Below are 72,089 nucleotides of genomic sequence, written 5' to 3' on the forward strand. Positions count from 1 at the left end.
CCCCGCGGCACTACACATTTGTTGACCTCACAGTGAACAAGTGTGAGGGTACCTTAGCTAACATTACTTAGTTCAGGACACCTTATTTAATTATCTTTATACCCAATGAACACTCTCTAGAACTGGGGAAGTACCTGGGGAATATATCTACAAGGAAAATTCCTAGAACATTTATATCTCTTTAAGTGTAGAGTGGAGCACACAGTGACTTTTGTCTCCACCTTCACCATCAACTATCATCCTTCTGCAACGCAGTTAAGGTAAAATCACGTAGCAATGCTACAAGAAAAATCTACAGCAAAGCTGTGATATAAAATATTGTGCCTAAACTCGTGACAAGAGAGTTATCAAGTCTGGCACACTGTCAGACAGGCATTCCGGCAGTCAGAGAAGTATATTGATGTTATTGAGTATTAATTAGCCAACTGCATGCTTGTATGACTTTAATATCCTATAAGTCTGTCTGTCGGTTATAAAGCGAGGCAATGCCTCATATTTCAGTAAGTTTATTAAAATTGTAGTGCAGCAGTTGAGTCTTTACGCACCAAACCTCATGAGGGTCCATTGTGTAAGAAAAATTCAGTCACGATAAATAAACAAACCCTCATGAATGTCCATTGTGTGGGAAAAGATTCAGTCAGGCTGACTGCATCTATTCATATAAATTGAATATGAATATATGTGTATATATACTTGAATATATAAATTAAGTTAACAATTGCTTGCTTAGTTATTTTTAAGTTATCATAAAAGTTCATTTAACTGAATATAATCTTTAGTACTTAGTAACAGTACTTAGACTACATTTAAAGTCATTTATTATACTTTCACAATTTAAATTGTTGTTTATAGTATAAAAATATATTGGCTGCTAATAGTTATTGTGCTAGGCTAGACTATGTACATGTTTAAATCTCTGATTTAAACAGAGCCAGTGTTCAGTCATATAACTGAATTTATTAAACCTTATCCTTGTATAAAATACAAGCTGATGTGAGATACCTGTCAGCAGGTGGACTGTGGATCTTCAATCAACCTATCAACTAATTCATTCACCTCACCTGCCCCTTACAGCCCACAATCTGTCATTAGGAAAAGAGGAGCTAGGATTTACGACCCTAGCTAGAGATTTTAGTTGAATTAATTTGCAGACAGTAATTTTTAATTTAGTTCAGTACAAGTCCCCTGGTAGTCTCCTCTCATATCAATCTCGACAGGTTTTTCCCACAGCATTAACACCTGCCACACTGAGGCATTAACACCTGCCACACTGCGGCATTAACACCTGCCACACTGCGGCATTAACACTCTCCACACTGAGGCATTAACACCTGCCACACTGAGGCATTAACACCTGCCACACTGCGGCATTAACACTCTCCACACTGAGGCATTAACACCTGCCACACTGAGGCATTAACACCTGCCGCACTGAGGCATTAACACCTGCCACACTGAGGCATTAACACCTGCCACACTGAGGCATTAACACCTGCCACACTGAGGCATTAACACCTGCCACACTGAGGCATTAACACTTGCCACACTGAGGCATTAACACCTGCCACACTGAGGCATTAACACCTGCCACACTGAGGCATTAACACCTGCCACACTGAGGCATTAACACCTGCCACACTGAGGCATTAACACCTGCCACACTGCGGCATTAACACTCTCCACACTGAGGCATTAACACCTGCCACACTGAGGCATTAACACCTGCCACACTGAGGCATTAACACCTGCCACACTGAGGCATTAACACCTGCCACACTGAGGCATTAACACTTGCCACACTGAGGCATTAACACCTGTTACACTTAGACATTAACCCCTCGCTCTACGAACCTCAGCAACATGCGTTTAGGTAAATATATTTTAGCAACATATATTTTTAGATCAAATTATACCGCCTTCAGGAAAACCTAATTGTTACAAAAAAAAACATTCAATTAAGATGACTTATTTAGGGCAAAATTCGAATTTCAGTGAACTAGACTTTCTTGCGTATATGTTTGTTTCAATCTTCGTATCCCAGGTAAATCTGGATAATATTCCATGCTTCTTATTATTTTATTTATTTATTGTTCTTGATCACCTGGTCTGAGAATACATGGGCAGACTTCTCTCTGGTAATACATTATTCGGCTCTCCATAAGCATGTTCATCAGTGCAATAAAACTCCGATATATAATTGGAATGTCAGGAAAGTTAAATACTATTTGAGATAAACAGCAGAGTTACGACCCAGAAGTGAAAATTAACTTCACTTCTCCGTAGCCACTGTTAGGTATGCACTTCTAGGAAAGTACCTAGTCCTCCTCCAGCTTCTCTGTATATTCCTCCCTTCCTTCTACTTCTCTTCCTATTCCTCCTTTACCTCTGCTTCTCTCCCTATTCCTCCTTTCCCTTTGCTTCTCTACCTATTCCTAGTTTACCTCTGCTTCTCTCCCTATTCCTCCTTTCCCTTTGTTTCTCTACCTATTCCTAATTTACCTCTGCTTCTCTCCCTATTTCTCCTTTCCCTATGCTTCTCTCCCTATTCCTCCTTTCTCTCTGCTTCTCACTCTCCACCACCATCATCCTCCTTTTCCTTCTCTCCCTCCTCCTGTTTCCCCACGCCATCCACCTCTCTAAGCTACTCCACACCTCTCACACGGGCCGCCTCCGTAGTCATGAGACCAATAGCGTAGATATTCTGAGGTCGATTTTCAGCCCACACTGAGGTCTCGCTCCACCGCACACTCCGCTCTCAATTCCAACGGTGATCACTCCGTAGGGAACCCGGCCTTGCTTGTATTATTACGTCCAAGTTGCGACTCGCGGTGTGTGGTGGCTGGAACAATCGATGTACATTTGTGTGTATATATATATATATATATATATATATATATATATATATATATATATATAGAGAGAGAGAGAGAGAGAGAGAGAGAGAGAGAGAGAGAGAGAGAGAGAGAGAGAGAGAGAGAGAGAGAGAGAGAGAGAGAGAGAGAGAGAGAGAGAGAGAGAGAGAGAGAGAGATAGATAGATAGATAGATAGATAGATAGATAGATAGATAGATAGATAGATAGATAGATAGATAGATAATATATATAAAATTGAAACAGGAATTTCCTTAAGTACCTTCGTATTTTAATAATACATCTTCATAAGGAATGCAACTACTGCACGCTTCTTCAGGTAGACTACAGAGTTCAGGCTGTGGTTCTCTCAGACCATACAGCCCTCCACCACACACCTCACCCTCAACCAACACTGAACACGGCAATGTTCGATATTCCTGTTGTCAACAGTGGACACTCTGGGCAATACGAGGGATAATAAGTCTGGACTTGTATTATATAACGATGGCTTGAGTCGTGCAAGTTACCGAGATTTTCGTTTATCTTTCTGTGAGGATCATTAATGCAGAAAATAGCTCCAATACAATAAGAACCACAGCAACTGTCCCAGCTGACTTGATTATAATAGTAATTATCCTTACTGAATATATTAAGAGTAGAAGCAACTTGGGATAGACGGTAGAGCGACGGTGTCGCTTCATGCAGGTCGGCGTTCAATCCCCGACTGTCAAAGTAGTTGGGCACCATTCCTTTTCCCCCGTCCCATCCCAAACCCTTATCCTGACCCCTTCCCAGTGCTATATAGTCTTAATGGCTTGGTGCTTTCTCCTGATAGTTCCCTTCCCTTCTATTGGCTGTGTTAAGAGCAGTATTAAATACCAGCTAAAGCAAATTTGGACATTTTTCATGCAAACTTACCATCAGTCGTTTTATATTTAGAATTTTCTTCATTTGTATAAAGGAGAGTGTATAATCACGCAAGAGTTCTGTTTTTCAGTTGTATCAGCATCTGTCATGCACGAATTTGCATCTTTATCAAGAATTAGTGAATATTGATTGCCGGAACTAAGATCGTTATTAACAAAAATGTTTACGGGTCTCTGTTGTGCTTATGTACTCCATGAATCCAAACTGTCTTTCTGTTATCATTATTAAACATTCATAAAATTTTCCAGAACATACCAATGTATTGATGAAGCACAATGACAATACAAACACACACGCACAAACAGCACTAAAATGAAACATCCATAACGAAGGTATGACCAGTCTGCCGTGAGAGGCCGCCAGGAGCAGATGTTGAAATGACGTTTTCCTATTCACTGGCAACGTATTTTTGCATTCTTCATCAGCAATATTGAATTGCACGAAAAAGAACCGAGTGGGGGAAGGGGACAAACTTGTATGCTTAACACCAATTGCGTCTTTAGGGTCCTGAACATGAAACTCTCCGTGAGTAGGTGATCCACCCCAAGTCTTCTGGCATCCTCCCACTCAAGAATCTTCTTAAAACAGTCAGCAATCTGGCTGATGTGAGGCTGCCAGCCAACGGCACCCTTGTGTAACGTTGTCTTGGGGGTTGGTGATGAGGAGGCGTGGAAAAATACTTACCACCCACACCGACTGAAACCAATGCCCATCTTGTTAGTATATTGTTGATATATTTGTTACTATTGGTATATGTTATACTTTTGTTATATGTTGTTACTATTGTTATATTTATTATCATAATGTACTGGGCATGATTGTTGTATTATTAAAATTAATGCATTATTAGACACGGGCAAATAGCTCTTCGAAAGTAATTTTAAAAGACGATATATTGCAAAAAATTAGAATATAAGCTAAAACGTTTTATAAGATGATGTTCAAGTGTGTCATCAAGTCTTCTCATTCGTCTTGAATCTCAACACCTTGTTATATGCCTTTGTATGCAAGGACTCTTGGCGTCCTTGCTGGTGTGTGTGTGTGTTCACCTAGTTGTGTTTGCGGGGGTTGAGCTTGCTCTTTTAGCCCGCCTCTCATCTGTCAATCAATTGTTATTAACTACTGTTTTTTTTCCACACCACACACACACACACACACACACCAGGAAGCAGCCCATGACCGCCGACTAACTCCCAGGTACCTATTTACTGCTGGGTAACAGGGGGCATCAGGGTATATGGAACTCTGCCCATTGTTTCTTGCCGGCGCTGGGAATCGAACCCAGGACCACAGGTTCACGCGTCTAGCGTGCTGTCCTGTCAGCCACCCGCCCCTCACCAGTGTGTGTGTGTGTGTGTGTGTGTGTGTGTGTGTGTGTGTGTGTGTGTGTGTGTGTGTGTGTGTGTGTGTGTGTGTGTGTGTGTGTGTGTGTGTGTGTGTGTGTGTGTGTGTGTGTGTGTGTGTGTGTGTATTTGTGTGTGTGTGTGTGTGAAAGAGACTAATTGCTCCAGGAACCTCTACAGAAACTGACAGTTTAGACAGAACGAAAGAGCCGACTCTTTGCCCTCGGTAAACCAATTAGGTGAATACGCCTAACACGTCTGATATTGAACACGTCACTATAGTACCAGTCACCCAAGAACACGTCACTCAAGAACACCCCCAATGAAGAACACGTCAATCAAGAACACGTCAATCAAGAACACCCAGCGGCGAGCCGACAACCATAATACTTTCAAAAATAAACGACGTAATTAAACTTCAATCCCCTGAATTGTTTGGCAAAATTATGTAATCACTGACTCTCATCTTAGTGGGTAACAACGCAATTACAAGCGGAGGTAAGAAGCACTTCTTGTTGATTGTTTTGTAATTGCACAAAGCTCCCTTCTGCTGTTTTGAAGAGGAAAGAAGAGATTTGGAGAACAAAATGAGTCTATATGGCTTGGTTGATTACTCTCCCAGTGTTGGTTGATTACTCTCTCAGTGTTGGTTGATTACTCTCCCAGTGTTGGTTGATTACTCTCCCAGTGTTGGTTGATTACTCTCTTAGTGTTGGTTGATTACTCTCCCAGTGTTGGTTGATTACTCTCCCAGTGTTGGTAAGTCTGTGTATTCTATGTTAGTCTGTGAGTTAGTGAAACTCTTAGCTCTTGTCTATATCCGAGAGTCTAACTGTGATTCGGCCTGTGTGCCTTTGTCTGCGAGTCTGCATGCCAATTTGTCTATGAATCTGTATCTTTGCCGGGTAGTCTGTGAGCATCTCTATTTACTTGTCTCGAGTGTGTATTTGTGAGTCAGTTAACATGTGGGACTGTTGGTCTGCATGTATACTAGGTCTGCGTCGCTGTTGGTCCGAGAGTCATGCTCCGTCTGCGTCGCTGTTGGTCCGAGAGTCATGCACGGTCTGCGTCGCTGTTGGTCCGAGAGTCATGCACAGTCTGCGTCGCTGTTGGTCCGAGAGTCATGCACGGTCTGCGTCGCTGTTGGTCCGAGAGTTATGCACGGTCTGCGTCGCTGTTGGTCCGAGAGTTATGCACGGTCTGCGTCGCTGTTGGTCCGAGAGTCATGCACAGTCTGCGTCGCTGTTGGTCCGAGAGTCATGCACGGTCTGCGTCGCTGTTGGTCCGAGAGTCATGCACAGTCTGCGTCGCTGTTGGTCCGAGAGTTATGCACGGTCTGCGTCGCTGTTGGTCCGAGAGTTATCATGCTAGGGGTCCCAGCGTCCTGGAAGACTGCTGGGACACACTAGCAAAAACTGGCCCTTCTGCATTTATTTGGGTAATAGGATCAAGAAGAATTTTAGGAGGGAACTTTGTAAATATTTGCTCCTCAATTCAGATTTAAATGGTATTTGATGGGGGAGATATTCCTGGTGTTGCACAGGGGACAAACACCTCGGGTGAGAGAGGTGTTGCTCGGGTGAGAAATGGAGGACACATCTACACTTACTCAGGGGCTTTATCACCATAACTATCTACACTACACAACCAGCACCACTGTAACCATCTACGCTACACAACCATCACCACTGTAACCATCTACACTACACAACCATCACCACTGTAACCATCTACACTACACGGGCATCGCCAGGCAACCCCCTCCCCCCTCTAGGCAGTTTAATTGGCAATTTAAATGGATAATTTAATTGGGCAATGTAAATGGGTGATATCCCTCCCGGGTTAGGTCCCGGTAGTGCAGTCGGGTTCGTTCTCGACCCACAATCGAGAATTCCGAGTTCGAGTCCCGGGCGAACAGAAATAGTTGGGAACATTTCCTTTCACCTAATACAACTGTTCATCTAGCAAAGCGTAGATACAGAGGAGTTAGTCAGCTTGTTGAGGGGTGGCATCCAGTACGAGGTCAGTAATTCGGCCCTGAGGGGGGGTGGCGGAAGGGGGTTAGACTTCGATAAAAGCCAAAACGTGTAGAATACAATCTGGCTTCCTGTCCCCCGGTACAATCAATTATTACATTGGTTATTTGAAAAACAAAGAATATAAAACTCTTGTATAAATAGTTGCATAACTTTTGGAACACAATTGTATTAGTAATTACAATAATATTAGTGTAACACTTAGTTAAACAGATAATAATAATTATACTGGCATTAATAGTTATTAATAGTAATAATGAGAAAATCCAGAGAAACTGTGATGAGGGTTCGAACCTATGCGGTGGGTATTCCCACTCACTCGCCCCAGACAACCAGGCCACGACATGGTAAAAGGACTGTAACCTGGAGTTCTAGTAAACACGTTTCGTTAAGGTTAGTGTGATTACTCAGTGTACTGAGAGAGGAGCCTCAGAGGTAGATCATTCCTGGATGACTGACCCAGAGTGCATGGAATGGGGGGGGGGGGGAAGGTTGTGTGAAAATCTTGGTCCAGCTTCAGTGGAAGGTAAGACAATTATCAAGATAAGTCACCAAGTCATTGCGACTATGTAGCAAGTAGAAGGGATCAGGAGGCTTCAGTGGAAACTTCAGGAAACCCTCGTGTGTTCAGAAGAACTCCAGGAAGCAATTTTTTTTTTTCATGTCGTGGCCTGGTTGTCTGGGGTTTGTGCGTGTGACTACCAACCACATAGGTTCGAATCCTCATCACGGCTAGTGCGAATTTTCTCACTGATACATCACGTTAGTGTGATTACTCTCTGTGAATAGTTATACTGGTAATGGGATCAACAGCAATAACTGTGGGTGTATTATTATTATCAGACATAGATGAAGTAATACGGGAAGAGATGCTGGAGAACCTTGAGGTGGAAGAGTTAGGGAAGACTTTTTATCAGATTGGAGGAACTTGGTATTCTGGGAGGCTGCCAAGAGGAAGAGCAGGCCTTGTAGCAAGGGTAATGGTCCACACAGTGAAGGCTGAAGAACACTAGATGACCAAAGAAGGAATTGATAGATGTTGTTAAGGAAGCCTGGAAACAGACCAACCAAAGTTTACTTACCGACGTGACCGTCTTGAGAAAACTACGAGACGATGCGATGCTAATGGATTCTGGAAGAAAGTTAAAAACAGATAAACGGAGAAGAATACAATTAGAATTAATCCACTTGTATTTATAGTAGTTCAGGAAACTCATTTATACAATTAGTTCCTTAGGTGCAGATAATAATTCTATTAGAATTTTGTCGGTTACTTTTTCATTAAAATGATTTGTATTTTAAATAATTTGATTATTCTACAAAAGATATTAAAAGTCAGACACATTAGTCAAGACGAGACAGAAAACTCACATTACTGGAGCAGACACCATCAAGTGTGAGAGAGCAGTATTCAAGTGAGGAATGGAGTTATTGTGACCATTAAGTTGACTTTGAAATATAATGCCATACAATAAAACAATGACGAAAGGCACGCACAACCCATAGAAACCTTACCATTTAGCTGTTCCATATCAATCAAAAACTTTCCAATCGTCAAAAGAAGGTGTGCATAGCGCTAAGTTCACACCATGATGCTATTCACTAGCAAGCAGGCCGATTTATCTTGAGGTCACCTTGAGATGATTTCGGGGCTTTAGTTTCCCCGCGGCCCGGTCCTCGACCAGGCCTGCACCCCCAGGAAGCAGCCCGTGACAGCTGACTAACACCCAGGTACCTATTTTACTGCTAGGTAACAGGGGCATAGAGTGAAAAAAACTCTGCCCATTGTTTCTCGCCGGCGCCCGGGATCGAACCCGGGACCACAGGATCACAAGTCCAGCGTGCTGTCCGCTCGGCCGACCGGCTCCCTACAAATTCTTATACAAATTACGTAAATATTGTTCCTCCACCATACTGCAACATCAGCACAAACCCCGATATTCTGCGTCTGCAAAACAGTGAACAGAAGGAATTGGCGACCCTCTCACATTGCTACATAATACCTGAGCATAATACCTGACGTATTGACAACTTTCAACCTTCGGTCTGAAATAATTTATGGAGAAAATCCGGACTCAGTAAACAGTAAAGTAAACTCTAACTAGTAGACTCTAACAGTAAAGAATGTGATAGCTTTGCACATTCGATTAGAATTTACCTATATTTGGCATTAGAAGACGGCTCCTAAATGAATTATATGTTGCGTATGTTTTCGCCGTCGTTGGTACGTAGACTCCATCATATAGTTAACGCAAACATAGGAACGAAGACAGCCAGAGTTAGCGCAATACCAGTTAGTTAATAGTCCTGGACCTGGATTCACAAAGCAGTTACGCAAGCAGTTACGAGTGTGAACATCTTTCTTCAATCTTTGACGGCTTTGGTTACATTAATTAAACAATTTACAAACATGAAAACTTCCCAATCAACTGTTGTTATTGTTATAAACAGCCTCCTGGTGCTTCGGAGTTCATTAACTGTTTAATAATTGTGAACAAAGCCGCCAAAGAGTGAGAAAAGATGTACAAGTTCGCACGTGCTTGCGTAACTACTTTGTGAATCTGGCCGCTGGGTGACAGATATGAATTGAACGATTCTTAAGAGTGACAATTGACATGTTATTATGACAGGAGATGTTAATACAGTCGCTGCAAAGATTCCATCCCTGGTTCTAGGTTTTCAGAGTGTTATAAACTCCAAAAGTGGAGGACACGTCTGCACTTAATCATGGGCCTTATCACCGTAACCATGTACACTACACAACCATCATCACTGTAACCATCATCACTACACAACCGTCATAACTGTAACCATCCTCACTACACAACCATCATCACTGTAACCATCACCACTGTAACCATCATCACTGTAACCACCACCACTGTAACCATCTACACTACACAACCACCACCACTGTAACCATCTACACTACACAACCACCACCACTGTAACCATCATCACTACACAACCATTACCACTGTAACCATCTACACTATACACCCATCACCACTGTATCCATCTAAATGTAAATCAGGTGACCCATCCTGATTCGGGTATCAGTAAAAGACAGAGGTCGATAAGATTTAAAGTCGCTAATTATCACTACGAACACCAACCAACTGAAACAATCCCTTTGAAATTTATAGAAACTGAGTGACAATTGTAAAGAAAATATGAAAATACAGACATTGTTGGCACAATCACTTAAAAACAATATATTAGTCCATTCGGAACACCAACGTTCAGTGGCGCTTAACGAAATATGAGCAAGAACATGCATATGATGACTATATCATCACTTACAAATCTGATGGTTTGTAAGATATTGAAAAGATACAACTGTGGTGGTTGAGTATACTTTTAATTAATGACTATATAAATAGCATTGTTTAAAGAATCTGTCCTGAGATTATCTTGAGATGATTTCGGGGTTTAGCGTCCCCGCGGCCCGGTCCTCGACTAGGCCTCCTTTTTTGTTACACATCTCCAGGAAGCAACCCGTAGCAGCTGTCTAACTCCCAGGTACCTATTTACTGCTATGTGAACAGATGCTTCAGGGTTTAAGAAACTCTGCCAATTTGTTTTCTCTTCCGCCGGGGATCGGATCCGGAACCATAGGACTACGAATCCCGAACGCTGTCCACTCAGCGGTTAAGCCCTCTGTCACCAGGCCCCAGGATAGCGATAATGATAATGACAAGGAAGACACTCATAAAGTAATTAACAATGACAGTAGTTAATGTAAGCATTGCATTAAAACCAAAGTATAAACTGGGATATAAAAATACTGAAATTATTCAGTATTCTCATATTTTGAAAATTTATAGAAGGGAAGGGAACTATGAGGGGGGCCAAGTGCCAAGGTATTACGACCATATAGGACTTGAGAGGGATCATGATAAGGATTTGGGATGGGACGGAGGGAAAGAATGGTGCCCAACCACTTGTGGGCGGTCGGAGATTGAACGCCGACCTGCATGAAGCGAGGCCATCGCCCCTACCGTCTAGCCCAAAGTGGTTGGGACAAAGTTATAGAAACAATTTATAAATTACATAAATTATTAGTGATCTACATAAACTGTTATTTTACCCATTTTCTAACTATTGTTATCTCTCTCGTGCAGTGAGAGCCCATCAGCCCCGCTACGCGCACACCAGATGAAACAGTTTCTTACCGAGGTAACGGCCGTCCAGGAGAAGATTCCTATGTAAATATTGTCTGGTCCTCGCTCTCTCCGGTAATCAAGGCTCGCTCGCCTCCTCCTGCCGGACCATTGTGCTAATATCTTTCTCATGACACTGTTGAAATAGAAAAGGATATCCCGCAGGATTTTGGAATTGACATTAAAAACTAGTATTTCTTATTATACACACACACACACACGCACACACAGGTGTCTTGTAGCTGATTGGGCAGCGCGCAGCACTCGTAATCCTGTGGACCGGGTTCGATTCCCGGACCAGGTAGAAACATATGGGCAAAATTTCTTTCTCTAACAGTAAATAGGTACCTGGGAGTTAGACAGCTGTTACGGAGCTGCTTCCTGGAAGGGGTGTGTGTGTGTGTGGAGAAAAATAGTTTGCAGTTAGTAACAGTTGATTGACAATTGAGAGGCGGGCCGAAAGAGTAGAGCTCAACCCCCGCAAGCACAACTAGGGCAATACAACTAGGTGAATACACACACTCACATATATCTTAATTGTTGTTCGAGCTTTACTGATAACTATTATTTTCTTTTTAATTTATTTGATTCGTTTCACAGAATTTCTGTTTTGAGACGTGATTATTTTTCTTATCATTTGCCAGAAAATTTGGTAAATTCTAATTACAGGTAAAAATGTTAACTCTCAATAAATAAAATCAATATTAAATGAATAGCCGGCGCTTGTCATCTACATGTAAATAAAAACAAATCTTCAAAACTTGTGCTAAAGTGCGACATTTTTGCTCATTATATATCATTTTTCAGTGTAAGTTTACACATTATAAATAATTTTCTAGTGTAAGTTTACTCATTATATATCATTTCTCAGTGTTAGTTTCCTCATTATATAACATTTCCCAGCTTAAGTTTCTTCATTTTATATATAATTTCGCAGTGTAAGTTTCCTCACTATATATCATGTCCCGTTGTAAGCACGACATCAGTCTAATAGTCACATTTCTCTTTTGTTCTAAATAATTTCATGCTCATTACCCCAAAAAATCCAATTACAATTAATTCATTAATTTAAAACTGATTTTTTTCTTTGGCCCTCGAAAATGTGTAAAATATATGCTGTGTCCCTCGTACTGAAAAGTGTTGAGACTTCTGTACCAGACAGATGGAGTCCATTTTTCTTTCTGCCATTCAATATGTATACTAACTAAATGTTTTGATGTATTTTTCGCAGCTTAACTCTGCTGCTCATGTCGCGTGTTGCAAATAAGTCGCGTAGGTCCGAGAATCACGATCATGTGAAGCAGAATCGATAAATCTTTCTCTGTAATAATGCACAGTTTTGTACTAGAAGCCGCTGAGTACCAATGTTCAGTACTATTTTGGTAGTCAACGTGCTGGATATTGCTAAGTACAGATTATAAAGGAACTTCTGTAACAAACTATAGAGTCATTTTCAGGGGTTATGCAAGACGTAGCTATGTGCTAATGTTCACGTTGAAGGAAAGGGAACAATCAGGAGGAAACGTCAAGACATTAGACTTTAGAGCACTGGGTAGGGGTCAGGATAAAGTTTTGGGATGGGACGGGGAGAGAAGGGATGGTGCCCAACCACTTGGACCGTCGGGGATTGAACGCCAACCTGCATGAAGCGAGAGTCACAATGAGTAATATTCTGTAGTTAGTTGAATGCTGCTACGTACCGGTGATCAATGTTCTGTCGTGTCAATCTGTACTAATTTGCAGTGTTAAGCTGGGCGTCGCTCTGTTCGTATCAACATTAGTTGGTTTCTTTCATTTACATAACAGTTTAAGAGTTTGGGATACCATTAAACTCATTACAAGCAATCTGTACGATTTACTATTATTAATCTTCTTTAAAAAACAATGAGCAAAAAAAATAAATGTACAAACCAGAAAATATTAAAATCTCGATAGTTGTGATAAACGGGTTTTAAGGTAAACATTACAAAAATGCTGAAAGAAATGCAAATTACTGGAGATATTTAATTTATTTATCGTTATATATGCTTGCTTGGTTCCTCGTCCCCAGGGCCGAACGGGATGTCACTCTGAGCCAGACAACAGCGTGTATTCCGGTCTATTCCTGTTGATCTCAAGGGTTACCAACAGTGGGAACATCTACTCCTGTTGCTCTGAAGGGTAACCAACACTGGGTACATCTACTCCTGTTGATCTCCAGGGTTACCAACAGTAAGGATATCTACTTCTGTTGATCTGAAGGGTAACCAATAGTGGATACATCTACTCCTGTTGATTTCCAGGGTTACCAACAGTAGGGATATCTACTTCTGTTGATCTGAAGGGTTACCAAGAGTGAATACATCTACTCCTGTTGATCTCCAGGGATACCAATAGTGGATATATCTACTCCTGTTGATCTCCAGGGTTACCAACAGTGGGGGCATCTACTCCTTTTGATCTCCAGGGTTACCAACAGTTGGGACATTATTCTTCTGAACACTGAAGATACAACAGACCTGGAGGACAGAGTAACACACACCTGGAGGACACATGAACACACACCTGGAGGGCAGTGTTACACACACCTGGAGGACAGTGTAACACGCACCTGGAGGACACATGTAACACACACCTGGAGGACAGTGTAACACACCTGGAGGACACATGTAACACACACCTGGAAGACACATGTAACACACACCTGGAGGACACATGAACACACACCTGGAGGACAGTGTAACACACACCTGGAGGACACATGAACACACCTGGAGGACAGTGTAACACACACCTGGAGGACAGTGTAACACACACCTGGAGGACACATGTAACACACACCTGGAGGACAGTGTAACACACACCTGGAGGACAGTGTAACACACACCTGGAGGACACATGAACACACACCTGGAGGACAGTGTAACACACACCTGGAGGACAGTGTAACACACACCTGGAGGAAACATGTAACACATGCCTCAAAATATTGAACACATTATTAATATTTAATCATCTATATCCTGTTTGCCAAGGTTTGCTTGTTCCGCTGATTGCTTTTAAACATGTGTAATTTTAACTTTTATCCACACTTCGATGATTGTTTGGAGAGTTACTTGGATAAAATCTCCTTGGATTCAGACCGTTTTCTGAAAATAATGGTAAAACAGATTAACCTTTACCCTCATACACCCAAATGTTCACAAACATATATATATATATATATATATATATATATATATATATATATATATATATATATATATATATATATATATATATATATATATATATATATATATATATTCAGACAATATGATTGATGCATTTATTCTAAGGGAAAAAATTATAGAATATTATAATCACATTTTGTGGCCATCTTTGATTTGAACCTATAGGATATTACTTCAGATTCTCTGTTTTCTCTGCCTAGTACAACATTGTTAGTACTAGTAGATAGTACAGAAATTTACTAGTACTAGTTGTAATACTAGAGCCATTATTAGTACTAGGCAGTACTAGTACTAGGCAGTACAAGTACTAGTACTAAATAGTACCGGGGTGGTATGTGTGTGGTGTAGGATATGCTTCTTGTATAGTGAGGAATCCCCCTTGCCTTTCTCAGTTATCTAATGCTGAGACTACTACTACTTTAGCTTCTTATCTAGCATATTTTATCATTGTGAGTAAGGAATAAATTAATGGATTCCTTACAGTTCTAAAGATGATCTGGTGGTCACTCTGGCATTCACACACGGCTATTTACGCAGCTTCTCACTCTAAGCAGTTTGAATTTGCTCGTTCTTTCTGAGCTTTCTAAATATATCGCATTCTCTTAGCACGGTGAGTTATTTTAACCTTTAATGCCAGACTATACGACTTTTTTTGCACGGTTTCACTATAACCTTTGTTCCGAAGAACCTTCGCTCTCAGTAGCGAACGATTTCCCTGTCCAGAACCCATGTTGATGTTTGTTCACAAACCTAATGTTCTCCAGGTGTGCAACCAGTCGTAGCCTAATTATTCTTTCCAGTATTTTACAGGGGATGCTTGTCAGTGATACAGGTCTATAATTAAGTGCCTCCTCCCTATCACCTTTCTTGAAGATCGGCACGACATTTGCCTTCTTCCAGCAACTGGGCAATTCTCCTGACATAAGTGACTCATTAAAAATCATTGCCAGAGGCACGCTGAGGGCCTGTGCTGCTTCTTTTAGTATCCACGGTGATACTTTGTCTGGTCCAACTGCTTTAGTTGCATCTAGAGTTGTCAACTGCTTCATTACCTCCTCTGCTGTCACCTCTATATCTGATAGTCTTTCATCTAGGGTAACCGCTTCCAACAATGGGAGCTGCTCAGGCTCGGTAGTGAACACTCCATGGAAACTGGCATTCAGTGCCTCGCAGATTTCCGAGCGGCAGATTCTTAAAAGGGTCTCAAATGCTGTAGAAAATTTTGCCAGCCTCCCATTTCCTGTTGATGCTCCCGTGCTTAAATTATAATATTCATGCAGTGTTTGACTGTTCCATTACAACTGAAGGACCGAGGACCCTGGCTCACTTGACACATGGGTTGTAATAGAGACACTGGCTCACCTGACACAGGGGTTTTAATAGAGACTCTGACTCACTTGACACATGGGTTGTAATAGAGACTCTGGCTTATCTGACACATGGGTTGTAAGAGAGACTCTGGCTCACCTGACACATGGGTTGTAACAGTCTCTGGCTCACTTGACACATGGGTTGTAACAGAGACACTGGCTCACCTAACACAGGGGTTGTAACAAAGACTCTGGCTCACCAGACACATGGGTTGTAAGAGACACTGGCTCACCTGGCACAGGGGTTGTAACAGAGACTCTGGTTCACCTGACACAGGGGTTGTAATAGAGACTCTGGCTCACTAGACACAGGGGTTGTAACAGAGACTCTGGCTCACCTGGCACAGGGGTTGTAATAGAGACTCTGGCTCACCTGACACAGGGGTTGTAATAGAGACTCTGGCTCACTAGACACAGGGGTTGTAACAGAGACTCTAGCTCACCTGGCACAGGAGTTGTAATAGAGACTCTGGCTCACTAGACACAGGGGTTGTAACAGAGACTCTGGCTCACTTGACACAGGGGTTGTAACAGAGACACTGGCTCACCTGGCACAGGGGTTGTAACAGAGACACTGGCTCACCTGGCACAGGGGTTGTAACAGAGACACTGGCTCACCTGGCACAGGGGTTGTAACAGAGACTCTGGTTAGTTAAGAAGGTCTCCCCATCCTCTAAGGTGTCGGGAAGGATTTGGTCCAGCGTCTCAGGGAGCACAATACACACAAGTCCTCCGGCCACACTCACGATACCCAGGATAACGTAGGGCAGGTAATATCCATACTTGGCCTGTTGGAATAGAATTGCACTTAGACATGTGTCATGGGGTGAGATATGGAGAATTCCTAGCATATACAGCATGAGGGTAAGACAGGTGATTCTCACTCTGGAAACGTCCTCTTTCCTCAAGGGGGGTCTTTCTTAAGATCTCTTACATCTGGTAAAACCTAAGAGTGGCATGTCCGCCTCCAACTGTAACTGATTCGTTATTACTTTAATTCAGCCAATATATGACTGTTCTAGAATGATTGAGTGTGCATGTGCGTGTACTTGTGTGTGTGTCATTCACAAGTACTCCGCCATCACTCACCTAATTGTGATAGCGGAGGTTGAGCTCTGGCTCAACCGACTGGCTCGCCAGCCTGCTATCGCCCTCACGTCATGGCGCCAAACCGAAAGAGACGTCGCCTTTTCGTATATACAAGGGGTGTAAGCCCCCTCACTTGCAAAACTTATAAATGATAATTTCTCCATAAATATGAAAACTATCCAGTAGCCTCTCATATCAAATGATTCCCTGCATCTCAGAAAAATTGCAAGGTAAGAATATATGACTCTTAACGTTGGTACTGGGAAAAAATAGGAGAGGGCACCGTCACAACATACACGCCAATTCATACATCTCAAGTCTATATGACGCATCTGGCTAAAGCGGGCAACAGAGTGGGGTTGACATCAAAATCACACACACACACACACACACACACACACACACACACACACACACACACACACACACACACACACACACACACACACACACACACACACACACACACACACACACACACACACACACACACACACACACACACATCAGAGTGGTTGACAAATGGAATGCATTAGGAAGTGATGACAGTTTCAAGTGTAGACATGATAAAACCCAATAGGCTCAGGAACCTGTACACCAGTTGATTGACGGTTGAGAGGCGGGACCAAAGAGCCAGAGCTCAACCCCCGCAAGCACAATTAGGTAAATACAATTAGGTGAGTACACACACACACACACACACACACACACACACACACACACACATACGGCCCAAGATATGATGGACTACATCACGCAAAAATGCAAGGCCGCAGCAAACAAGTTTGTCCCAGTTCAAAAGGAAAACAGTGAAATGAAGATGAGAAACCCATGGTTTAATCAGAGATGTAGGCTAGCTAAGCAGCAAAGTAAAAGGGCATGGAGAAACTGTAGGAATAACAGAACACTGGAGAGCAGAGAAAGATACCAGAATGCCAGGAATGAATATGTCAGGATGAGAAGAGAGGCAGAAAGACAATACGAAAATGACATCGCCAGCAAGGCAAAGACTCAGCCTAAATTGCTGCATAGCCACATCAGGAGAAAAACAACAGTAAAGGAACAGGTTATAAAATTAAGGATAGGGGTAGAAGGATTCACTACAAACGACAAGGAAGTGTGTGAGGAACTGAATAAGAAATTCCAAGAGGTCTTCACCTTAGAGCAAGGAGAAATCCCAGAGATAAGAGAGGGAATAGCTAACCAGGAACCACTGGAAGAGTTTGAGATTACCAGCGGGGAAGTAAGGAAGTGTTTACTAAAGTTGGGTGTGACAAAGGCTATAGGCCCAGATGGAATCTCTCCTTGGATACTAAAGGAAGGAGCAGAAGAACTGTGCCTCCCACTCTCCATAGTGTATAACAAATCACTGGCAACAGGGGAACTGCCAGAAATTTGGAAAGCAGCTAACGTAGTCCCGATATACAAGAAAGGGGATAGACAGGAGGCACTGAATTACAGGCCAGTGTCCCTAACTTGCATACCATGCAAGATGATGGAGAAGATTGTGCGAAGAAAGCTAGTGGAGCACCTGGAGCGAAAGAACTTTTTAACACAGCATCAACATGGATTCAGGGATGGCCGGTCCTGCCTCACAGGGTTACTTGAATTCTACGGCCAGTCAACAAAAATAAGGCAAGAAAGAGAAGGGTGGGCAGACTGCATATTTTTGGATTGTCAGAAAGCCTTTGATGCAGTGCCACACAAGAGGCTAGTGAAAAAACTGGAGATGCAGGCTGGAGTGAAAGGGAAGGTACTCCGTTGGATACAGGAGTACCTAAGTAACAGGAGACAACGAGTCAGTGTGAGGGGTGAGGTCTCAGATTGGCGAGACGTTACGAGTGGAGTACCGCAGGGGTCGGTCCTTGGACCTATACTGTTTCTGATATATGTAAATGATCTCCCAGAGGGTATAGAATCGTTTCTCTCAATGTTTGCCGATGATGCAAAAATTATGAGGAGGATTGAAACTGAGGACGATAGTAAGAGGCTACAAGATGACCTAGACAGACTGAGTGAATGGTCCAACAAATGGCTGTTGAAGTTCAATCCGAGTAAATGCAAAGTAATGAAAATAAGCAGTGGAAAAAGGAGGCCAGATACAGGATACAGAATAGGAGATGAAGTACTTAATGGCACGAACAGAGAGAAAGATCTAGGAGTTGATATCACACCAAACCTGTCTCCTGAAGCCCACATAAAAAGAATAACGTCTGCGGCATATGCGAGGCTGGCTAACATCAGAACAGCGTTCAGGAACCTGTGTAAGGAATCATTCAGAATCTTGTACACCACATATATAAGACCAATCCTGGAGTATGCGACCCCAGCATGGAGCCCGTACCTTGTCAAGCACAAGACAAAGCTGGAAAAAATCCAAAGGTATGCCACTAGACTAGTCCCAGAACTAAGAGGCATGAGTTACGAGGAAAGGCTGCGGGAAATGCATTTTACGACACTGGAAGACAGAAGAGTAAGGGGAGACATGATCACAACCTACAAAATCCTCAGAGGAATCGACCGGGTAAACAAGGATAAACTATTCAACACGGGTGGGACGCGAACAAGGGGACACAGGTGGAAACTGAGTACCCACATGAGCCACAGAGATGTTAGAAGGAACTTTTTCAGTGTCAGAGTAGTTAACGGATGGAATGCATTAGGCAGTGATGTGGTGGAGGCAGACTCCATACACAGTTTTAAATGTAGATATGATAGAGCCCAGTAGGCTCAGGAATCTGTAGACCAGTTGATTGACAGTTGAGAGGCGAGACCAAAGAGCCAAAGCTCAACCCCCGCAAGTACAAATAGGTGAGTACACACACACACACACACACACACACAAATTTGCATATATTATTTACGTTATTTCTCATCAGTTTAGGAAAGAGAGGAGCAACTTACCAGGTAGACAACATAAGGTGACGCGAAGAATGTGAGGAAGCCGAGGGTGTGTATGGTGGAGACTCCTGAGCCCCGGGCCACCGTAGGCAGCACCTCCACCGGGTACTGTTGGCCCGAGTTCATGGCTATGGTGATGAGGAACCGTCCCACCATCGCCACCCCGACCACGCCGGCTGTGTTGGCTGTGAGGGATGACCATACTTGATATATATATATATATATATATATATATATATATATATATATATATATATATATATATATATATATATATATTTATATATGGTCCCCAGGCATATATGCAACTGAGTCACTTCTGGGGTGTGAGGTTTCAGTTATGTATACATTTATACATGTATACAGTTATGTATACATTATGTCAGTTATATATATATATATATATATATATATATATATATATATATATATATATATATATATATATGTACCTAGTAGCCAGAATGCACTTCTCGGCCTAGTATGCAAGGCTCGTTTTGCCTAATAGGCCGAGCAGTTTTCTTTATTTTCAATAAATTGTTTCCAATTAGTTTATTTGAATCATTATTATATTATATTACGAACATAAAATATTTACTTAATTAAGTTAGTTTAGGGTAGGTTAAGATAGGTTAGGTTAGGTTAGGTAGGGTTGGTTAGGTTCGGTTATATATCTACGTTAGTTTTACCTCTAATTAAAAAAACTTAACTCATACATTGTGAAATAGATTGCTTTATCATTTCATAAGAAAAACATTAGAAAGTTTTACAAGTTCAGGAAAACTTGGCTTATTAGGCAAATCGGACCTTGCATAGTAGGCCAAATATTGAGATCTGGCTGCTAGGTTCAATATATATATATATATATATATATATATATATATATATATATATATATATATATATATATATATATATATATATATATATATATATATATATATATATATATATATATATATATATTATTAAATATGACCGAAAAAGTAAGATTAAAAATTCTAACACGAATTTTCTCGATCTTTCGTACGTTTTTTTTCACTGTTGGTGGTAATTCAAAAATCAATTCTCCAAAATTCATTTTTATTTCTAGTCTGACGCAACACTTGAGCGCGTTTCGTAAAACTTATTACATTTTCAAAGACTTTAGCTTACACATACACAACTGAATAGAACTTACACATCTTCGATTTGTTTATATCTACATTTGAGTGAGGTGGATGGGGTGAGGTGGTATTAATAGGGTATTAAATTCCTAAACACAAGACAGAACACGAAACAATTGGTATTGAATGGAAGTGATTTGTAGAAAGCCTATTGGTCCATATTTCTTGATGCTTCTATATTGGAGCGGAGTCTTGAGGTGGGTAGAATATAGTTGTGCATTAATTGGCTCTTGATTGCTGGTGTTGACTTCTTGATGTGTAGAGCCTCGCAGACGTCAAGCCGCCTGCTATCGCTGTATCTATCGATGATTTCTGTGTTGTTTACTAGGATTTCTCTGGCGATGGTTTGGTTGTGAGAAGAGATTATATGTTCCTTAATGGAGCCCTGTTGCTTATGCATCGTTAAACGCCTAGAAAGAGATGTTGTTATTTGACCTATATACTGTTTTTTTTGGAGCTTACAGTCCCCAAGAGGGCATTTGAAGGCATAGACGACGTTGGTCTCTTTTAAAGCGTTCTGCTTTGTGTCTGGAGAGTTTCTCATGAGTAGGCTGGCCGTTTTTCTGGTTTTATAGTAAATCGTCAGTTGTATCCTCTGATTTTTGTCTGTAGGGATAACGTTTCTATTAACAATATCTTTCTTTATATCAATATCTTTGTTAATAGAAACGTTGGCTGAGAAGTGCGTTCTAGCTACTAGGTACGACATATATATATATATATATATATATAAATATATATATATATATATATATATATATATATATATATATATATATATATATATATATATATATATATATATATATCTATACATATATATATATAACAGAGGCCGCCGCTCCTTTATATATAAGGATTCCATTACTCTCAAATCTGACTGGCCTTTTTTAAGAAAAATGCAATTAACACTCTACTGAATAGGGCCTTTGTTTTATGTTCTAATTGGAATAACTTTGATTAGGAAATTAATTTTCTTGTGAATTTTTTTTCAAATAATGCTTATCCTTTGCATATGGTTTATACTTTTATAAGGAATTTCTTAAATAAGAAGTTTCACCCATCGTGTAGGATTACTACAGTGAAAAGGGATCTTAAATATATTAGATTACCATTTTATGGCAGTATTAGCTTTTCTGTAAGGAGTCGTTTGAGGAGACTGTTGCAGCAGTGTTATCCTCAAGTAGACTTTAGATTTATTTTTGTCAACACAAATACCATAGGCTCTTATTTTAAATTTAAAGATAAAGTGCCTACCCCCTTGTGCTCAAATGTCGTATATATGTATAATTGTTCCAGCTGTAATGCTGGATATGTGTCAGGAGTTCCATTCGGAACTTTAAGATTAGGATACTTGAGCACCGGGGATTATCTTTTAGGACTGGATTACCATTGTCTAAACCAGCATTTTCGGAGATTAGAAACCATTGTTATGAGTTTGATCATTCTCTACTGGAATCTGATTTTAAAATTCTGGACACTTGTATGAATGGCCAGTCAGATTTGAGAGTAATGGAATCCCTATATATATATATATATATATATATATATATATATATATATATATATATATATATATATATATATATATATATATATATATATATATATATATAAATATATATATATATATATATATATATATATATATATATATATATATATATATATATATATATATATATATATATATATATTCTGTCAGAGAGAGAGAGAGAGAGAGAGAGAGAGAGAGAGAGAGAGAGAGAGAGAGAGAGAGAGAGAGAGAGAGAGACAGAGACAGAGACAGAGACAGAGAGAGAGAGAGAGAGAGAGAGAGAGAGAGAGAGAGAGAGAGAGAGAGAGAGAGAGAGAGAGAGAGAGAGAGAGAGAGAGAGAGAGAGAGAGAGAGAGAGAGAGAGAGAGAGAGAGAGAGAGAGAGAGAGAGAGAGAGAGAGAGAGAGAGAGAGAGAGAGAGAGAGAGAGAGAGAGAGAGAGAGAGAGAGAGAGAGAGAGAGAGAGAGAGAGAGAGAGAGAGAGAGAGAGAGAGAGAGAGAGAGAGAGAGAGAGAGAGAGAGAGAGAGAGAGAGAGAGAGAGAGAGAGAGAGAGAGAGAGCCTCATCCTGCATCCGATTCTGTCAATTGCTCCTGAAATGTTTACAAGAAAACTGGTTCATTTTAGAGATAAGAACTTAAGTAAAGAAAATCCTTTTAATTCCTTGTGGCAGCGTAAAATATACAGCTGACCGCTTGTACAATTGGCTTGCAAACGTATTGTTCCGAATTGGATTTTCGAGCAGGAGATGCTTAACAGATTTTCGTATAGCTTTTCCTGCTGTTCACCTTGTAGAAAATACGTTTCTGTAAGTTAGGAGATTGTTGTTGAATACATCTTGCTTAAGAGCATTCATTCGCCTACGAGAAACAAAAGGAAACCAATCCAGAGTTCCTCTCCTTGTGATACCTCCCTCGCTAAACCTATTCTGTAATTTACCTTAACAAAAATGTATACAGTAAACAAATTAATATTAACTTCACACCAGCAAATGTTGAAGTTGGAATATGATGGTGTGCTAATATGTGGTTGGACAAAGGCGGGTTAACCTAAAATTGAGAAAAAGTTATAACTGCACGATAATGTTGTGTGATCACTTGCTAAAGTATCTTCGACAGGGGATTGTCATAAATTTTGGAATAATCTCACCCAGATTTGCTGGACCAAAATTCTTATGAATATTTGAGGTCATACAAACAAAAAAGCACTCACACAGTCTCTCTCTCAGTTCCCCTCGTCCCTTTCTCGCATTTTGTCTCACCTTCCGGTATGGTGGCGATGACGCAGGAAGCCAGGCCGCCCAGGATCAGAGATAGGACAGTGGAATATCGACGACCAATCTTCTCCAAAAGCATTATGGTGAGCAGGTCCGCTGGTACCTCCACCAGGCCGCCCAGGGAGAAGGACACGAACGTGTTATTGCCGATGTTCTGAGTGTTCCTCATGTGGCCGTCGTAAGCAAGAGCGCACACCATCCTGCCAAGAGGTGAGGGAACATGCAGTGATAAAGCTTAGCAGGTGAGGAAATCCACCATCCTGGGTAAAGAAAATGGTGCAGACATTTGCTGGTGCAGGAGCTCAGGAAGATCATAACTCCTTGCAAAAGGAAATCATATTATGTATATCGGAAATGTTATAAAACGCTTCATATTACTTATCAATAAACAGGAAGAAAATATTTGGTTACAAATAACTTTAGAATAATATGAATTGTCAAGTACCATTTTTTAATTGGTTCAATATCTCTCTGGAAATGAGCAGGGATCGCCTTTGAAACCCTATTACTAACATATCGAGTAACCTAACCTAACCTTACCTAACCTGACCTAGCATATCCCAAGCTAGATTTGATTAAAGTTCGTGAAATTTATGCTTACTCACCTAAATTCAACCTAATTTAAGACAATTTCTACCCAATATATCCAAAATGTTTTGTTACATAGCTCAGCCAAAGACCATTTTAGCCAATTTTTCACATATTCCAACCTACCCTACATAGCCTTACCTATCCCTGACCCAGCAGATTTGATTAAAGTTGGGGAAATTTAAGCTATCGCCACCAAATTGGAGACAATTTCCACCAAATATGCCTAAATGTTGTGTATCATAGCACAGCCAAAACCCATTTTACCCACATTTTCACCCATTCCATCTAAACCTGGACCCAACCTCTGATGCGACATATACTCAGAGAAGGGATGTTTTTTGGATATGAACGTAAACGCCCGTGCCTTACCTGCAAGAGTCTTGGAGCTTTGTTGAACATTTTATCTATTTTTCTTCGAAAACTGAAGTTTTGGATATGAACCTATCCGCACTGTGCCTAACCTGCTAGGTTCTTTGTTGAACATTGTAACCATATTCATAGAAAAGTGATGTTTTGGATATGGACCTAACAGCCCCTCTCCTTTAAAACTTGGAACTGTGTTCAATATTGTAGATATAGTGTTGGGTATGTGTTTTGTTTTTACACATCAACCCAACCGTCCTGGACCTAACCTCCCTTCATCTAACTTCAAATTTATCGTAAATATGGAAGGACGTGTTGTTTGTGCATCAACCCAACCGTCCTGGACCTAACCTCCCTTCATCTAACTTCAAATTTATCGTAAATATGGAAGGACGTGTTGTTTGTGCATCAACCCAACCGTCATTGACCTAACCTCCATTTATCAAACTTCAAATTTATCATAAATATGGGATGACCATGTTATTTGTGCATAAACCCAGCCGTCCTGGGCCTAACCTCCCTTTATCTAACTTCAAATTTATTGTATTTATGGGAAGAAGGTGTTGTTTATGCATCAACCCAACCTCCCTGGACCTAACCTCTGATACACGAATCATGGTTCAACATTGTATCATACTCGTAGCATATTGTTTTCACATAATTCAACCATCCTCAACCTAACCTCTATTACCTGGGGGAGGGAGGTTAATGGAAAATATGATAATAATGGGAATTTTCTCTACATCAGTTCAACTTAACCATCCTTAACCTAACCTTAGTTAGAAAGGGATATAACTCACCAAAATTATTTAATTACCATTTACCCAATTTTCCTTATCCTAACCTATAACTAGAGGGTTTAGACCCCCTTTACCTCGAAATTATAGTATAGGGTTAAATTAGGGAATGTTAGGTTTATATGTGAAAATATATTCCTACCTTAAATTTATAGTATAATTGGCCTCATTTATACTACTCCTAGTTACTCACCCGTGGCTGACATACCTTGAGTTCAAGCCCTCTGGGGAGTGTCTACCTTACCAGCAGACAGCAAGAGAGTGTCTACCTTACCAGCAGACAGCAGTAGAGAGTCTCCCTTACCAGCAGAAAGCAGGAGATTGTATATTTTACCAACAGACAGCTAGAGGGTGTCTACCTTACCAGCAGACAGCTGTAAAGTATCTACCTTACCAGCAGACAGCAGGAGAGTGTCTTCCTTACCAGCAGACAGCAAGAGAGTGTCTACCTTACCAGCAGACAGCAGTAGAGAGTCTACCTTACCAGCAGAAAGCAGGAGATTGTCTATTTTACCAACAGACAGCTAGAGAGTGTCTACCTTACCAGCAGACAGCTGAAGAGTGTCTACCTTACAAGCAGACAGCTAGAGAGAGTGTCTACCTTACCAGAAGACAGCTGGAGAGTGTCTACCTTACCAGAAGACAGCTGGAGAGTGTCTTCCTTACCAGCAGACAGCTATAGAGTGTCTTCCTTACCAGCAGACAGCAGGAGAGTGTCTTGCTTACCAGCAGACAGCAGGAGAGTGTCTTCCTTACCAGCAGATGCAGAGGATGACAAGGCGCTGCCTTAGGACCGGTGTCTTGAGCAGGTCTATTGTGTTGGCCTCTCCCTCCTTGGTCTGCTGAGACGCCCCGTACACCTGCACACAAGGCAATTGACCCGGTTACAGTAGATAAAGAAATTAGTTGACATGAGTATTGGAATAATCTCCAAGAGAAATATAAACAGATTTAAAGGGAAAATGATCGAATTATTAATTTAATTGTTGATAACGGTATTGAACACAGTCATTCGAATTTTGGAAAATGTTTGGAATGGTTAAAATTATAACATTTCCTTTGGAAGCGAATAACAATGACGCATCTGTATGGTGTGGAAGTATTTGCATATTTTTAAACGAAAATTTAAAATATCTGATGGGTAATGGTGTTTTATTAGCTAATGTTAACATTCTTGGTTAGAAACATACACTCTATAATGCCGAACATGATCGAAACGGTAAAAAAAAATTAGGTAAGTGATCATTTGGGAACTGGAGAGAAAAGTCCTCTCATCAATCCCAACAAGAAATGCCTAAACTGCTCTAACATTTATCTACTTACGTTGAAATCTTCAATAAATTCAGGAGAAAGTGTTTTCTTGTTCAGTTTGGCTACTCGTTGTAGGATCTTTAGGGTGTCCTTAATTCTTCCTTGGTTGATGAGCCATCTAGCTGACTCCGGTAACAACCTGAAAACTTTCATAGTTCACTAAGTGTATAATTAAGGTAGAAAACGCCTATATGTTTCATAAATAATACATTTTCTTGTTTTGTTTACATAGTATTCCCTTTCTATGAGTGGATGAGTGGACTTTATATATATATATATATATATATATATATATATATATATATATATATATATATATATATATATATATATATATATATATATATATATATATATATATATATGGAATTAAAGTAGACAAAACTGGTGAGTGAGCAAAACTGAAAGAAATAAAACCCTAATTAAACCAAACAAACTATATTAAACTTTCCTGAAAGCATTAAACTTTAATTAAACAAAAATACTAGCAAACATATACACATAATAATACACTGATGTTGAAATATGCACGAGTGACAATTAGGCTAAAACAATGTGATCAACTCCGGTGTATAATGGCCAGGCACTGAACCTCAAATATTTGCATAAAAACGCAAAACAATGTTTAAGAGTCAGCTCATGCTTATTTTCATTTATAATTTAACATACTATATGACATATGATCACTAACCGGTATGCTGAACTCCTTGTTAATTTTAAAAATGATAATTACCTTTACTAATTCTGTGCAAAATGTATTCGAAATATGGCAACGTTACCCAAACACGTAAATTCACATGGGGACTTAAATGACGTTGGGGACTCATCTGATGGCCCCGTCATATTCGTGACCATAAAATATTATGGTCATGAATCGCTCACTTGTTGATGGTCTGCACATGTGTCTATTACAGTGTTTGTGTGGCTGGCCCTCCCGGCCCTTGCTAAGGCCAATGAGAACGCCAGAAAAAAGAATATCTTAAACAAGCACACTACGGAATGCAATGTTGGTATGGTGCATAAACGTTTATAATATATCATGTTTGTTATATTATAAACGTTTAAACGTTAGGTATGTTATAATATATCATGTTTGATATTTTATAACATAACATCTGAATGAGCATTCATTTAGGCCCTTTAACTGACGTTTGATTCATCCCACAGCGCCAGTTCTGCTTACCAAAAATGACCCACTAGATACTCATCATGGTATGTTATCATATAACATGTTTGATATATTATAACATACACAAAAGTTACAAAGGAATACCGCAATAAATTTTCTTATCATTTGATGAGTTTTTTCACCGTCAGTGTTGTAACTAAGGACGTTACTCAACAATTTAGTAAAATGGCAAACAATAAGAGATGTCACCGTATCAGAGCAGAGAGTGAGTCCTGCATGTAAAAGATACTTTACGGTAACTACTCACAAACGCCACCAGCCTGCGACAATACAAGAAGAGGATGCTGATGAACTAAGAAGCATGAATGATGCCTGTAAGGGCTCATCATGGGAAGATGATCCTCATACACTGTAAGTCGGGACTGATATGTCCTATGCACTCACCATATGAAAATGATGCTGATGAGCTGTGGAGCGTGGATAATGACAGCGAAGGTGGACCAGTCAGCGATCGCCAGGGCCAGCCAGGGGATAGCAGCCATTGAAAGTGTTAGGAAGAAGGCCACTGGAATGTGACTTACTACTGTCCGGTACTCGCTGGAGACGTACTCCAGTACTGTGGAATTTTGTTTATATCAGTTCATTGATATTTATATTTTTCTGATACTCGAAACATAAATAAAATCATCATCAAATTAAAATTCTTTAATGCAAGCGATGAGTCACAATAACGTAGCTGAAGTATGTTGACCAGACCACATACTAGAAGGTGAAGGGACGACGACGTTTCGGTCCGTCCTGGACCATTCTCAAGTCGCCTTGAGAATGGTCCAGGACGGACCGAAACGTCGTCGTTCCTTCACCTTCTAGTGTGTGGTCTGGTCAACAAAATTCTTTATTGAATGTGCACGATGTCTAATGCCTATTACAATAATATAATATAATGCAAATATAATATGTATTGTAATACATATTACAATACATATTAGTCTGAAAAAACATAGAAAAAAGTAGGTAGGTAAATGCCATATTTATTTCTTGTTTTCCTACATTATTTTAAAAAGTCGACACCAGCAATCAACAACCAATTAATGCACAACTATATTCTACCCACTTCAAGACTCCGCACCAATATAGAAGCATTAAGAAATATGGGCCAATAGGCCCTTCGCAGTTACTTCCATTCTTCCCTTTAACTTACAAAATATTATACCCATTGTTTCGTGTTCTGTCTTGTGTTGAAAGTTTGTTTTCACCTCATCCAAAACTGTTGTAACATATCACCTCACCCAAATGCTGGTATAAAATCGAAGCTGCTTAAACTCTGTTCAGTTATAGTTGTGTGCGTGTAAACTAAAGTCTTTGAAAATGTAATAAGTTTTACGAACGCGTTCAAGTGTCGCGACAAGACTAGAAATAAAAATGAATTTTGGAAAATTGATTTTTCAGTTACCATCAACAGTGAAAAGAAATATAAGAAACTTAGAGAAAATTCGTGTTAGAATTATTAATCTTACTTTTTCGGTCATATATAATAATATATGTCTACAGGAAAGACTGCTACCAAAATATACTAATATATATATATATATATATATATATATATATATATATATATATATATATATATATATATATATATATATATATATATATATATATATATATATATATATATAATATACATATATATAATATACATATATATATATGTGTGTGTAAGTTTTTTGGTGTCTGATGCAGACTCAACATTTGAAATGATTATAGTGAAAAGTATTACAATTCTGAGCGTCGATGCTGAAGCAGACAATGTGTGTACCTTGAACACTGACAATCCTCGTCTTGTATGTGTTTGGGAATTTAACTTAACACTTACTCAAAGAGAATACATTAACTCCGGGGTTCCAGTACTCACAAAGAACGAAGGTGACCATAAACTGGGTGTCGAAAGTCATACCAACGATGAACCTCGAGACGGCGAAAGTGACAAAGGAGGTGCAGAATGCGGAGATGACGCCAGCCACTCCCCCAAGAACGTTAGTGAAAACAATGATGGGCAGTCTACCCCACTTGTCGGCCGCCCATCCGAAGAAGGGCGTGATCAAGAGCGACCCCAAAAAGAACACTGACTGGCAGACTGTTGGTCGCCAGTCATCATCACACACCCAGTTCAGCTACCAATACAATTTTAAAATATTTTTATGCCATAAAATATATAAAACATTCAATCAGATTTAATTAATAATTAATGTGATCTCTTATGTTCAAGTCACACAGATATTAAGATGAAATGATTACAAAAATGAAACCTATATTATATATTCATCATGAAAACCAAATGAACTGAGAAAGCTAATTTAGTATTCCCTCTAGGTATTTAACTAACTTTTAATTGTAACTTGTAACATTGAAAAATTTAAGATTTTCTTCCAGAAGTCGGTGTTTGAATTCCAAGTCAAACAAAGGTTATGCCAGAGGAACACGGTACCTGAGAGGTGATGGTTGGATAATAGAGGGAGTAGTCATAGGTCCAGCCATTAGTGCAGCTGGTGGTGGGCCAGCTGGAATTAGGCCAGCTGCTGTTGTTCATCACAATCTGTGAATGTTGGAAATAGTTTTAAGTGGTTAACTTGATCGAATGAAAAATAAAATACAACCGCTAGATATTTTCAACGAATATATCATTAGTTTTTTCCCAGTTTTTAATGCCTAAATAAAAGTCTTTGCAACCTGTACAATAACCTCAGCTGCTTATACAAGGATCGCGTCACTGTCTATACAAAAATCTCTTCTGACCGTACAATACTTTCATGCTATTTAGCTTTTTGCCTCCAACCTCTGCCTATGTGTGTGTGTGTGTGTGTGTGTGTGTGTGTGTGTGTGTGTGTGTGTGTGTGTGTGTGTGTGTGTGTGTGTGTGTGTGTGTGTGTGTGTGTGTGTGTGTGTGTGTGTGTGCGTGTGCGTGTGCGTGTGTGTGTGTGTGTGTTTGTGCGCGTGAACGCGACTATTTATGTACATGTTTCTGTGTTGACTAGAGAGAGGAGTTAAATCCCGGGTTAAGTGCCATACCTCACTGAAGTCCACATCGTACATAACACACTGGAGATATTTTCCAGTCGTTTCGTCCCTAGGAATAGTTAGCTCCTTCACCTCGTCCTGGGTCAGGTTGAGGTCAATGGTCAGGTTGAGATCAAGATCCGCTGGGGTTCGACACCAGTGAGGTGGGGTCAAGGTCATGAAGATCTGGCCGCAGTACACAAAGGTGAAGAATAAGCAGGTGATGCATTCAACTGCAAACAAGATCTGGGAAATGGAAAATTGGATGTTGAAAATAACTCTACGGATAATCAAACTCACGTTTCAGACATCATAGGTCACGTTGGTTGTCGCAATAGAAACCAATCCTACTTAAAAAGAGCATTGGGGTCGATCACGCAAATCCCTATGTCACTCTTTTCAGAATAACCAATAGTTCTGCCGCTAAATGGGCTTCAGGTACCTATTTACTCCCTGGATATCAAATTATTAACAATATTTGTTTTAATGAGGCTAGCCCTGATCATCTGGCCTCCAACTTCACACAAATAAACAGATATTCTTCCTAAATATAGATTACTGCCGATTCAACCCATCCTCCTGGTTAGATAGCAGAATTTGGTACTATTCACTAGAGTCTAGAGAAAGAAGCTAGAAAACCTATTTTAATATTCCTAGGCCTAAGACAGCACATATATATGTACTATATTAGGCCTCAGATAGCGTACGTTAAACCTTGGATTATTAGCTCAGGTTTTATTAGTAACATAAAAAAAACAACTTTTTTCTTCAAATTCAATAGTACCAAATTCTATTTCATAATTGTCCATTACGTAAGTATATATACGAACGTCTACTTCGTTACTATTAGTACTATCATAGCCGGAGGATGAACTGGCTGAATTGGAGAAGCAAGTTGAAAAATAATGCATGAAAATGAACCAGAAAGTATAAGAGTAACGCGGAAAGGAGTTACCGTGAAATATTATTTAATATTTCACGTTTTAGGTGAAATGTTAATGATTGTTTGATATGTTTACGTGAGCTGATTCATCATAGTCAAGTTTGTTTGACATGTTTACGTGAGCTGATTCATCATAGTCAAGTTTGTTTGACATGTTTACTTGAGCTGATTCATCATAGTCAAGTTTGTTTGACATGTTTACGTGAGCTGATTCATCATAGTCAAGTTTGTTTGACATGTTTACTTGAGCTGATTCATCATAGTCAAGTTTGTTTGACATGTTTACTTGAGCTGATTCATCATAGTAAAGTTTGTTTGACATGTTTACTTGAGCTGATTCATCATAGTAAAGTTTGTTTGACATGTTTATGTGAGCTGATTCATCATAGTAAAGTTTGTTTGGCATGTTTACTTGAGCTGATTCATCATAGTAAAGTTTGTTTGACATGTTTACGTGAGCTGATTCATCATAGTGAAGTTTGTGGAGAAGGCAGGAAGGATTATATTGTGAAACAGATCAAACTACAGGATGATTTGTCCCTAAAATGACACAAATGATTGTGGTTGTCTGCAAGTTCGAACATACTACAATAGCTTACTGACCAACTAGCAAGTACAACTAGTAGGTACACATTAGTCATAAACGTAGTACAACAAGAAATTAAATGGTATATTTACCGAAAACAGGAGTGCATGTGTTGGTGTGTGTGTGTGTGTGTGTGTACTCACTCAATTGTACTCACCTAATTGTGCTTGCGGGGGTTGAGCTTTGTCTCTTTGGTCTCACCTCTCAACTGTCAATCAACTAGAGTACAGATTCCTGAGCATACTGGGCTCTATCATATCTACATTTGATACTGTGTATGAAATTAGCCTCCACCACATCACTTCCTAGTGCATTCCATTTATTAACTACTCTGACACTGAAAAAATTCTTTCTAACGTCTCTGTGGCTCACCTCGGTACTAAGTTTCCACCTGTGTCCCCTTGTTCGTGTCCCACCCTTGCTGAAGAGTTTGTCTTTGTCCACCCTGTTAATTCCCCTGAGAATTTTGTAGGTGGTTATCATGTCTCCCCTTACTCTTCTGGTTTTCCAGGGACGTGAGGTTAAGCTCATTTAGCCTTTCCTCGTAGCTCATTTCTCTCAGTTCCGGGACGAGCCTGGTGGCATACCGCTGAATCTTCTCTAACTTTGCCTTGTGTTTAACTAGGAATGGACTCCAGGCTGGAGCTGCTTATTCCAGGATTGCTCTGACATAAGTGGTATACAGGGTCCTGAACTATTCCTTACACAAGTTTCTAAAGGCAGTTCTTATGTTGGCCAGTCTAGCATATGCCGCTGATAATATCCTTTTGATATGGGCCTCTGGGGACAGGTTCGATGTGATATCAACCCCCAGATCTTTCTCTCTATTTGACTCTTGCAGGATTTCACCTCCCAGATGGTACCTTGTGTTCAGCCTCCTGCTCCCTTCGCCTAATTTCATTACCTTACACTTTCCTGACTTGAACTTTTGCAGCCATTTTCTAGACCATACATCAAGTTTGTCCAGGTCATCCTGTAGTCTCTGTCTGTCATCATCCGTCTTGATTCTTCTCATAATTTTTGCATCATCAGGAAACATTGAGAGGAACGAGTCTATACCCTCTGGAAGATCGTTTACTTATATTAGAAACCGGATGGGTCCAAGTACTGAGCCCTGTGAGACTCCGGTGGTGACATCGCGCCACTCTGATGTCTCCTCCCTCACCGTTACTCGCAGTTTCCTGTTGCTTAGATATTCCCTTATCCACTGGAGCACCTTCCCTTTTACTCCTGCCTGTTGCTCCAAATTTTTTAACAGCCTTTTATGGGGTACTGTGTCAAAGGCTTTTTGGCAGTCCAGGAAAATGCAGTCGACCCACTTTTCTCTTTCCTGTCTAATTTTTGTTGCCTGGTCATAGAATTCTATTAAACCTGTGAGGCACGATTTACCATCTCTGAACCCATGTTGGTGGTGTGTTACAAAGATATTTCCCTCCAGATGCTCTACGAGCCTTTATCTCACGATCTTCTCTGGTGTGTGTGCGTGTGTGTGTGTGTACTCACCTAGTTGTTCTTGCGGGGGTTGAACTCTGGCTCTTTGGTCCCGCCTCTCAACTGTCAATCAACTGGTGAACAGATTCCTGAGCCTACTGGGGTCCATCATATCTACATTTAAACTATGTAGGGAGTCAGCCTCCACCACATCACTGCCTAATGCATTCCATAAGTTAACTTCCCTGTCACAGAAAAAGTTCTTTCTAACATCCCTGAGGCTCATTTGGGCACTGATTTTCCACCTGTGCCCCCCTTGATCGCGAACCTCCCGTGTTTAAAAGGGTTATCCTTATCTACATCGTCAATTCCTCTGAGAATTTTGTAGGTAGTGAAATGTCAGTACACTGTGACCGCTCATTCCTACCGGGGGCCTCGAAACCGATTTCCCTTATGTCGGAGTCGTTCAATGTGAAGTCTCGCTGGTTCATCGTTGCCTCTCATTCTTGTGGGTTCCCTGACATGCTAACTTAAAAAGTTTTTTATAGCCAGCTCCAACAGATTAGCTCTCCATGATCCTCACCCCCATGTGAGGTGAGGAAGCATGGTCTCACAGGCTATCCTTCCGAGATTGAAGTCCCCCATAATGAGCAGATGGGATCGATTTCTCCAGGCATCAGAGGCCGCCTTCTCAATTATATTGTTAACTGCCGTGTTATATTATTAACTTCCTCATAGTTCATTCCTTTCAGTTCGGGCACGAGTCTGGTGGCAAACCGCTGAACCTTCTTCAATTTAGTTTTATGCTTGACGAGATATAGACTCTATGCTGGAGCTGTATACTTCAAGATTGGTCTGACATACGTGGTATGTTAGTGTGTGTGAACACGTATGTCATATACGTGTGTGTGTGTGTGTGAGTAGGTTGTCATTGCTGTAAACTGTCCTCAGGTCAGGCGCGTTATAGCATCGGCCGTCTCCCAAAAAACATTCATTAATAATAACGTACCGTGTGATAAAAAATAGTTTTGTTCTCTATTATGAAAGTAAACATTAATATATATTCAACAAATTGCAATGGTGCAACATCGTGAATAGGAACTCTAAAATGAACAAATATCTAGAGCTGAAGAGAAGCTCTATTACAAGAAATTTCACATAATATGAGAGAAATTATGCTTCCAAAAAGCGCATAATTAAAAATAAAACGCATAAGGCAGTGTGAAAGGATTCTAATACCCAATAAAATTAATTAAATAATCAACATATCCATATTTTTAACAATTAATAATAATAACAATGTGACAGACAAGGCAGAGAGAACAGATCTACTGACCATCTGGTAGGGGCCGAACCCTCCGACGAACTCGAAAACGGAATCGAAATTGGTGATAGACATCTTCCCTTCCTCGGCCTCAACGGGGTGGAACAAGTCTCTCGATTCTGTTAGAAAGGTATTTAAACACAGTTATATAATAATAAACATAGGTAAATAAACAAGTAACGATATATATATATATATATATATATATATATATATATATATATATATATATATATATATATATATATATATATATATATATATATATATATATATTATTAAATATGACCGAAAAAGTAAGATTAATAATTCTAACACGAATTTTCTCAATCTTTCGTACATTACGCTTCACTGTTGGAGGTAAATCAAAAATCACTTCTCCAAAATTCATTTTTATTTCTAGTCTGACGCGACACGGGCGCGTTTCGTAAAACTTATTACATTTTCAAAGACTTCACAAATACACAACTGATTAGAACTTACGTCTCTCTGATATTATATCTACATTTGAGTGAGGTGGGAAGGGTGATGTGGCATTAACACAAGACAGAACAGGAGGGGATATTAATAGGGTATTAAAAGTATCAACACAAGACAGAACAGAAACAATGGGTATTGAATAGAAGTGTTTGTAGAAAGCCTATTGGTCCATATTTCTTGATGCTTCTATATTGGAGCGGAGTCTTGAGGTGGGTAGAATATAGTTGTGCAATAATTGGCTGTTGATTGCTGGTGTTGACTTCTTGATGTGTAGTGCCTCGCAAACGTCAAGCCGCCTGCTATCGCTGTATCTATCGATGATTTCTGTGTTGTTTACTAGGATTTCTCTGGCGATGGTTTGGTTATGGGAAGAGATTATATGTTCCTTAATGGAGCCCTGTTGCTTATGCATCGTTAAACGCCTAGAAAGAGATGTTGTTGTCTTGCCTATATACTGGGTTTTTTGGAGCTTACAGTCCCCAAGTGGGCATTTGAAGGCATAGACGACGTTAGTCTCTTTTAAAGCGTTCTGTTTTGTGTCTGGAGAGTTTCTCATGAGTAGGCTGGCCGTTTTTCTGGTTTTATAGTAAATCGTCAGTTGTATCCTCTGATTTTTGTCTGTAGGGATAACGTTTCTATTAACAATATCTTTCAGGACCCTTTCCTCCGTTTTATGAGCTGTGGAAAAGAAGTTCCTGTAAAATAGTCTAATAGGGGGTATAGGTGTTGTGTTAGTTGTCTCTTCAGAGGTTGCATGGCTTTTCACTTTCCTTCTTATGATGTCTTCGATGAAACCATTGGAGAAGCCGTTATTGACTAGGACCTGCCTTACCCTACAGAGTTCTTCGTCGACTTGCTTCCATTCTGAGCTGTGGCTGAGAGCACGGTCGACGTATGCGTTAACAACACTCCTCTTGTACCTGTCGGGGCAGTCGCTGTTGGCATTTAGGCACATTCCTATGTTTGTTTCCTTAGTGTAGACTGCAGTGTGGAAACCTCCGCCCTTTTCCATGACTGTTACATCTAGAAAAGGCAGCTTCCCATCCTTTTCCGTCTCGTAAGTGAAACGCAGCACGGAACTCTGCTCAAATGCCTCCTTCAGCTTCTGCAGATGTCTGGCATCAGGTACCTGTGTAAAAATGTCGTCAACATACCTGCAGTATATGGCCGGTTTCAAGTTCATGTCGACTAAGACTTTTTGCTCGATGGTACCCATGTAGAAGTTTGCAAACAGGACACCTAGGGGAGAACCCATGGCGACCCCATCTACTTGCTTATACATGTGCCCATCCGGGCTCAAGAAGGGTGCCTCTTTAGTACAAGCTTGGAGTAGTTTCCTCAGAATACTTTCTGGCATGTCAAGAGGAGTACAGGCTGGATCACGATGCACTCTGTCGGCTATCATTCCGATTGTCTCGTCCACAGGTACGTTGGTAAACAGCGATTCTACGTCCAACGAGGCTCTTATCCCTGTGGCCCGTGTGCCCCGCAGTAAGTCCACAAATTCCTTTGGAGACTTCAGGCTGAAGGCGCAAGGAACATAAGGAGTCAGCAGGCCGTTGAGTCGCTTCGCCAGTCTGTACGTGGGTGTGGGTATCTGGCTAATGATTGGCCGAAGTGGGTTTCCAGGCTTGTGCGTCTTGACATTTCCATACGCATATCCAGGTTTATATTCCCCAATGATCTTTGGCAGGTGGAGTCCGGATTTCTTGGCGTTCACAGTTTCGATCAGTTTGTTGACCTTTGCTTTTAATTCGGCTGTAGTGTCCTTCGTTACCCTTTGGAACTTAGTTTGGTCAGAGAGTATGATGTTCATTTTCGCCAGATATTCGTCTTTTTTAAGAATGACATATATTGGCGACTTGTCACCTCTCCTGACAACTATCTCCTTGTTCTCACGAAGGCTTTTAGCTGCCGCTTTAAGCTCGGGGGACAGTGCCCACTTGGGGACTGTAAGCTCCAAAAAACCCAGTATATAGGCAAGACAACAACATCTCTTTCTAGGCGTTTAACGATGCATAAGCAACAGGGCTCCATTAAGGAACATATAATCTCTTCCCATAACCAAACCATCGCCAGAGAAATCCTAGTAAACAACACAGAAATCATCGATAGATACAGCGATAGCAGGCGGCTTGACGTTTGCGAGGCACTACACATCAAGAAGTCATCACCAGCAATCAACAGCCAATTATTGCACAACTATATTCTACCCACCTCAAGACTCCGCTCCAATATAGAAGCATCAAGAAATATGGACCAATAGGCTTTCTACAAACACTTCTATTCAATACCCATTGTTTCTGTTCTGTCTTGTGTTGATACTTTTAATACCCTATTAATATCCCCTCCTGTTCTGTCTTGTGTTAATGCCACATCACCCTTCCCACCTCACTCAAATGTAGATATAATATCAGAGAGACGTAAGTTCTAATCAGTTGTGTATTTGTGAAGTCTTTGAAAATGTAATAAGTTTTACGAAACGCGCCCGTGTCGCGTCAGACTAGAAATAAAAATGAATTTTGGAGAAGTGATTTTTGATTTACCTCCAACAGTGAAGCGTAATGTACGAAAGATTGAGAAAATTCGTGTTAGAATTATTAATCTTACTTTTTCGGTCATATTTAATAATATATGTCTACAGGAAAGACTGCTACCAAAATATACTAATATATATATATATATATATATATATATATATATATATATATATATATATATATATATATATATATATATATATATATATAATGTCGTAAATAATAAACATAGGTAAATAAACAAGTAACGATATATATATATATATATATATATATATATATATATATATATATATATATATATATATATATATATATATATATATATATATATATATATATATATATATATATATATATATATATATATATATATATATATATATGTCGTACCTAGTAGCCAGAACGCACTTCTATGCGACATATATATATATACGACATATATATATATATATATATATATATATATATATATATATATATATATATATACATATATATATATATATATATATATATATATATATATATATATATATATATATATATATGTCGTACCTAGTAGCCAGAACGCACTTCTATGCCTACTATGCAAGGCCCAATTTGCCTAATAAGTTAAGTTTTCATGAATTAATTGTTTTTTGACTACCTAACCTACCTAACCTAACCTAACCTAACTTTTTCGGCTACCTAACCTAACCTAACCTATATAGATAGGTTAGGTTAGGTTAGGTAGGGTTGGTTAGGTTCGGTCATATATCTACGTTAATTTTAACTCCAATAAAAAAAAATTGACCTCATACGTAATGAAATGGGTAGCATTATCATTTGATTAGAAAAAAATTAGAGAAAATATATTAATTCAGGAAAACTTGGTTTATTAGGCAAATCGGGCCTTGCATAGTAGGCCGAGAAGTGAGTTCTGGCTACTAGGTACGACATATATATATATATATATATATATATATATATATATATATATATATATATATATATATATATATATATATATATATAATGTCGTACCTAGTAGCCAGAACGCACTTCTCGGCCTACTATGCAAGGCCCGATTTGCCTAATAAGCCAAGTTTTCCTGAATTAATATATTTTCTCTATTTTTTTTCTTATGAAATGATAAAGCTACCCATTTTATTATGTAAGAGGTCAATTTTTTTCATTGGAGTTAAAATTAACGTAGATATATGACCGAACCTAACCAAGCCTACCTAACCTATCTTTATAGGTTAGGTTAGGTTAGGTAGCCGAAAATGTTAGGTTAGGTTAGGTTAGGTAGGTTAGGCAGTCGAAAAACAATTAATTCATGAAAATTTGGCTTATTAAGCAAATCGGGCCTTGCATAGTAGGCTCAGAAGTGCGTTCTGGCTACTAGGTACGACATATATATATATATATATATATATATATATATATATATATATATATATATATATATATATATATATATATATATATATATATACATATATATATATATATATATATATATATATATATATATATATATATATATATATATTTATATATATATATATATATATATATATATATATATATATATATATATATATATATATATATATATATATGTCGTACCTGTGTTCAGGTCTGTACAATCTACTCGTCTCACTTCCCCATATATTACCTAACCCTTCCATTGCCTAACCTGGTACCCTTCCGTAGTTTTCTTTCTCACACATTTGTCATTCTAAGTAAATTCTAATTTCTTTATGAACACCGTTCCTCGACATGCTCCCGCGGCAATACTGGTGTCTCGAACCCGTCCTCTTACAAAGTATGTCCCTTTTCACTCGTTTGGGCTAGAGACAAAAGGCCGTAATATGAAAATGAAAAATAATTGGAAACATATTTGGGATTTTTTTTCCAAAACAACAAGTTAAAGGCCCTCTGGTAGATTAGGGGCGCAGTAAGTTCTCCTAAGGTTTCAAAACGTCATGAAAAACGTTATTGAAAGTTTCCTCTCCTAGCCTAACAGCCTAAGCCATAGAACCCTAAATAGAAAACGAGAGATTGCATCACTTTCGCGAGTCGATTCTATTTTAAATACGTTTTTTTAGTTGACATGGACTTGAAACCCACCATATACTGCAGGTATATTGACGACATTTTTATGCAGATACTTAATGTCAGACGTCTGCAGCAACTGAAGGAGGCATTCGAACAGAACTCAGTGTTAAGTTTCACTTACGAGATGGAGAATGATGGGAAGCTGTCCTTTCTAGAGGTAACAGTCATGGAAAGGAACGAAGGCCTCCACACTGCAGTCAACACTATGGAAACAAACATATAAATGTGCCTCAATGCCAATAGTGACTGCCCAGACATGTACAAGAGGAGTGTTGTCAATGCTTACGTCGACCGTGCTCTCAGCCACAGCTCAGGATGGAAGCAAGTTGATGAAGAACTCTGTAGGGTAAGGCAGGTCCTAGTCAACAACGGCTTCTCTAACGGTTATGTTGAAGACGTCATGAAAAGAAAGGTGAATCGCCATGCAACTTCTGAAGAGACAACTAGCACAACACTTCTACCCCCTATTAGACTGTTTTACTGGAACTTCTTTTCGACGGATCATAAAATAAAGGAAAGTGTCCTGAAAGACATTATTATTTGGAACGTTATCCCTACAAAAAAAAATCAGAAAATACAATTGACAATTTACTAAAAAAAAAAAAAAAAATCAGCCAAACTACTCATGAAAAACTCCCCAGATACCAAACCGAACGTCTTGAAGAAAATCAACGTCGTCTATGCCATCACATGCCCACTTGGGGACTGTAAGCCCTAATGAACTCATTATATAGGCAAGACAACAACGTCTCTTTCTAGCGATTAACAATGCACAAACAACAGCGCTCCATCAAGGAACACACAATCTTTTCTCACAACCAGACCATCACCAGAGAAATCTTAGCAAGCACCACAAAAATCATCGATAGATACAGCGATAGCAGGACACTCGACATCAGCGAGGCACTACACATCAAAAAGTCAACACCTGCAATCAAGAGCCAATTAATGCATAACTATATTCTACCCACTTCAAGACTCCAAACCAACATAGAAGCAGCAAGAGAAAGTATGGGCTAATAGGCGTTCTGTAGTTACTTTCATTCTTATGTTTTCATACCCAATTTATACCCAATTCACCCAAAACATTTGTGTCATATCACCTCACCCAAAACGCATATAATCGTGATATTTGTTATGTGCAAACAATTTTTTGAAAATGTAAGAAGCCCTTACGAATCGCTTTGAGGCGTTAGACCAAAAATAAAAGTGTTACAAATTAATTTTGGAGAGTTAATTTTCTAATTACTCTTGACAGTGAAGAAAAACTTTAGAAACATTGAGAAGATTCGTGTTAGAATTATTAATCTTACCCTTTCGGTCATATTCAACATAATATATTTACTAGAAAGACTGCTAACAAAATATACTAATACATATTTGTATGTACGTAATATAAATCTTTAAATAATCTTGTTTTCCTCAAATAAGAGTTATATAATAATGAGAAAAAATTGTTATATCACTTCAAACACTGTAACCAAGAAAAAGATAAATAACCTATTCTTGCAAAGTTGTAAATGAATAGTAAATTAATTCATTTACAACTTTTCTTTTCCATCAAATTAACCCAACCTCAACAATAAAGTATTAAAAAACAGAGTATTAAGAGTTAAGAAACTCTCTCTTCTTATAGCGAAGATTGTAGAGACTTGTAAGATGTTATTGCGGCATTTGATCACCTTGAGAGTACGATCAACTAGTGTCCATTGGTCAAGGTGATAACCGTGAATGTTGGTAACGCAATTCAACTCCTTCAGTTCATTGTCAAGAGTTGACTAAATACGATCATCGTATGTATGATTCTCTCTACTTACATCGCGAACTAGTTGTATAAAACATACTTTGATATGTATTTGTATGTATTTATTTATATTCTATGTGTTGGCTGTTATTATATATATAATTACTAGGGTGGAAACTCGGCGCTACCTGTCTCTCGTCTGTTTATCTATCTATCCAAACATCTATCTATCTATATTTCTATCTATCCATCCGTCTATTTATCCATCTATCCCAGCACCAATCTATCGCACTGTCCATCCATCTATCCATCCATCCATCTATCCATCCATCCATCTATCCATTCATCCATCTATCCATCCATCCATCAATCCATATACATATCCATCTACTTACTCATCTCTCTATCATCTATCCATCAACCTATCCCTCTATGTACGCATCTATCTATTTATTCAACAATGTACTCATCTACCTATCACTCTGTCTAATCGATGGATAGAAATATGAGTTGATATACATCATCTGATGGATATCCATCTATGGATGGGTTGATTGATATCTTCCAATCTATCCCTCTATATATCCCTCCACTCATCCTTCCACCTATCTATCCATCTATTGTCGGTATGTTTCTGTCTCTGCTTGTCTTTGTCTCTTTATCTCTGTTTGCCTCGGTCTGTCTGTCTCTCTATCTGCCTGTACCTCTTTCTTTCTCTAATAAAATATTTTATTGTGAAATGTGTAGGTGGTTGACATTGAGAGAAGCTCAGTAGTGTGAAATACTAAAAACAGAATAGTTACCCCTTACTATTTGAGAAACCTTTGACCCTGTGAAAGAATCGTCTGTTTTATGCGAATACGGCAAATTATTAATAGCAGGAAATTTATTTTCATTTTCTCGTGATCATAGACTAATGGTACATATTACTTTAACAAACTAAAGATAGTTTTGAAAAGATTGTTATGAAAATATTTAGCGGTGCAGCTGGAGGCCTGTGTATCAAAAATCGTCGTGCGGGTCTGAATGTGACACTGGCACGCTATTCCCGTTTAAATTCTGGTGACCCATGACCAACCTATGTTCATCCCACACCCCAGACCACTCACTCTGCCAATTTGGGTGAGCCAAGTCACTAACATATGACCTCCAACTTTGCACATATAAACAGAAAGACATAATAACATTCTCTAATTTAGTGCAGATACTGTACTGCCAATATTTATATGCGTTTGTTTATGGCTATCTCCTATGAGTGTCAGCACTTGGTTTTAAAGGACTGGACTCTGTGAAATCTTATCTTGTAGGTTCAACCCTTGCGGAGAGATCTTATCTGCGGTTATCTTGCCACAGCGGGTTGGCTGCAGTGTTGCCAGACACAGTAGAGTGCTTGTTATAGTTATTGACCGCATCCGTCAGTGTATATGTATAATATACTATATAGTGTATATACTAAGTATATTTCACATATTTTATGAGAAAACAGGAATAGTATTTTTTTTATAATTAACGTAAAATTAATTCTCGGCCGGCTGTGGCATCTGACACTCTCGGCCGACTGTGGCATCTGACACTCTTGGCCGGCTGTGATATGTCACTCTTGGCCGGCTGTGCAGAATCTTAATCCCATGGAGCACGGTAGAGTGCTCCCAAGTCATATTATACCTTGGCTACGAGGCAGTTCAAATGCCACGACTATTCTAAAACATGAATATTCTTATCAACACTTATTCTTTAAACGTTTTTTGTTTATCGGTAGTGATGATACGAGCTCTTGAATCGGAAAGTTAAGTGGGAAAATTTGATGTATTTTTTGAGACGTTCAATCAATAATACCAATTGTTGTAAATCTCAATAGGCTCTGAAGAATTAGGTCAATTTGACATATATTATATTAACACAAATTCTAACTAATATGTTCATAACAATACCTAGCGATTTCGTTACCTAGGATCCCTGCGGCCAGATTCACGAAGTAGTTATGCAAGTACTTACGAACGTGTACATCTTTTCTCAATCTTTGACGGCTTTGGTTACATTTATTATAAAGTTTACAAGCATGAGAACTTGCCAATCAGCAGATGTTATTGTTATAAACAGACTCCTGGTGCTTCGGAGCTCATTAACTGTTTAATAATTGTAAACAAATCCGCCAAAGCTTGAGAAAAGATCTACTTGCTCGTAAGTGCTTGCGTAACTGCTTCGTGAATCTGACCAAGATATTTATGAAGCTATAGGTTATATTAAGAGTACGATTCCAAATATGCATTAGTTACGATAGACTGATACAACACAAACTCCTCAAGAAGCTCCAGTAAGAACCACGTTACAGGCAACAACGGAAGCAACAACGAGCATCTGACGTCACCAGTCAGATGTGGTGACGTCCAAGACCTCCAGAGATAACCTCCTGAACAGTGACAGCTTCACAACCAGTGCACACAAAGAGTCAATATCCGGGTAGTGACAATATTCAGCCAAGGACATGACATCTCAGATACGCTCTCCCACGTGCGATTGGGAGAACTTGGTGCGCTCTCCCCTGATAATTCCTTCCCTCCCTCCCTTCCATCATGTTTCCTTACACCTCATGTGTCTGTTCCCCTGGCAGTTAGTAGGTACCTGGGAGTTAGACAACGAGGTGCGAGTAACATCCTGGGAATAGTCAATCGTAGGTCGTAGGTGTAGACTTCAGGGAAATCTCGATTGACTTAACATGTTCAGTCTTTCCGACAATAGGTTTTAGAGTACCGTATGCAGGTCTCGCAAGATCCCCTCTTCCCAGTGAACCGTATTTAAGAACATAATTAAAAAAACTGCAGAAGGGCTAATGGCCACTCCGATGCAGTTCCTCTTTATATCCTACCAAACTCATTTATTGATAAACAAGTCCACAAGGGCCATGATGAAGGTTCGAACCTACGCACGGGGTGTTCCCAGATACGCCTTAGTCATGAGGACGTCATTTATAGATATATTTGATCAACGGTTAAAACAATGAAATGATCTTCCATCCATTAAGTTTCTTTGAAATTTGTCTCATTAACCGTTCACCCCATCTCCAAACCAGTATTTACCCAGGTCTCTCCAGAACCTAATCATCCAGGTGAATGGAATCTAAACCCCTCTACTTTATATCCATTGCTTCGTATTCTATTTTGTGTTAATGTGTATATCATTTTCAATCAATTCACCTTCTTACTCTTAAGCTTTCTGGAATGTCTAAATTTAGCTTTTTTATTCACTCTTGATACGACAGGTCGACAGTTCAACGCAAATGATACATTTTTCTTCCTGAAAACTACCTCGACATTTGTAAAGCAACGGTTCCTGTACTTTGCTCGACTGTAATGATCTATTTAATATCAAAGTACAGACCTCACGTGTCTTGTATTTACATTCTATTGGGACCCTTGCAAAGGCTTTGTCTATTTCTGGGGACTTAGTTTGACTTTAGGTTTTCTATTTATGTGTCTCAAAAAAGGAAATTATTAAGGAATTCAAAATTCATCCCTTACAACCTACATAGATTTTTAAGGTGTAAGTAAAATATCAAGTTCTTCTCTATTAAATACGGAAAATTTTGTTTAAAATGCTTGTAATTTGTTTGTTATTAATAGTTACTTGATTTAATTGATTTTTCAAAATCGGAGTCTTCTCTCTAGTCTTTGTTTTAGGAGCCTTTGGATTTTTGTTTGTTTAGAACCCTTTATGAGTTTGTTTTGGCCGCCCAGCAATACACACTTCATAATTTCTGTTGACCTTTGAAATCTCTTGACCGTTCTTAATCGTATTATAAATTGTTGTTCCAAGGCAGCCGTCCACTTTTTTAATACGCTTATATGCAGCTTTTTTCATTTATGATAAACGCTTTAGTCGGCGATGAGTCACAATAACGTGGCTAAATTATGTTGACCAGACCGAAACGTCGTCGTCCCTTCACCTTCTAGTGTGTGGTCTGGTCAACGCTTTAGTCACCTAGTTATCTATTTTGAGGTTTTATTTTTCGACCTAATAAATTTAAACGGTATGCCGTGTACTTGTGCTCTAATTAAAATTCGTTGAAATGAGTTACTAGTTAAATCTGCATTGAAATCAACTGACATGTCATCCACCTCATGATGGAGGTGGATGACATGTCAGGTGGATGACATGTTCACTTCCATGTCATCCGGACCGGATGACCGGATAAAATTCGGACCCCCTACACGTCCCATGGACAGCTCCTTAACGTTTTCAGGTCTGTACAATCTGCTCGTCTCACTCCCCCATATATTGCCTAACAGACACCTGGTTCCTTCCATAGTATTCTTTCTCACACATTTGTCATTCTAAGTAAAATCTAATTTCTTTATGAACACCGTTCCTCGACATGCTCCCGCTTAAGGTAATATACTGGTGTCTCGAACCTGTCCTCTTACAAAATACATCGCTTTTCACTCTATTACGCTAGAGACAAAAGGCCGTAATTTGAAAATGAAAAAAATGGAAGTAAATTTTAGATTTTTTTTTTCCAAAACAACAAGTTAAGGGCCCTCTGGTAGATTGGGGTTGGGGGGGGGGGGGTGGGGGCAGAAAGTTCTCCTAAGGTTTCAAAACGTCATGAAAACCGTTATTGAAAGTTTCCTCTCCTAGCCTAACAGCTTAAGCCAGAAGACCCAAAACAGAAAACGAGACAGTACGTCACTTTCGGGAGTTGATTCTATTTCCAATACGTCTTTTTTTAGCCTGAGTACACATACGAGCGAAAAGCGACGTAATTTGTAAGAGGACGGGTTGCCATGTTTGCGAGAACAAGGTTTAAAGTAGTGTTTTTCTGTTGGTTCCATAATGACTAACCTAACCTAACCTAATCTAACCTAACCTAACCAACTACCTTAAGAAAGCTGTTGTCAAGCATTTCTAAAAATGTATGTGCATTACCTGCTTTATTGATTCAGCTTGTTGCACTATGATTAAAGTCATCTATTATTCAAATATAAACATTATACATAATATATAAATATGCCAATTATTTATATATACACATGCACACATACACGCATGTATACATGCATATTCTTCACATGTATATGTCTAATCCTTGAGTACAAGTGTAACCTTGCGTTACGTTTTACGCAATGTATGAAGTAATGCTACATACATTACACTTATGAGTATATAGCAGTATGACAATTACTCAATTACGAAGTTGAGAACGTCTCAGACGACCTCCACAACAACACTGTTCCTTCCCAAAACTTCTGTTCCACCACAGAAACCACAACATTTCAACAGAAACTAACGTACCTTTGTCTGGGTGGTATGTTGAAGTATCCTGTGCCAGGCCACCTCATCAGGTCTTGCTCACAACCCAGACAATGAGTGAGGCAGTGTGTCCTTGCCCGGCCAGCGTCACCTGGTGGCTGCTCCGCTGCTTGAGTACTCACTGCTACACCCTTTCCTCACCAGGGTCTCCAGCAAGAGACCTTCCTGATAGGTGTTTTACCTTACGCAACAACGCTGCTACTGATTATATTACGTAAGGAGCTGTTCATTATGTAAGCAGCTCTTCTCAGTGATAATAGGTATATCGAGTAAGAGAATGTGAAATGTGTAAGTCCTTTAGAATATATGATGGAAATTGGAATATTTGTTTAAAAGATTAAATGTGTCTTAATAATAATGAATATATTGTTGCTCGGTTATTAGACTTTGTCAATGATAAGAATCTATTGATCTGTGAGATTATTTCCTGCTCTTACAGACGCATGCGCACACCCGCCACGCTCACACAGGCATTTCTTCTACGTCGCGAGAAGTGAGCAAATGGAATGAGCAGAAAGGGAAGTAAGAGAATAATTCCTACACAGTCAAAACCAGTAGCCTGCCAACCAGATCATGAGCTCTTGGGTTGAACATCAAACACTTAAGAACGCGGGGGTCCGAGAGCTGACGCCTGGATTAACAAACTAACAAGATGAAACGTGTTGACCAGACCACGACCTAGAAGGTGAAGGGACGACGACGTTTCGGTCCGTCCTGGACTATTCTCAAGTCAAGGATCGACTTGAGAATGGTCCAGGACGGTCCGAAACGTCGTCGTCCTTTCACCTTCTAGTGTGTGGTCTGGACAACATACTTTAGCCACGTTATTGTGACTCATCGCCTGCAAGATGAAACGTGCAGCAGAAGATGAAACTCTGGGACATGAATATGCAGTAAATGCTGCAATAACAATATTTCTCCACAATGATCATCATCCGAGGAGTTTTATTTTAATTTTGATGAACAAGTGAGCAAAGCCCATGATATGACACACTGGGGCAGTGAAGACCTGCTCTTATTCTGACACAGAATACTAAAAAATGAATACTCAGCGTACACACACACACACACACACACATATATATATATATATATATATATATATATATATATATATATATATATATATATATATATATATATATATATATATATATATATGACACTGTCAGACCACGAAGGAAAAATGAAACAGGAAATTTCCTTAAGTACTTTCGAATATTAAATACATCTTCAGAAGGTTCTGAAGATGTATTTAATATACGAAAGTACTTAAGGAAATTTCCTGTTTCATTTTTCCTTCGTGGTCTGACATTGTCACATTCTTAATCACGTGTTTATTTTCGTGATATACACACACACACACATATATATATATATATATATATATATATATATATATATATATATATATATATATATATATATATATATATATATATATATATTATTAAAAAATAACTTGGATGTGATAGTCATACACTATCAAAATCACTAATAAGGAAAATTGTATTATTTGAGGATATTGCCGCACGCAAGGGATTAAAGGGTCTCTTAGCAGTATGCATTTCCTTTCCTGTGTATATAAAGGTTAAGTGGAGTCATCACTCGCCTTATCAAATTCGCGGTCTCCTTTCCTTCTCACAATATTGCAAGTAATCCTCCTCTACCCAAGGGTCAGTTTGTTTGCCTTGTAATCCTGGAGAGTGGACCAGATCGTTAAAAAATCATCTGTTTTCCCCCTGCTCTCTTGAGACATCCACACTGTTGTCCCCGGCGCTTGCTGGCTTAAAGTGCATCACCAGTACCAGCAGGAGTAGTGATATTAGCACCAGAAGAGCAGGAACTGTATTAGTAAAAATAGAAGCATCAGTAGTAATAGCAGTAATATGCAGTATTAAAAGCTGTCGTTTTAGACCACTAGCATGTATATGAATAACAATATTTATTTATTAGTTCGATTATAGGTGACCAAATGGTGCATCTGCTGAGGATGTCAGAGAGTCATCTGGCCATTAGAACAGACCTCGATATTCCCCATTACGTTAAGCGCTCGGCACCACCAAGAGGCGCCCCTGACTGCCATTATCGTGAGCAGGTTAACAAAAAACTATAATGAGGTTTCCCTCCAAGAGCTTCCGGCCTCTTCCCAAATTAGAACCGACATGGCCTACGTTTCTAGGCTTCCTTGATCCAATTTACTGCTGGTTTGTGTATTCACTTCCTACTGGAGAGTTTACCACTAGAATTTACTTTACGACTGGCAGTTTTTTTAAGCCTAAATTAAAGGAACAATTTGAAAACAATTTCTTATTGTAGATTAAAATCAATGTGAGTGTGTATGTGTTTACTATTTGTACCTGCCGAATCGAGCTATTAGCTCCGGGACCCCGCCTTTCATACCTGTTTATTTTTACTTTATTATGTCTACTACATGTATTTCTTTCTAACACACGCACACAAACACACACATCCCAAGGAAGATGCCCGTAGTAGCTGTCTAACTACTAGGTACCTATTTACTGCTAGGTGAAGAGGGTTACCAGAGTGAAAGAAAATATGCCCATTTGTTTCCGCCTCTGCCGGGGATAAAGCACTTACCGAAACGTGGATGAATGTAGAAAATAGTGAACTATTAGCTGAATATCAAATAAATGGATTTAAAGTATTTCACACAGATAAATATATTAGACGAGGAGGGGGAGTTACCATATATGTTACGGAAAATCTGAAATGTAGTCTGAAAGTGGGAATCAAAACTGAGCAACTCACAGAAACTATTTGGCTAGAATTAAACGAAAGAGCAAGTAATCTTATAATAGGAGTTATATATAGGACACCAAACTTAGACAGAATGGAAGCAAAGCATCTATGGGAGGAAATATCTAGAGCATCTAGGTCTAGCAGTATTTGTGTGACTTTAATTTAATGGAATAAACTGGTTTAACAGAACAGTGAATAATGAAGGAGAAGATTTTCTAGAATTAATTGACGATTGCCTTCTTATGCAACACATTAAGGAACCAACATGGGAAAATAATATTTTACACTTACTATTAACTAACAGAGAAACAAATTAATGACATTGAAATAAAGAGTGAGCTAGGGAACAGTGATCACAAAGAAGTCAGATTTAGTATAGAATGGAATAGATGTGTAGGGGAAAATTCTACTAAAGTGCCAGATTTTCGAAAACCTGATTTTAATAACCTAAGAAAAAAATTGGGTGAAATAGATTGGAATGTCTTGGGCAAGGGGGGGTGGGCCGGTCTTGGAACGAGACGTGAACCAAGCAATGGGTGATGTAAAAAGGGATTTCGATGTGGATTCAAAATATAACTTATTTAAAAATATTCTAAGCAAAGCACAGGAAAGTAGTATACCACACAAATTGAATAGATCAAATACTAATGACCCGAAATGGATAGCAAAGGATCTGAAGAGCAGTGTTGGTAGAAAGAGAGCTTGGTACAAAACGGCCTGGCAAATGCCGCTGATGTTATCGCCTGATATGGGTTTCGGAGGACAGGTCTGGCGTGATATCCAGGACTTTCTCTCTCTGATTCTAGAAGAATTTTATCTCCCAAATGGTACCTTGAAGCTAACCTCAAGGCCAGATACAAGGTACACCCAACACCTATCTTCCCTACACCTATCTTCATTACATTGCATTTGTTCTGGTTAAACTCTAACTCCCATTTGTTGGACCATTCCTTCAGTTAGTCCAGGTTGTCCCTCATTTTGTCCTCCTCTGTCTTAATAATTCTCATAATTTTGGCATCATCACCAAACATTGAGAGGAATGAGTCTATACCCTCTGGGAGATCATCTACATATATCAGAAACAAGATAGATCAGAGTACAGAGCCTCGAGGGACTCCGCTTGTGACTTTATGCTAATCTGAGGTCTAACCATTTACAGTAACTCTGTAGCTTTGTGTGTGAGTGTGTGTACTCACCTATTTGTACTCATATGTTTGTGCTAGCAGGATCGAACATTGACTCTTGAATCCTGCCTTTCTAGCCATCGGTTGTTTACAGCAATGACTCCTGTCCCATTTCCATTTCATATCTAGTTTTAAAATTATGAATAGAGTACCTTAAGTGCATTCCATTTTTCCACTATTCTCACGCTAAAAGAAAACTTCCTAACATCTCTGTGACTCATCTGAGTTTCCAGCTTCCACCCATGTCCCCTCGTTCTGATACTATTACGTGTGAACAGTTCATCTATTTCCACTTTGTGAATTCCCCTGTGTATTTTGTATGTTCCTATCATATCCCCTCTCTCCCCTCTTTTTTTTTAGTGTCGTAAGGTTCAGTTCTTTCAGGTGCTCTTCATATCCCATCCCTCGTAATTCTGGGACAAGCCTCGTCGCAAACTTCTGAAGCTTTTCCAGTTTCTTTATGTGTTTCTTCAGTTGGGGACTCCATGATGGCGCGGCATATTTTAAGACTGGTCTCACATAGGCAGTGTAAAGCTCCCTAAAAGCCTCCTTACTTAGGTTTCTGAATGAAGTTCTAACTTTCGCCAGTGTAGAGTACGCTGCTGTCTTTATCTTATTTATATGTGCCTCAGGAGTTAGGTTAGGTGTTTCGCCCACTCTCCGGTCTCTTTCTCGACTCGTTACAGGTAGGCTGTTCCCTTCATTGTGTACTGTTCCTTTGGTCGCCTATCATCTGATTCCATTTCCATAACTTTTCATTTACTCGTGTTGATGTCCAGCAGTCATTTCTCTGACTATCTGTGCAATCTGTCCAGTTCCTCTTGGAGGATCCTACAATCCTCATCTGTCAAAACTCTTCTCATTAATTTTGCGTCATCCGCGAACATTGACATGTCGGATTCCACTCCTGTAAACATATCATTTACGTAAATTAGAAAGAAGATTGGTCCCAGCACCGATCCTTGAGGTACTCCACTTGTTACTGTTCGCCAGTCCGACTTCTCGCCCCTTACCATTACCCTCTGGCTCCTTCCTGTTAGGTAGGTCCTTACGCATACTAGGGCCTTTCCGCTTACTCCTGCCTGCCTCTCAAGTTTTTATAGCAGTCTCATGTGCAGTACTGAATCAAAGGCCTTTTGGCAGTCTAGAAATTTGCAGTCTGCCCAGCCTTCTCTGTCCTGCCTTATCCTTGTTATTTTATCAAAGAATTCAAAGAGGTTTGTTAGGCATGATTTCCCTGTCCAGAACCCATATTGGCGTTTGTTTACAAACCCAATGCTCTTCAGGTGTGCAACAAGTCTTAGCCTAATTATTCTTTCAAGTGTTTTGCAGCGGATGCTTGTCAGTGATACGGGTCTGTAGTTAAGTGCCTCCTCCCTAACTCCTCTGTTGAAAATCGGTTCAACATTTGCCTTCTTCCAGCAACTGGGCAATTCTCTCGACAGAAGTGACTCATTAATACCTCCATTTCCTCCAGTCTTCTGATTATCCGGTACACTGCAGTATGGTTTAATTTCTGTTCTCTGGTAATTGTGTCTGTATTTTCAAGGTTGTTTGCATTGAAGGGTTTCGTACACGCAAACAAGTGTCACTTTGTAAAAAGGAAGATCATGAGAGACTATAGTTATAATCTTGATTACACACACACACACACCTGTAGGGTAATATGACCAGGAGCATGTATACACACACACACACACACCTGTAGGGTATTACATGACCGGAAGGGAATACAAATACTCACAGAGTGTAAAAGACCATCTGCAGGTCCTGGTGTATGATCAATGCTCTCACTCGTCAAAGGTGGTCGGAGAGGCTATATTCATCACTGTCAGACCAGGTGATGATTAAATCTTCTCATTTAGACTCTCATCACGGAGAGAGGGGCCGACGTGTGAACTTCATCTCACTCGGGAAATGAAGATAAAGTTGATATGAAGCTTATCTCATTTCTTTGAGTATTAACTGTATTTCAGGTCTGTTGAGAAAATATTAAGATTTGTAATAGTTCACTGGACATGCCAAAGGTATTGTGACACCACAAAAGCAAAAGGTCAAATTTTATAAGTCGAAGATTTGATAATGTCTCTATAACCACTGCCCACTATAGCCGTCACTGCCCATAACGCCATGCCCCATTCCACACACACACACACACACACACACACACACACACACACACACACACACACACACACACACACACACACACACACACAATCACACACAACACACTACCTGTTAATTGACGGTTGAAAGGCGTTGTCTTATATATATATATATATATATATATATATATATATATATATATATATATATATATATATATATATATATATATATATATATATATACATATATATGCAAACAAGCTTGAATGGTCCCTAACCATATATGCGACAGAAAACTCAACACCCCAGAAGTGACTCGAACCCAGACAACCAGGAGCACTATGCAACTGTTCAGGAGGACTGGGAGACAGGGGAAGGTTGCTGAGCCACAGCAACGCGTGGCAGGGTACAGCTAGTATTGAATAAAAACAATAAGACTACAAAGTTGAGAAGTATACAAAAAAAATTAGGCAAAGGATGAAGGAGCAAGAAGAATGAATGTGTTTGGAAAATACAATATTTGTCTTGCCAAGAATGTTTCTAAATGCTAATATTTGACTATAGGCAAAGAAGATACTTCACATTTCAGATGTTTCAGATGAAAAGTGCAATTTAATGTTTGTGAGAGTATTGTCTCGTATCTGAGAAATGTTTCTTCCTCGTCTTATCTGCTAATCTCTCCTGCTTCTTATCATGAACAAATCAGCTCTCATCGCAAAGGTTTGTTCGTGTATCTAATTCACCGTCACTTTCAATCTTGTTTATCGCGGAAACTTGCAAAATGTGCACCTCATTATATATTCGTCCTGGAAATGCTTTTATGAACATTATCACATGTCACTTAATGAAGAGATCGCCAGCGGTCTCGCTTCTTCTGTTGTGCAGTACTAATATTATGTATTATTCTGTGTTCATTATAGCTCAGATCTTTATCATTATATCTCATTTGTACCGTCTGAGGACACATTTTTAAATGGTCTGAGACAGAGTTAATTTACAGTAAAATAGCTACACGATGATCGTCATGGCCATGTTCTCATTTTATTACCATCATTTAATTTTCAAACGCAGAGTTATCTGATATTCTTTTTAAATTTATAATCAAATTATTTAGTAATTGCAATCTATATTAATTCTCATTCTGCATTTCTCCATTTTATCCGCTTACATGTGGCTTTCACATGTGGCTCTCACATGATTGATAGAAATTGATTCTAGGTTTATAGTACTTTATGTTATGATATATATTATTTCCTCTTTATGGTTGCAATATTCACCGTTAATGAATGCTTTATTGCAAACATGTTGAATATGTGCTTTGAGAGAGAGAGAGAGAGAGAGAGAGAGAGAGAGAGAGAGAGAGAGAGAGAGAGAGAGAGAGAGAGAGAGAGAGAGAGAGAGGGAGAGGGAGAGGGAGAGGGAGAGGGAGAGAGAGAGAAAGAGAGAGAGAGAGAGAGAGAGAGAGAGAGAGAGAGAGAGAGAGAGAGAGAGAGAGAGAGAGAGGGAGAGGGAGAGGGAGAGGGAGAGGGAGAGGGAGAGAGAGAGAGAGAGAGAGAGAGAGAGAGAGAGAGAGAGAGAGAGAGAGAGAGAGAGAGAGGCTGCACCAGTCTGGGACAAACAAGCTCGTCGAGAGAGTTGACGCATCATTACCAACACCGGTCACCCCCTCTCTCATCACTCACAGGCAAAAGCCAAAGGGGAACTACACAGACCCACAGACAAGACAGGAATAGATTTTTTGTTTTCGTTGTCCAGCTTTCCCTGTTGCGATGTTTTGACTCCTTTTTTCCTTACCTGTCTCTTTATGTTTCTTAACCAGTTTTGTTTTGCCCAAGTGATACTTCCCTTGCTCAAGGTTGTATGTTCGGTTGCTCCAGCTTAGTTTTATTCACTTCTACTCTGCCCTTGAAAATGTTGACAAGGTCAGCAAAACAGTGTATTAGTTTAAACTCTTCCTCTGATAATGATAGCATTAGGTCATAATACAATTGTTAACTTTAGACAGTTACTTGTTTAACTTCCATTTTAAGTGAAGAAGAATAACTATATAAGAGGTTTTGGAAGCCTGTCTGTCTGTCTGCTCGAGGTTCGAGGCCCTGACGATTTGGGATAGTTTCATTAAACTTTGCAGAATTAATGGTGACTTTATCGGTAGTGACAGGGGATCATGGTCGGCCTAAAAGCCCGTACTGCTCAAAAGTATCAGAATGTGAAATGTACAGTGCCGAGTTCATAGACTTTCCGATACCACAGAAAAGTCGACGAACTTCGTGAACAGAGTTGACCAGACCACACACTAGAAGGTGAAGGGACGACGACGTTTCGGTCCGTCCTGGACCGTTCTCAAGTCGATTGTCGTTCAACACTTCGTGAACAGACATATTCGTTTTCTAAATGTGTGTTCAGATGAGAGGTCAGCATTCTGAGCGAAACTTTTTGGTTACATTGAAGGTGGAAGGGCGAGTGTGAGTAGGGAAGGAGGTGATGGGTGATGGTTTTTTGTGAGCAGGAAGAGAAGAAACTTGGGAAGGCCGTGTGTGCAACCCGCTCTCGCACAAGACAGTACATATATGACTTATTGTTTATAGTCACTATTTGGCTTATAAATAAGTACATACGTGGTATATGCCAAGTTATATTTAGTTTTCTAGGTACAAACTCTTCCTATAGATTTGCTAAACACCAGTTTTGGTATTAGGAATTTCCTTTTCAGTTTTATTAAACAATAGAGATTTTATAAAAAATTGACAATATCCTGAGTTTCTTTACAATTTATTTAAATATTTTAGTTTTGTTTTATTATTTTTATAAAACTGTAATATCATTATAGGTATAGGTTAAGTACTAATTGTAATAAAGAAGCAATAAGATGCTTATCTTAACATACTAAGAAGGTTAGGTTAGGTCGGTATTTTCTATTCAGCTTTTCAAGGTAAACTCAAATATTCACAATAAATTAGTATGTCACATATGCACTTATTAATAAGCCAAATATTTACTATGAGCAAGTGCGAGAACGGGTTCGTGTGAGGCAGAGTGGGAAGAAACAGGGGAAACGCCTACATGGGCAGGGAGGGAGGAGACTAGGGGAGGCGTGCGTGGGCAGGGGGGGGAGGAGATTAAGGGAGGCGTGCGTGGGCAGGGAGGGAGGAGACTAGGGGAGGCGTGCGTGGGCAGGGGGGAGGGGGGAGGAGACTAGTGGAGGCGTGCATTAAGAGAAAAAGGCAGGTCATATGTATACTTGCAGGAGACAGGGATTATATGTGGGAGGACATCTTGGAGTGTATATGGGTAGCGTGTGTGGGGGGCGGGGGAGATGGGGAGAGAGGGAGGGAGGGGGGGGGGAAGTTTATGATGTGAAGATTTTTTAAAGTGATGAAAAAAGTGTGTATTGATAAGTGTTATCTGGCTGGGTGAGAGGGGACAGTGTGTTTAAATAGAAAAAAAGACGGTCTATTGGATGGACCCCGTCGTCATTGGATACCCCACTTAGTTTATATATATATATATATATATATATATATATGTATATTTGTTAATGTGCATATACTGAAATATGGTGCTAGAATACTATGAGCTAGTCTGCATAAACCTGCTACCATACCGAGATATGTTAACAGATCTTTGCAATAGAACACTTATGAGTAATCTGAATCGTAGTGGTGGCTGGCTTCTATTTATATGGGAGCTGGACCAAGGTAGGTGGCGCTGATGTCTTCACTAATTGTCGACTGCCTAACACTCGACTGCATACAGTCGATAACGACTGCCTAACAAGAGTACATCCTGGTGAATCCTAAGGTCAGCCTTTACTGCAGCATACTCTGACAATAATAAATTATCATTCCAACAATATTTTACATACTTCATCAACAGATTTAATTTTGGATCTCTACTAGTTGCTCTCCTAATGGTCTGGAATGAAATATCCTCAAAACACACAGATTACACCAGTTTAACATTTTCCACTGGAATATTGGAATTAAACTCTTCTGTAACTGGCAATCTACTTAATGCATCAGCGACTACATTATCCTTGTCTGGCTTAAATTCCAAATTATACTCAAACTGTGAGAGTAGCAATGCCTATCATTGAATTCTAGGATTGGCATTAATTGGAATTAGTTTACATCTGCCAAACAATCCTAGCAGCGGGTTTATGGTCTGTTCTAGCAAGAAATTTTTTACCTAGCAGAAAATTATATTCTGCAGGAGATAATTTCTTGCTTGCAAAATACACTACATATGGGCAAATGGGCAAAGTTTCTTTCACCCTGATGCCCCTGTTACCTAGCAGTAAATAGGTACCCAAGAGTTAAACATCTGCTACGGGCTACTTCCTGGGGGTGTGTGTGTGGAGGGGAAAAAAAGAGTAGTTAGTAACAATTGATTGACAGTTGAGAAGCGGGCCAAAAGAGCTCAACCCCCGCAAGCACAAATAGGTGAATACAAATAGGTGAATAAATTTACACAAACTCACATTTTTTTCTCTCTCTTTTCTTTTTAGAGTATTAAAAGTATCATTAGGGTATTAAAAGTATCAACACAAGACAGAACACTAAACAATAGGTATAAATTGGATAAGTTTAGATTTAGGAAAGACTTGGGTAAATACTGGTTCGGTAACAAGGTTGTTAATTTGAGGAACCAATTACCATGTAACTTCGTGGAGGTTTGGTCCCTCGAATGTTTCAAACGTGGGATGGACATGTTCATGAATGGGATTGGGTGGTTATAAATAGGAGCTGCCTCGTATGGGCCAATAGGCCTTCTGCAGTTACCATTTTTCTTATGTTATTATATTCTTATGTTCTCTCTCTCTCTCTCTCTCTCTCCACGACAATGGCTATGCTTTTTACTGCATGGAACCAGATGAGACAATTGGGAGGCGTGTTTACAGTGGGATGTCACAAGTGGCTCATGGTAGATAGCTAACATTTCGTCGCGACACTGACTCGACTTCATTCATTCCCTGTTTCTCCATCCTATGCCCATTGTTCCACCACCCCATGCCCTCCCTTTTCTCCCATCTCATGCCGTCCCTTCTTCCCAATATTAGGTCCTCACATCTGCCCTACCCCACATCCCAAACTCTCTCTGCCCTCCGATCCGAGGCCGTCCCTGGCCCCACAGACCAGGGACACAATGCCCCTGGGATGGGGGGCACAAAGTATCCTACACCATTGGTACTAACACGAAGGATAACTGAGAATGGACAGAATATAGTCAGCTTCAAAGTAATGCACTCAAATATAGATGGAATTACAAAGTAAGTGAACTTGGGGAAAGCGCACAAGCACAAGATGTAATGTAAAGCAAGATGTAAAGTATAAGATGCCAAATGTAATAGCATTCACTGCAACGAAATTGTCAGGTATCATTACAAGTTCAGTATTTTTCCAATACTTACACTGTCATAAGGAAAGAGAGAGAATGAGAGAAGAAATTACCGTACAGGGGCACAAAAGAATTGAGAATTGCACTTAAAAAACAAGATACAGTTCAAGCCAGTATGTTAGGGAACTCACTAGAGTTAGACGTTACTACGAACCAGCAAAAACCAAAACCAGAACCAAAAACCTAGAACTTTGGTAGAACCAAAATGATAGTATCCGACCCCAAGTCGCTTTCAAGAAAGTGGCTATCTAGTACATATAAAAAAGGAGGGGATGAACAAAACACTGTTCCTTTCGTCAATGTATTAAATATCTTTTCACTACCGTTAAGTATATATATGTACACCGTCACCATAAATAATATATAAAGAACAGATAGGCTATTACTACACCTATGTACAATCCTTTCGCTCAGGATATCAAACGTGTTCACGTGCACAGTTCATCAATCCCCCGTATTTCTTCACTGTCCAGTAGCGTATCCAACCTTACTGGGAAGAACACCGGCGAGTTCACCTGTACGTGGGCCAGCCCACTGACAGTGTCATGAGGTGCCTGTACCCCCACGACCGCTCTCCAGCTACTCGCTGGCAGAGTACCTCAGCCACACGCTGAGCGGGGTCACAATACAGGTGAAGCGATCCCCTGGCAGCAGTCTCTAGCGACCAGCTAGCAGCACTACTCAACAGGCACCTCCCTGTCGTCAGTCTCTTCCCTAAGCCAGTCCCAAAGGCACGCCGATCTTTTCAACACTAAAGCACTAGCAGCTACCACACTGCTTCATCGGCGGCGACTTACTTGGGCGTTTCCAGGACCACGTACGAAGATTGTGGACTGCCCACGATGAACTGCTGTCTCCAGTACCGCTGCTCCCAAACGTCACCTCTGTGGATACAATAACGTCATCAATGACCTAGCCAGTACTGGCGAAACTTGGAAATACCACTAACTCACTGGGGAGTTGACATTGTGCTCTGTAGCACACACTAGGTGGCGCTGGTCTTGATTCGTCACCTCACCAGAGGTCACTCACAACGACCCCCTCTGGCTAACCAAGGCAGGAATCTATAGCCATTTGCAAGTTTCAAATAGCCACCACCAGATGGCATTGTCCATATTACGTACGATTCCCGGGCAGTTCGGGTGCGGACTCGTAGATGGCGCTGGAACTACCACTCTACCCCCTGACAAGGGTAACGAGTCCGCAACACACACACACACACACACACACACACACACACACACACCAGGATATCATCAGGGGCCTAAACAAAAAAAAAAGAGACAATTTGTTGAGGCAAAATGTTTACTTAAAAGAGCTATTCGATGATGGTAGAACAATGGCGACCGTTACACGTCCCATTCCGGCCTCCGGAGCACACCAGGTTTATCACCCTTCCACCCACTGGCCATCGCTGGAGTATTTTGTATAGACCAAAAAGTGCTAGCGAGCAACAGCTTCCTCACTATTAAATTAAGATCTTTTCTTGACCATTTACACAGTTTAATTGGCTTCCATTTTGTAAACAAGAGATTTTGTCGTTTTTTTTGGATACTTAATTTTAGACCAATTGTCATAAGATACAACTTGTTGGTGAAGACTGTGCCCGTCTCGAGGGACATGTACTGACAACATTGATCACATATTGTGTACGAAAAAACACCTCGAAAAGTCCTGTATCTATTTTGATTTTATTCCCCGAGGAGAAATAAAATCGGTCTCATTTTTCATTCTGTGATTTAAAAAATGTCACATTTCTTTTCTTTTGCGAATTAACAAATGAAGGAAATGAATTTAATTAGACAGCTATGAAGAAATAGTTGCAGACATTTGGAAAACAAAGGAGCAATGCCGTGGACTAATTTGATTAGGAAACAGATTAAAGTTTTTAATGTTTTTAAACAGAAATCTGAATATATGTGGTGAGAGAAAACAAAACAAGAGGACACAAGTGGAAGATGAGTCCAAGGAACCCAATAAAACCTTTGTATTCAAGGCGTTGTCCACCTGTACTCTTGTGTCAACACCCGAGTAGGGAAAATAGTGATAAGAAGAGAGAGAATGAGAAAGAGAAACATAAGATGAAAATGTGTACAACCTATATCCCAAGATGTGCACAACCTATATCCCAAGATGTGCAAACCTATATCCCAAGATCTGCACAACTTATATCTCCAACTTGTGTCAATAACGAAGCTATTCTGAAGTGACAAACTAACTTTATTATCTGGTCAGTCAAAATACCTAGTCTAGACCGATGGTATAGAGATGAAAACTTTAAAATGAGAGTGAGAAAGAGAGAGAGAGAGAGAGACACACACACACACACACACACACACACACACACACACAAAGATAGAGACAGAGCGAGACACAGAGAGAGAGAGAGAGAGAGAGAGAGAGAGAGAGAGAGAGAGAGAGAGAGAGAGAGAGAGAGAGAGAGAGAGAGAGAGAGAGAGAGAGAGAGAGAGAGAGAGAGACAGAGAGAGAGAGACAGAGAGAGAGAGACAGAGAGAGAGAGAGAGAGAGAGGTGTAGCGTGGAGGCAAGGGGTGTTGGTCCGGGAGTCGTCAGTGACTGGAGGAGGGCCGCGCGTGTGGGTCGTGTGTACTAGTGGTCCGCGTTCCGCCGTGACTCTCCCGCGGTAGACTCGCGCTCTGTGTAAACCATCTCACTAACCCACATTATCAACCACATTGAAAACTCGTGACAATTTTCAGCCAATGAAATAAATTATATAAATAATAACGATAATATATGAATTAAAAGAGTACTTTCAGAACTTTGTACTTTCAGAACTTTGTGAAATGATCGACAGTCAAACTTCACGTTCGTCAATATTTTGGACGGTAAAGTGACGTATTAACTGTGCATGTGATGGGACGGTATTTGTATTTACTGAAATACATACAAAAGTATATTTATGATTATATACTATGTATTAACGAATATATGTCGCAACATACTTTTGTATTTGTATATACAAAAGTATTTTAAGTGTTAAAAGTTTTTATTTGTTACTAATTAGTTCCTTGTGCTCCTGTGACTGTTGTATACACCTGGCGACTGTTGTATACACCTGGAGACTGTCTGGTGACTGTTGCATACACCTGGCGACTGGCTGGTGACTGTTGTATAGACCTGGAGACTGATGTTTACACCTGGCGACTGTCTGGTGACTGTTGCATACACCTGGCGACTGGCTGGTGACTGTTGTATAGACCTGGAGACTGTTGTTTACACCTGGCGACTGTCTGGTGACTGTTGTATAGACCTGGAGACTGTCTGGTGACTGTTGTATACACCTGGCGACTGTTGTTTACACCTGGCGACTGGCTGGTGACTGTTGTATAGACCTGGCGACTGTTGTTTACACCTGGCGACTGGCTGGTGACTGTTGTATACACCTGGCGACTGTCTGGTTACTGTTGCATACACCTGGCGACTGTTGTTTACACCTGGCGACTGTTGCATACACCTGGTGACTGTTGTTTACACCTGGTGACTGGCTGGTGACTGTTGTATACACCTGGCGACTGTCTAATGACTGTTGTATACACCTGGCGACTGTTGTATACACCTGGTGACTTTTGTATACACCTGGCGACTGTCTGGTGACTGTTGTATACACCTGGCGACTGTCTAATGACTGTTGTATACACCTGGTGACTGTTGTTTACACCTGGTGACTGTCTGGTGACCTTTGTATACACCTGGCGACTGTCTGGTGACTGTTGTATACACCTGGCGACTGTCTAATGACTGTTGTGTACACCTGGTGACTGTTGTTTACACCTGGTGACTGGCTGGTGACTTGTATACACCTGGCGGCTAAATTATACACATTCACATATATGTATACATACGTGCACAATGACAGGCAAGCACACACCACGAAATAAAATATTTTATTTAATTAAAAAAACATAAAAAAATAAAATTCGAAATATTTCTATATACTACATCATCACAGACAGGTCAGACTACCCTCATTAACTGCCGATCATCGTTCATCCCACTAACGGTGTCAGTGCCATTCCCAAGTTAAGGACTTGGCACTAAACTAAACTTGGCTTCAATTGGTACTACGTTAACATTTAACATAGATAAGCGCAAAATATTTAACCAGGATAATGACAGTGGCAGGAACTGTAGGGAGGTACAGAAGATCAAGAGATGCAGGAGATGAAGAGATGCAGGAGATGAGGAGATGCAGGAAATGACAAGATGCATATATTTGAAAGCAGAATTACTAAAAAATCTTATGTGTCGGTATTGGCCAAGACCTAAGCAACGCACTTAAGCGAACTGGCTATTTGGGTTTATAACCAGCAAACAAAATTACTTAAACTTTGTTCTCCAAATACATTTTGTCCTATTACGGTCCAAGTTAGACTATACCGCCCAGTGCTGGTACTTCTGTTATAGAGTGGACATCGATTTCCTCTTCAAAATCCAAAACAGGATAATCAGATTGATCCCTTCTATCCGGGTGAACCCATACGAGAGGTTGAGAGGGTTGGGCTAATATACCCAGGGTAGTACAGAGCGAGGACAGACGTGCTTGAAGTCTTCTGGTTGATGAGGTCTATCAACAGGGATGACAGGGGCAAGGCCTTTGAAATTTTCAGACTTAATTAGAACCACCCCATCCTGTCAAAACCCACAACAATGTTCAGACTTAACCTGAACCATCCCATCCTACCAGAACCCCCAAAAATTTTCAGACTTACCCAGAACCACCCCCATCCTGCCAAAACCCATAACAATTTTCAGATTTAACCTGAACCATCCCATCCTACCAGAACCCACAACAATGGCTTTAAGCTGGATAAATTAAGATCAATAAGATATCTGGGAAATGAAGGTTTAGCAATAGGGAGGTAGACAAGTGGAAATAGTTACCGGCCACCATCTTTGAGATCAATGACATAGCTTGTTTCACCAATAAGCTATAATGTGTGGGGAGGGGGAAAGTGGTTAGATCAAGATTATTACCTCTGTGAATACTTATGCTTACGTTCCAATGCATAACGGGGCATTGATATTGTTGCACTGTGCTTGATCAATTCAATTTATCTAAAAAATAAATTCCGCTCCTCCCAATGTATATACCAAGTGGTTTAGTGAGTAATATGATTTGTTTATATTGTATCTCCTCCTCTCTCTTTGTTTATATGTTTCATACGTGAATTTATCTATCTTTGTCTATCTATTTTTATATATCACTGTCTCTTCATTGTTGTACTGACCAACCTGATGGATGAGTGCCTAAGCTTTTGGTGCACACCACATCATCCTGGTGCATTTCCAAGCCTCCTGATGCACTACTAAGCCTAATGGTGCACTACTAAGCCTAATGGTGCACTCCCAAGCCTCCTGGTGCACTACCCAGCCTTCTGGTGTGCTGGGCAGCATCCTGGTGCACTGTCTAGCATCCTGCTGCACTGTTTAGCATCCTGGTGCACTGTCTAGCATCCTGGTGCACTGTCTAACATCCTGGTGCACTGTCCAAAATCCTAGTACACTTTCCGGTCTCGTGGTGGATCTACCCAGCTTCCTTGTATACTGTCCACCCTCCTTGTATACTGTCCACCCTCCTTGTGTACTGTCCAGCCTCCTTGTGTACTGTCCAGCCACCTTGTGTACTGTCCAGCCTCCTTGTGTACTGTCCAGCCTTCTTGTGTACTGTCCACCCTCCTTGTGTACTGTCCAGCCTCCTTGTGTACTGTCCAGCCTCCTTGTGTACTGTCCAGCCTTCTTGTGTACTGTCCAGCCTCCTTGTGTACTGTCCAGCCACCTTGTGTACTGTCCAGCCTTCTTGTGTACTGTCCAGCCTTCTTGTGTACTGTCCAGCCTCCTTGTGTACTGTCCAGCCACCTTGTGTACTGTTCAGCCTTCTTGTGTACTGTCCAGCCTTCTTGTGTACTGTCCAGCCTCCTTGTGTACTGTCCAGCCTCCTTGTGCACTGTCCAGCCACCTTGTGTACTGTCCAGCCTCCTTGTGTACTGTCCAGCCTCCTTGTGTACTGTCCAGCCTCCCTGTGTACTGTCCAGCCTCCTTGTGTACTGTCCAGTCTTCTTGTGTACTGTCCAGCCTCCTTGTGTACTGTCCAGTCTTCTTGTGTACTGTCCAGCCTCCTTGTGTACTGTCCAGCCTCCTTGTGTACTGTCCAGCCTCCTTGTGTACTGTCCAGCCTTCTTGTGTACTGTCCAGCCTCCTGGTGCACTGTCCACCCTCCTGGTGCACTGTCCACCCTCCTGGTGCACTGTCCACCCTCCTGGTGCACTGTCCACCCTCCTGGTGTACTGTCCACCCTCCTGGTGCACTGTCCACCCTCCTGGTGCACTGTCCACCCTCCTGGTGCACTGTCCACCCTCCTGGTGCACTGTCCACCCTCCTGGTGCACTGTCCACCCTCCTGGTGTACTGTCCACCCTCCTGGTGCACTGCCCACCCTCCTGGTGTACTGTCCACCCTCCTGGTGTACTGTCCACCCTCCTGGTGCACTGTCCACCCTCCTGGTGCACTGTCCACCCTCCTGGTGCACTGTCCACCCTCCTGGTGCACTCATCACGTGCTTAGGCAGTCACGATCATCACCATTCTGCTTGCTTGAAACACAAAAATGTCGGAGATTATAGTGTGCGGGTTGAATCCAACGAGACCGTGGGTGGATTTTTAGGCTTTACCTTCGTGTTCACGCTTAGATATCTCTGCTCTCTCTGGGGCTGGATTCAGGGGGGACTTCCCACGGAAAATAAATGATATATACCATGTGTAAGGAGGCTTGGTCGAGGACCGGGCCGCGGGAAAGTTGAGCTCCAAAATCATTGCAAAGTAACTGTAAGATAACAATCAGCTTCGCCTCGTTCTCTTAATTGAGATATTAATCATGCAAGAGCTCAGTTTTTTGTGTAGGTTTTCTGTGTTATAAGATATATTAGAAAACGTAGTTGATTCTGTGATCAGGGAGAGAATCCATAGGACCTGTGATGAGGCTCTGGCGGATTTTGTCATTTATAGATTAGGTTAGTGTGGTTATTGTCTGTTGATTGTAAACAAATGTAAAAAAGTATAAAATAAAGAGGAAATTTAGAACAAAAATGCTTCAAAATAGTTGTGTAAATAAACTAAGACTAAGGAGAGAAGAACAAACACGTGAAGAAGTGGAGAAAGAAAGAAAGAATAAGTGTTTATTTTATTAAATATTTATACGATTTCCAGTTAAATCCCATTGCGTCATGCAAGTTTGTCGAATATAACCTTGCGTCACACAAGGGTGTCAAATATAGCCATGCGTCATGCAGGACTTTTGACAATAGAATTCTGTTGCTTTTGATGTTTGTTGGAGTAAGTTATTTCTGTATTATGATAGTATCAGTGGAATATATTCCTGTGCATCACCAGGAGGTCTTGAGCAGCAGTGGAATATATTCCTGTGTACCATAAGGAGGTCTTGAGTAGCAGTGGAATATATTCCTGTGCATCACCAGGAGGTCTTGAGCAGCAGTGGAATATATTCCTGTGTACCATAAGGAGGTCTTGAGTAGCAGTGGAATATATTCCTGTGTACCTTTAGGAGGTCTTGAGTAGCAGTGGAATATATTCCTGTGCCCCACCAGGAGGTCATGAGTAGCAGTGGAACATGTTCCTGTGCACCACCAGGAGGTCATGTAGTTACCTGCTATCGATCAGACCACCAGAAGGACAACAAAGTCGTTAGGGGTCTTAAGGGAGCAATCAGCTTGACTAAGGATTCATCGATGTTTAGGCGATAGATCATTGCTTGTTTGCGCGCGCGTGCGTGTGTACTTACATAGTTTTACTCACCTAGTTGTGCTTGTGGGGGTTGAGCTTTGGCTCTTCGGTCCCGCCTCTCAAACGTCACCCTACTGTTGTACAGATTCCTGAGCTTCTCGAGCTCTATCATATCTACTTTTGAAACTGTGTATGGAGTACACAGTGTGTGTGTGTGTGTGTGTGTGTGTGTGTGTGTGTGTGTGTGTGTGTGTGTGTGTGTGTGTGTGTGTGTGTGTGTATGTGTACTAGGCTAGTGTTGTTGGCGGGTGTTAAGCTTCGGGTCATTGGTCACATGTGTATATGTGAGTGTGTATGTTTGCACCTTCATACTTGTTTCTGTAGAAATATATGGGAGTGTTATTGCATATATATATAATTTTGTATCTTCCCCCTTTGTTCGTCTCCATCTCTCTCTCTTTCTTACTCTCTTTTCCTTTTTTATTCTCTTCTCTTTACGGATTTTCACTCTCATTCATTCTCTTTCTCACTTTGTTGGAAGATCAATCTAGAGCACAATGATTAGAGTTTATTAATTAAATGATAATCCTCAATCAGTATCGTGTAATATCACGTACAATAAAGTATGAAAACTGATATCGCCTCCTTCCCTATTTAATAATCAACAGTATCCTAAAACACCGTTAGAAAAGGACTATCTGGTTAATTTGTAGCTTCTCATCTAACATGATAGGATTAAGGAACACATTTGTTTCCTGTTATTTGTTTGGTGGAAGAATTTTGTCGACCTTTAAATGGTTCTACGAAGAGAGATATTGGATAGTATTGAGCGAATCGTTGGCCGTCTTAAAGCGAATACATGAGTGATAATAATTTGTTTCCTGAATAGGAAAAATATTAAAGGAAATAACATGAATGGCCTCTAATGTAGTCTGGGAAGGTGGGATGTTTCTCTTCCGCTATTCCGTGAATGCAATCAAAGCCCACAGAGGGACCTGCTTATCAGGCTGGCGACACAAGCAGACAAGCAATTGTTTGCTAGATTGACATTCTAAGTCGTATTGACATTTCAGGATAGACCATTGAAGGGAAAACATGACAGATCGGACGGACCAAATATCCATCAATTGGACCAAGCGAATCAGTTGAGAACATAATTATGTAATAACTAGATAAGATATCATGTGATTCGCATATTTTGCTCTCGCTCTCCCCCTATTCCCCTATGTTTCCCGCTTTGCTCTCTCTCTCCGTCTCCCACAATCAACACCCTCGTCACCCTACCCTCTCTTCGCTCCTATCATCTCACCTCTCACCCTTCTCTTCCCCTCCTTTCCTCTTCCCCTTCCTACTTCCTCTTCTGCACTCTTCCCTCTCTCAAGTTTTGCCTTCCCCTTCTTCCCCCAATCCGCATTTTTCCCACTCACCTCAAACATCTCCCATTCTCTCTCTCATTCTCTCCTATTTCTTTTCCTTCCATTCTCTCCATCTATGTTTCCTATTCTCTCTTTCTCGATCTGTACCTCAATCTCTCTCTGTCTCAGGAAATGCAATACTGTAATCTAAACAAATTCCAAATTTTCGAGCTAACCATAAAAATCAGGTGCGGGTAAACGGCGAGAGCATGCATATAAGCTACGGAAAATACAATTTCTGATTTTACTTCAGAGTTAGTGACAATAGTAAAGGGGGGGGGTTACTGATGCTTATACTTCTTAAAGCATGGCACTTGGGCCAACCTCGACTGGTCTTTAACTTCTATATCTGTTAGTTTTCAAGATATAAAGATGGTTGAGACTAGCTCCAAGTATCTTGCCTCTAACTTTGGACAACCAGACAAACTGACAGATATTCTATGTTATAGGAATGGATGATTGTTACTTTATCAAGATTTTATTAATATCACAAAATGCATGCATATTTCCTTTTAATATAAGTTCCACACCTACAAAACAAAATGCTTGGATCACACCAACATGCTCAGACCTCACCAACATGCTCAGACCAGACCAACATGGTCAGACCACTCCAACATACTCAGATCACACCAACATACTCAGACCACACCAACATACTCAGACCACACCAACATGGTCAGACCACACCAACATGCTCAGACCACACCGCCATGCTCAGACCACACCAACATGTTCAAACCTCACCAACATGCTCAGACCACACCAACATGCTGAGACCACACCAACATACTCAGACCACACCAACATGCTGAGACCTCACTAACATGCTGAGACCACACCAACATGCTGAGACCTCACCAACATGCTGACACCACACCAACGTGCTCAGACTACACCAACATGCTCAGACCACACCAACATGCTCAGACCACACCAACATGCTCAGACCTCACCAACATGCTCAGACCACACCAACATGCTCAGACCACACCAACATGCTCAGACCACACCAACATGCTCACACCACACCAACATGCTCACACCACACCAACATGCTCACACCACACCAACATGCTCAGACCACACTAACATGCTCAGACCACACCAACATGCTCAGACCACACTAACATGCTCAGACCACACCAACATGCTTAGACCTCACCAACATGCTGAGACCACACCAATATGCTGAGACCACACCAACATGGTCAGACCACACCAACATGCTGAGACCACACCAACATGGTCAGACCACACCAACATGATCAGACCACACCAACATGCTCAGACCACACCAACATGGTCAGACCACACCAACATGCTCAGACCACGCTCACTTGAATTTGGCTCTTTGAATTATATTTACTGGATGTGAGACGTGCGATATATCAAGCTTTAATGTTTTAAATAACAACAGAGAATTTACATTTAAACAGCAATGGCAAAATCTTTTCCTCTCTCTGATATGGCTACCCATTTTCTAAATTAAAAGTTAACCTTTTAAGAAAATAACTACCAGAAGAAAAGAAGAAGAGAAAACAATCAAAAGAAAAATAGCCAGATAAAAGAATATAAATGGGGGGTCAGATAGGGGACGTAAATAGTGACGAATGAAATAAAAAATGGCGGAGGGAGCAAATATAAAGATTAATTAGGCGTTATGGACGTGGCATGTTTAGGCAACCTGTCCTCTTATAAATAACGTCGCTTTAGGCCGTTTGCCCGTATGGCCGTAAGTGGACGTAATTTGAAAATGAAAATAAATTTGAGATTTTTTTCAACAACAATTTAGCTAAGGGTCCTCTAATACGTTAGGTGGGCAGGAAATTCTCATAAAGTTTCAAAATGTTATGAAAAACGTTAATTGTAAGTTTCCTCTCCTAACCTTTCCGAGTAAGCCGGATGACTCAAACAGAAAACGGGACAGAACGTCACTTTCGTGAGCCGATTTCAATTCAAATTATGTCCACTTTGGTCATAGCGCGCATACGAGCCAAAAGCGATGTTACTTTTAGGAGGACTGGTTGGTTTACGAACGTCTTATATCTTCTATGATCTTCGCGATCCGGTCTTGCTGTTACTCGCCTGGTGGGTAGAATGAAAAGTTCCGAAATTTGCGTATTTATAATGGGTTGTTCTGTTTGAATGTAGATTGCTTCAAGAATGTAAAATCTTCTTGCATCGTGGGTTTTGTCTATTATACAAAAGTGTTTGTATTCAACATTTCTCTTGTTAGGGGTGATGTCATGGGCTTGTCTCCGTGATTTTTAGGGGCACCTTAACATATATATATATATATATATATATATATATATATATATATATATATATATATATATATATATATATATATATATATATATATATATATATATATGTCGTACCTAGTAGCCAGAATGTACTTCTGAGCCTACTATGCATGGCCCGATTTGCCTAATAAGCCAAGTTTTTATGAATTAATTGTTTTTCGACTACCTAACCTAACTTTTTCAGCTACCTAACCTAACCTAACCTATTAAGATAGGTTAGGTTAGGTTAGGTAGGGTTGGTTAGGTTCGGTCATATATCTACGTTAATTTTAACTCCAATAAAAAATAATTGACCTCATACATATTGAAATGGGTAGCTTTATCATTTCATAAGAAAAAAATTACAGAAAATATAATAATTCAGGAAAACTTGGCTTATTAGGCAAATCGGGCCTTGCATAGTAGGCTGAGAAGTGCGTTCTGGCTACTAGGTACGACATATATATATATATATATATGTCGTACCTAGTAGCCAGAACTCACTTCTCAGCCTACTATTCAAGGCCCGATTTGCCTAATAAGCCAAGTTTTCCTGAATTAATATATTTACTATAATTTTTTTCTTATGAAATGATAAAGCTACCCTTTTCACTATGTATGAGGTCAATTTTTTTTTATTGGAGTTAAAATTAACGTAGATATATGACCGAACCTAACCAACCCTACCTAACCTAACTTAACCTATATATATAGGTAAGGTTAGGTTAGGTAGCCAAAAAAAGCTAGGTTAGGTTAGGTTAGGTAGGTTAGGTAGACGAAAAAACATTAATTCATGAAAACTTGGCTTATTAGGCAAATCGGGCCTTGCATAGTAGGCTGAGAAGTGAGTTCTGGCTACTAGGTACGACATATATATATATATATATATATATATATATATATATATATATATATATATATATATATATATATATATATATATATATATATATATATATATATATATATATATATATGTATATATATATATGTATATATATGTATATATATATGTATATATATATATATATATATATATATATATGTACATATATATAAAAATTCGATACGATAATACAAAATAAATAAAAAAATTCCAAGTTTTCGAAGTGACGTTGGAGGCTGTATGTCAGGCCTCGGGCGAGTAAAAAATGTAAATCCTGACGAAGTATCACAAGTGAATGATAGAAAAACGAGGCACAGTGGAGGAGGCTGAGGGAGGGGGTGAGAGGGAGGGGGTGAGAGGGAGGGGGAGAAAGGGAGGGGGAGAGAGGGAGGGAGTGAATGAGGGAGGTGGAAGAGACGCGGAAGAGAGAAAAAGGCTAACATGGGAGGGATAAGAGGAGCTGATGCATGAAAGAGTGATTTTAAAGAAGAAAATAAAGCACAGAATTTAGAGTTGAGAGTACAAGTGAAGTGGAGAGGACAGACGATCTGCAACGTGTCGTGTTTAACAGAGAACTCAATAATTGAAAAAGGGATTGAGGGAGATGGGAAAGTCGCGACAATGTTGAACGAAGCTGTGTTAGAAGCAGTATTAGGAGAGCGAGGCGTGAGTTGTTAAAGTATAAAGCCTTGCACCAGGAGACAG

At 40.0% G+C, this 72,089-nt stretch overlaps 2 protein-coding genes across 13 annotated transcripts in view; one reads left to right on the forward strand and one right to left on the reverse strand.

The window, feature by feature from the left end:
* Positions 1 to 13,162: 13,162 nt before the first annotated feature.
* On the reverse strand, positions 13,163 to 47,754 carry LOC123774454 (organic cation transporter protein). Of its 12 annotated transcripts, none has more exons than XR_011223449.1 (14): positions 47,562 to 47,754; positions 35,415 to 35,521; positions 31,131 to 31,364; positions 30,550 to 30,657; positions 29,977 to 30,235; positions 28,506 to 28,677; positions 26,945 to 27,071; positions 26,378 to 26,481; positions 23,856 to 24,070; positions 19,898 to 20,079; positions 16,523 to 16,692; positions 14,189 to 14,450; positions 14,096 to 14,142; positions 13,163 to 13,981 (listed from the first exon to the last, which is right to left on the reverse strand). XR_011223449.1 is itself a non-coding variant. In XM_069307943.1 (12 exons), exons 2-12 carry the CDS (start codon positions 35,475 to 35,477, stop codon positions 14,414 to 14,416), a joined length of 1,671 nt encoding a protein of 556 aa, XP_069164044.1. In that variant the 5' UTR covers positions 35,478 to 35,521; positions 47,562 to 47,754; the 3' UTR covers positions 13,163 to 14,413. The 12 variants fall into 12 exon arrangements, 1 of the variants encoding a protein (XP_069164044.1); XR_011223446.1 differs by having other exon boundaries at positions 13,163 to 14,028; XR_011223447.1 differs by having other exon boundaries at positions 13,163 to 14,028; positions 14,073 to 14,142.
* Positions 47,755 to 61,624: 13,870 nt separating this feature from the next.
* LOC123774453 (uncharacterized) overlaps positions 61,625 to 72,089 on the forward strand; it is a 116,686-nt gene continuing 106,221 nt past the window's right edge. Inside the window, exon 1 of the mRNA XM_069307944.1 lies at positions 61,625 to 61,882. The gene's annotated coding sequence lies outside the window, so the exon portion shown is untranslated. The remainder of the gene's footprint in view (positions 61,883 to 72,089) is intronic.

This window comes from Procambarus clarkii, chromosome 61 (assembly GCF_040958095.1).
Source record: "Procambarus clarkii isolate CNS0578487 chromosome 61, FALCON_Pclarkii_2.0, whole genome shotgun sequence".
Taxonomy (NCBI): domain Eukaryota; kingdom Metazoa; phylum Arthropoda; class Malacostraca; order Decapoda; family Cambaridae; genus Procambarus; species Procambarus clarkii.

Coding starts and splice junctions, on each gene's coding strand:
- LOC123774454 (XM_069307943.1), bottom strand. CDS start 35,477: ATGTCTATCACCAATTTCGATTCCGTTTTCGAGTTCGTCGGAGGGTTC. Junction 16,693..19,897: donor CACCTTATGTTGTCTACCTG/GTAAGTTGCTCC, acceptor CTATTCCAACAG/GCCAAGTATGGATATTACCT. Junction 14,451..16,522: donor TGTTACAACCCCTGTGCCAG/GTGAGCCAGTGT, acceptor CATTATTTTCAG/AAAACGGTCTGAATCCAAGG.